Here is a 72,089-nt window from a genome sequence, read left to right as displayed (position 1 = left end):
GGTTCAGCACACTTCCAGATTCACCGTGCCTCCAGCCTTTTCTCAATTTGATCTCTTAAGTAGTCCCGTTGAATCAAAGGCATACGAATTGTGATCATCCAAGGTAAACAGCACTAAATATATTATACTCTTTGTTTCCTCATTGGTATTTCCCAAAATCAATTTCTAAGTTTAAATTGTCTTGATAGACCCTTATTTCTCTAATACTTCCCCCCCCCCTTTATCTGTGTCTCAATCCAATTCAAATTAATAGCAAAAAAACAAACTGTTGTAATTCCAATATCCAACACAATCAGTTCTTAGCACCAGTCAGGGTTCCGTTCCACTTTTTTAAATCTCATAACTCAAAAGTTTAAAAGCTAAATTACAATTGGGGGCATTCCTGGCTGTTCCAAGACAGTAACCATAGCACGGTTGGGTAGGTTTTTTAGTCACCTCCAACTCCCTTGAAAAAACCTTCAGGAGTGGGGCAAAGTCCTCCTTATTTTCTCTTTCATTCATTTAATACCTTTGAATTCCCATTACCAAGGCAGTGGTCTAGCTACTAAAAAGCAGCATTTTTACCTATGTTAGGTGAGAAATCTTCCCTATGGGACTTGCCCCAAATTAGAAGACGTCTCAACGGTCTGCCATAGTGCATCAAAAGTTCAGAACACTGAGACATTTTTATGTCTGTCTATATTCTATGAAACACATGTTACATGATCAAACGCCACCTTAATTCTATTCACAATGTTATCCTGACACACTGAACTTAAGACTTTTATGCTTGCTTGACAACTACCTCCTCTGACTCATTGGCTGCTGGATTGGGAATATTAAGGGGATCTACAGAGCACATGTGAACATGCTGGCTTTGATAGACCTTTCAAGAAATGGTGAGCTTTATGAAGCTCTCAGGTCCAGTGCTGAAGGGAATATTAAGCATTCTCACAACAGAAACATGTGACTAGAATTCAAAATAACTAGTGGGTGGATGTATTTTATATCTTCATAGGGAGCTCAATGGTAATCCATACATCTTCCTTACAGTACTTTCAGCTGGTCACAACAAGGTGGCAATAAATTAGCTGTATATATAAGGATGCCAAGACAATTCTTATGAAGTGAAGCTACTAATAAAACATGCTGCTTTGATGTGATCTCATAGTAGGGTTGATATTCCCACCATTGAAAACAGAGTCTTATAGTTGGAACAGCCTGGATGCAGTACACAGTCAGGCAGAACTGTGTAAACGCTGGAAATATATTTGAAGTTTCCACAGAAGAAACTTGTTGTGTCTTAGAGTAGCAAAGCAAGCTAGGCTTTAAAGTATTTGTGTGAAGTATATGCCATCTCAAAATGTCTTCTGAGAAACTTCTTCTCAACTCTGTTCCAAACTGTCTCTTCAATAGTCATTTTTTAAAAACTTACTGGAAGAATTGTGTTATGAAGTTTGTTTTCTTTTGCATAAATGGAGATGTCCATGGTACACAACCTGTCTCTTAATTTTATCTGACAGAACTGTCCTGAGCAATTTCTCTAAATTAAAATACTACATCTTCCTAATCAAGGAGCAGTCAAGAACCAATAACTGACAATGTATTCATGACAAAGCGGCAAAACAGATGGCTGGTAAGGGACTTTGAGCTCCGGATTAGGGCCGCGGCAACTGCATGCCATGGCCTTGATCCAGCATTTTTTATAAATGGGTGGAAAGAGATTCAGATTTCTTTTTAAAATGAATGTGGGAAAAATACAGACTGATATGTTTACCAGTGGTCCATATGATAAAATGAGGGTGGTTGTTGTGTGTGTCTTTAAATCATTTCCAATGTATTGTGACCCTAAGGCAAACCTATCATGGACTTTTCTTGGCAAGATTTGTTCAGAAGGGGTTTGCCTTTGCCTTCCTCTGAGACTGAGAGAGTTTGACTTACTCAACATCTCCCAGTGAGACTCCATGGCTGAGGAGGGATATGAACCCTGGTCACCAGAGTCATTGTCCAATGCTCAATCCACTACACCACACTGGTACACTGGCTAGAATTCTGCTTCTCTTCTCTTCCTTCCATGCCTTTCATTGCCAGAGTAGGAAAGTCACTTGACAAAAGACAAGTGTGGCCACGGTTGCTGTATACATAGTTGATGAGAAAGGGGCTGTATATCTGTCATTACAGTACATCTCAGTACAGCACAATACAGTACATGCCAAGTTGCTCTTCAGAGTATCCTTTTTTTTAGCAAAACTTATTGTCCCACAGCCAAATCCAGATCTGAAAGCTAACTAACAATTCTGCCACAGGTTTTGTGCACATTCTCTCTACCTCCAGAAATCCCATGCAAACTGAGAAGCATTTGAAAATAAATGCAGGCACCATCTAATATTACATTGTGTTAAATTGTGAGTCACACACTCTCAGCCCCAGAAAAACTCCATGATAGGTTTGCCTTAGGGTCACTAAATTGGAAATGACTTAGGGCCTGAACAGACAGGCCAAAATAAAGCTGCTTTGGGTCACTTTGGAGGTATGCTGTTTAAATGACACAGAAATCTTAAGAGGCCAGAAGCTGAGCCAAAGTTGTACTCCAGTCCTTAGGATTGGAGCATGGCTTTGGTGTGACTTCAGCCTCTTAGGACACATGCAGCATTTAAATAGCATACTTTCAAATTGGCCCAAAGCAGCTTTATTTTGGCCTGTCTGTTCAGGCCCTTTGAGACACACAAGAACAGCCACTTTCATTATATTATATGTTCCATCTGGTGCTATCGGGCCATGGAGGGGGAGATGCAGTCCCATCTCCATTTGGCCTGGCCTAGATTAAGAAGCAGAGACCTCCCTCCAGCCCATCTACCTTCATCCAGGCCTCAGAGGGAGAGAAGAACCTCTGGATCTTATCCCCTTCCCCGCCACCATTCCCTTCTCCTTTTGTGTCAAGTCTTTTTAGATTGTAAGCCTGAGGGAAAGAAACCATCTAATTAAAAATAATAATAATTGTAAGCCACTCTGAGACTCTTTAGGACTGAAGGGCAGGGTATAAATTCCATTAAATAAATATGCAGCACTGGCAAATATATAAATAAATAAAATAAAACTTTTATTTATATACCGCCCTTCCATTGATCAGGGCGGTGAACAACATGGTAAAAACAATACATACATAAGACAAATTAAAAACAATATAAAAACCCCTGGTCAGCCATCCATCTTGCCGTCAGCGGAGAGAGGGAAACCATCTGGAACTTCACTCAGGGAATGCAGTTTGAAATAGAAGGGTTTTTAAATCCCTTCTAAACTGGGCCAGGGAGGTGGCCAAGCGGAGCTCTGTGGGCAGCGTGTTCCAAAGGGTCGGGGCAATGATGGAGTATGTCCTCCTCATAGTAGAGGAGAGTTTGGCCCCAGGGACCCTAAGTAATTGCTGCCCAGAAGTTCTGAGGGTGCGGGGCGGAATGTATGGGGAGAGGCGGTCCTTCAGGTATCCTGGGCCCAAGCCATGTATATTTCTCCCACATTCATTTAAGAAAAGAAATCTGAAATTCTTTTCACAATTTATATGAATTTATATTGTTGGGTAAGGCCTATAATCAAAGGCATGGATGTAAGTTTGGATTTAGAGCATTAGATGTTACATACATCAGCAAGAGAAGAACTTTTGAGTATTTCTATAAGTCTATACCAATTACTACTGTACATGAGACATGAACTCACTGATCAATCAAATACCCTCTCTTAGCCAAACCTCCTCAAGCTTTCTTGGGACTCCATGCCTGATCACCTCCTCAGTAAATTAGAGTATGAAGTTTATTCTTCACTCAATCAGTTTATGAAGCTCTGTTGACATAAGAAGATGGGTGGGATGTGATGAGTTACTGTTATACTAGCTAAAGGCTGAATTTCTTTGCATGCAAGCTATTGCCAAAACCCTTTTATTAGTCCCATGCAGAGAAGACTCATTGAGTAGATGGGAACTTGGATGTCAATATTTACCTAATTTGAATCAGTCTTTGAGACTAACAATTAGAACTACAGTATAATCCTTCTTTCAACTCTGATGGAGATGTTGAGAACAAGAATGGTTGTGGTTAGCATTATAGCACCTGACTGACTTACGGTGCATATACACTGTAGAAATAATGCAGTTTGACACAACTTTAACTGCTATAACTATATCCTACAGAATCCTGGGGTTTGTACGGTAGTTTGGTGAGGCACTAGCATTCTTTGGTGAGAAGTCCTAAGACTTTGTAAAAACTATAGATCCCAGGATTCCATAGGATAGACATATAGCACTTAGAATGGTCTCAAACTGCATTGTTTCTACAGTGTAGATACACCCTTGGAGTAGTGAAGTAGAACTTGGACAATACAAGTTCAAATCCCCAAAGAAACATTAAACTCCATCTGTGAGTGACCTTGGATCTCTCTCTCTATTTGCCCAACCTACCTGACAGAGTTATTGTGAGCATAAAGTTGAGTGCAATGTATTCCACACTGAGCTCAAGAATAAAATGAATAAAGCAACAAACAAATGAACATGTCAGGTTTGTTCTTGACTCAGCATTCAATAACTTAAAAAACAGGAAGGATGAGACTGCACCACTGGCCCCATTTGCTGAATATTTGGTGCATTGTGCAAAGGTCTGCAAAAAGGGACCTACACCCATTCAACTGTACAGGCAAATATTCTTTTTTGTAGATCACTGGGTTGCACAAACAAAGATCAGAAGGTATGTCCAACTGCATAGGTGATGCCTGAGGAAAAGCCACCCATGCCTCCTTTTGTGTATGAAGCAGTAAAGAAAATCTTTGGTTTGACATGTGTGCAGATAGTTGGCTACCATAAAATAGTAATCGGTTTTATCTTTAATTGTGGAATTCCTTCTTTTGTAAAATACTCAGTATTATATGAGTTATATTAAATTTTCAGGGAGATTCCAAACACTCCTAGTTCACCACTGCGATAAAGTAAAAAAAAAAAAGCAAATTTTGGAGGTTTCTCCCAGATGAGATATTGAAGCAAGTGATCAAACAGATGACACTAAGCAAAGCCAAAAGTATTTCAGAGCATGAATGTGCATGTCTACTGTATGTGAGAGAGATTATATTAGACAGATTTTGTCATTATTTGAGGGTAGAATATTAAGTGTATTCATGATGCACAGTGTAGGATCCAGGTTGAATATCAAACATTTATCCTCTTAGCCTAATACTCTCTCACTGCTTAGAGGTGTCCAATTGATTCTCTCTCCCCTTTTTAATTAGACCACATTTTGATTCTGCAGACGGTCATTACAATTGTAAGGAGCAGAAGGTTTCTGGATGGATGGAAAGTGTGAGGCCAACTTCATTTGTTAGCCCAAGAAAAGCAGAGAGAGCTGAATACTGCCTTCAATTGTTACATGTTTAGAAACCAAGATTAGCTCCACTCACTAGAAAAGTGATGGATTCACACAAAGAAAATGTGACCTTCAATGTGTGCAGTTACCTCAGGGGCAAAGAATATGATCAGCATATGAATTTGACGTGCCTATGATGTATAGCTGGAGTCCAAACTGAGCCTGCCATGGTAGCTCTCTGGTTCGGAACTGACTCTCATTACAAGCAGAACAAAGCTGAGCTGGGGGAAAGGGAGAATACTAGGGGTGTGGCGTTTCTCCTCTCCCCACTTCACACTCTTTCTCCACAAATTTGCTATGGCTGCAGTGACATTAAGGAGAAAAGAAGAGAGGCTTTGTTTTTCTCCCTTTCTCTAGCATCTGAGAAGAGTAAAAGGAGGTGGGGTGGGGTGGCAGGGCTGAGGTAGACTTTTGTTTTAAGTATTTTTTTTCCTCATTCCCACTTCCCAAGCTATTGCCCAGTTAAGCTCATACTTGCCCTTCAGATTCTGTAATTAAATGGAGTCCCTTCTACATAAAATGGTAAAATCAAAGTTTGCTTTTGAGATTGAAAAAAAAACATGTTCAAGCCTTGGATGGTTGAATTTGTGGATGCAGAACCCACGGATGCAGAGGGCCAATTGTATTAAATCGCTCTTCGTTTTGTGGTGTAGGACTCTTGACCTATTGTTTCAATGCTATTTCTAGCTCTGGTACCAGATTTCTGTTAAAGACGTAGCAACTAGGAACACATTTACTTTGTTAACTGGTATAGAACATAGACCAAATCATTGCACCAGGATGAAAAGGGGCCATTTTGGTGTGGAAATCCCTTCCAAGGGAGGTTAGTCTGATTCACTCTCTGCTGTCCTTGCACCAAAAAGGCAACCATCTTTTTATTAAGTCCATCTTTTGGCAATCTAATGGCTGCTGAGGAAGGGGCATTTTTTTCTTTTTTGTTATGGATAAGCCTTTAAATAGCTTTTTAACTCTCCCATATCATAATCTTATAAACTCTTTTATCTGTGATTTAAATTTTGAGAGGGGGGTTATCCCCCCCCCCCCCCCGTACTTTTAATCTTGTTTAATCTTCTTGTCTTTGACTCCTTGCTTTGGGAGGAAGGCAGAATATCAAATAAACAAACAAACATATCCTCACCACAACCTTGTGAAGTAGATCAAGCTCACAGATAGTGCTTGGCTAAGCAAGTTGCATGGTAAAAAGTTCAATGGTTGTCCTTTTGCATGGCTGTTCTTTTGCATTAAAACAGCCCCACTTACTAATTTCTGTACCTCACCAATACGTTCCACCATCACCTACCCCTGTTGTTGTTGCTGTAGTTTGGTGCCTTCTAGTCATTTTTGAGTTATGGTGACCCTAAGGTGAGCCTATCATGGCAAGATTTGTTCAGAGAGGGTTTGCTCTTGCCTTCCTCTAATGCCAAGAGAGTGCGACTTGCTCAAGGTGTCCCAGTAGGTTGTCATGAGCAAGCGAGGATTCAAGCTCTGTTCTCCAGAGTCGAAGTCCAACACACACACCACTCACTCTCTCACCTACCCTACTCTACCTATATTTCTCCTTATGACTTTGCAATACAAGGAAACTAATTGCCAAATGCTGAGTCTCATGCATTTTACATTGCCAGTGATTTGGACAAATCCCAACAGGCTGGCAATATATTCATGAATTCACTAAAGGGCACATACCTGACAGTCAATGTACATATTATTTTGAACTATTCAACCAGTTATTTTTTTTTTAGAAGCAAAGCTGAATAGCTGGCTTCAACCTGCTGTAAGTTTAGAATTAGAAAAATAAAATGCAGGCAATGCAGTATTTCTGCATGGATACAAAGCTTACTATTAAAGAATTAATATTAGAATTTATTCAGGGTAGTAGCTGTTTTTCTTACAAGGAAAGACTGATCTTGCTGAAAGAAATATGACAAAGTATCTTTACAGTTACATTGGTAAGGTAGACATTATTTTATGTGAGCATATAATTCCAGTATTAAAAACTCAGTTCATTTCTAGGTCCATAATAATATGTTTTCTTTGAACCTTTAAAAAGGGTTGGGTATGGATACACAAAAGACTGTCATTTCCCAGCTTCTCCGAGAACTGTGAACACCATATGAGGTCCCCCCCCCCCCCCAAAGTATCCTTATCTTCCAAAGTGAGACTGATTACTGATGACTACCAGGAAAAGAGCCTTCACAGTGTTTTCCAATGGCATGTGTATCTGCATTTTTTGAACTCCCTCCTGAGTAAGATCTTTTAAAAATATATTATTAAAAAAATATGACCACCACTCAATTTGACATTCTAGAAAGTCATGTCTATGATACTGGTGTGGGTTTGTGCCATATTTACTAATGGATATAGCTGTCAGTGTAGTTTGTTTGTTGTTATGATTAGGGTTGTTCACACAAACAGCCTCCACATGTTGAAAAGGACAGCAGGATTATACTTATCACTCCTATGGCTGATAGCACCAACCAGCCCCATAAGCCACATGTCTGGCAATTGTGAGAAATGGCTATGGGAATCCTAACTCTAGCCCATGTCTTCTGCAGATATGGAGAGCTCTACACACATATCTTGACATGTGTGCATGTTTTTCACAGTAAATGAACATGGGGCCTTTATGGACTGTTGGCACACATTTAGGTTTTCTTTTATCACAGTGCTAAGACAGATGGCTTTGTTTTATCTGCTGTGGTTGTAGTATCATTTTGTTTCATTTGATTTGAATTGTAGTGTTATCTACTTTTATTGTAATATTAATTTAATTGTGTGTGAGTGATGTGAGTTTTCTTGAATTCCACCAAGCTTGCTTGGGAACCATTGTGCTGATTACCAATCTTACTTATTGATAACTATCTCATTTGTTTAGGAACATACTTGTGTTCCATTCAGGACGAATGAGTCAAGATATTGAAAGCTTTCAGTTTCACATGAGTCAAGGATACGTTAGCGGGATACAAACTGCTGCTTTGCGGCGCTTCCCCGCCGCCACCGTTTGCTCCGCGCGGGAGCTGCAGCAGCCAAACCGCACGGCTCCCGCACGGAGCAAAAAAGAAGCTCCATTTCGGAGCTTCTTCTTGCGGCGCACTGATGACGTCGCGAAGCGCCGCTGGCGCATTTGCGACATCATAGGTGCCGCGACACGTCTGGACGCTATGCGTCCAGTACGTAAAGATGGCGGCGCCCATGTGGAAGGGGCGCCGCCATCTTGTACGTATAGGATACGTACTAGGGTTAGGGGGGTGCGGAAGCACCGCCCCTTCCTAACCCTAGTACGTATCCTATACGTACTATATGGCGGTTTGTATCCCGCCAATGTCACCCTAAAGAGAATCAGTGTACTGACTGACATCTCCTTCTCTTTCTTTGGCCTAGAAGAAACTTTCTGCAGGTCTGTGTTAAGGGCCCTACTTAGGAACCATGTAGATACTTTTAATAAACCAATTAAATAACCAATAACTGTATAGTGCAAACAAAAATCCATCTGTGATCCCTTTATTGGCCAACCAAAATACACAATATACTTGTTGCAAGCTTTCAAAGCTCCATGGGCTTCTGCATCAGGCAAGATGTTACGAAATAAACAGGAGGGGAAAAAAACAATTTGAGATGTTAGTCAGATGTCTGCAGGTTATTTCAGTCCTTAGTAAAGATGTTATGATGGAGAGGATATATTTTGCAGGCAGGCTCCTCCTTCTTCTGGCCATGTGGCAATAGGGAGTTTTTCAAAGTCCAGGAAATTTAAAGTCCATTTGCCTCTTAAGAGGGAGCCCTCTTTTGCAATCCAATATGTCTCCATTCCAGTGAGGTCATGGGCCTCTTTGTAGGCAGAGAACAATGGATTCCTCAAAAAGTCTCCATGTTTTTGCATCAAGGACATTTTAGTGATGTAGAGGTAAAACATACAAATTCAGTCCAAATTTTAAGAAAAAAGTTGTTTTACCTTGGTTGAAGCCCCAGTCCACAGGCTACTTACTCTTCATGGTTCTCCTGTTGCAGCTACAATGCAGTATCTCACAATACAGAAAACATTTAGGGGTAGCTGTGTTGGCCATTTAACAAATACAAACAAAAATCCATCAGTGATACCTTTATTGGCCAACCAAAATGTTGTATAGTAGTTTGTGTTCAAGAGTTCAAATTCCCACATAGTCATGCAAACCCACTGGGTCACCTTGGGCAAACTATGCTCTCTCACCCTTAGACTAAGGAAATGGCTATCTTCCTCTAAATAAATCTCACAAAGAAGACTCTGATTGGAATACTGTAAGTAGGAGGTAACTTGAAGGTACATCATAGCAACAATAGCAGCTGTGTATAGCCTGAATCCCATAGACAGAGTTCAGCAAGCAAGACAATATCTTTTGTTTATATTTTGCCTTAATATCACTTTTCAAAGTGCCCAGACAGCCATCAATAACACCCAGATTTTTAAAAACAATTAAGTTATTCATCAATACCATAAAACTCATTTGTGCAAAATAATAAAAAGTGAAGTTACATTTGACTTTGAGACTTAATGTTAGATAGTAAAGAGTAATGAGCACATTGTCACATCCTAATAAACACTGTGATTTAAAATTCTGTGGTAGAAGCCCCTTTCTTTGTTAAGTCACATGACATTTGAACCACACCAGGCTTTCACAGATATTTTGGTCTTTGTCAAATGTCAAATTGAGTGGTGGTCATATTTTTTTAATAATATATTTTTAAAAGATCTTACTCAGGAGGGAGTTCAAAAAATGCAGATACACCATTATCCAACTAGCCAACGCATACAGATTTAGTTCCTCATTGTGCACCTATTAGAAATGATTTCCTTTCTGATTACAAAGAAATGCTAGTTTACTCAATACAGACTGATTCTGAGGCAGCCCAATCTGAGACTAAGGTTGCATGCTGTCATTGCAAACTGTATTCTATAATTATTTGACCATATGAATGATTGAAAATAAGTGGTGAAATTTGCAATTTTGCATGCTAGCATTTGGCATTTTCAATAAATCCAAAAAGATTGTATGTACAGAGCTGTGTAAATTTACAGCGCTTTATAAATAAAGGTTAATAATAATAATAACAATAATAATAATAACAGTTCTAATGACACCAAGGAAAATAATTGTTTTCTTTAGAAAAATCCCAAAACAAACAAAAATGACCACATAACATGGTATACAATATGGATGTAGATGCTTGACTATTTTGTCATTGTGTGTTGAAAACAAATAAATATGATAGTATTCTTCCCACCATGGTAGAAAATGAATATCCCTCAATAGTGTTCATCTCATATTTCAACATCCTGAATTGTTACAGAGGAATTATTCTCCATAGGGGAAAAATGTGATTTTGTGATATAGATAACAAGTTTCCTGCAGAGAAAACAGCATCTTGTGAACAAGAATCATTGCTTTCAGAGCAGGAAACCTGTTTTTATACAGGTTTTTTTTTTTTAAGAGAAAATATCTGCTTTATAAATAATTCTGAGATGCCTCCCATTTTGGACCAGTTCAGACCTGGCAACAAACGTTTTGCTGCCTGATGCTAAGCCCAAATGAAAAAGTCCATTAGGAGGCCCAAGCAGGGCCAGGATTTAGAAGGACTCCTTTCCATTTATTATTTTCTCTTTACAATGCTGACTTATGCTTGATTTTGGAGTCGGGTCGAACTGGTGACACCCTTGTTCCATTTTAGGAACAAGTGTTTCATGGACTGTCCCTAGATATGCAGCCAGCTAAGGCTCCCTTCTCTGCTTCAGTGACACCAAGGAGGATGAGATCTTCTGCATTAGCATGTCATTACATCTTGGCCTTATAATACAGAGCACATTTTCCTTGGTGAGGAGTAGGCGTTTGCCTTATTATTCAATCAAGCTTATTTTTAAACAGAGGGAAACTATTTTGTGAATTGGTATATGCAGCCTGTTAACATTTGCATGTAATTGACAGGCAAATGTAAGGCTGTCGAAAGCAAAATAATCATTTAGTCAGGCTATATCCTTAAAACATTCCCTGCCATTAGCATTTAATGTAAAAGCAACTCTATGAATAAGCTGCCTGACACATCCCTTTCTGCGGCTTGTTCAGCATCACTGTAGACAAAACACAGCCAAAGCTGAACTGTTATTTTGCTATTTTTCATCATTGACAATGTCACTATACCTTTCATGAGAGCTCTTTCTCTGGAAGAGCAGGTGCCTGACAGAGAAACCATTCCTAACTGAAATGAGCAGAATTGCTTTCTCAGATCTATGGGCTTTTTATTTGGACTAAAATTCAATTTCCAACCATTTGCCCAGGCAAGCATCCTGATGCTCACTGGCCAGAAAGGAACATTTGGTATATGAGTAAAACAATGCTGATTACTGACAGCTTTTCAGGAGCCTTCCTTTTCCATTTGGACTTCACCACTGTGCTACATGAAAGCTGGCAGCAATCTTTTCAAGGTCTTATGCGTAGCTTTAATTTGCACTGTATTCTAGTAATAGCTTGTACCTTCAGAATGGCAAGGAATGTTGTTAGAAAACCATGGTCCACCCCTTGGCTTTATTTACATTATATCACATTATGTTGTCATGGTGGCTTTTGTTGTTGTTAACTGCCCTAGAGTTGATTTCAACCCATGACAACCCTGTGGATGAGACATCTCCAAAAGACACCCTGTCTTCCACTGTTCTGCTTAGGTCCTGCAAATCAATGTCCATGACCTCTCTAACTGAATCTAGCCATCCAGCATGTCATCTTACTCTCTTTCTACTTCCCTCCACCTTTCCTAGCATTATTATTATTATTTTTAAATGAGTCGTGCCTTCTCAGGATGTGTCTAAAGTACAGCAGTCTCGGTTTTGTCATCTTTGCTTCCAGAGAGATTTCTGGCTTGATCTGATCTAGGAAATATTTGTTTGTCTTTTTGGCTGTCTAGGATATCCTCAGCACTCTCCACCAGCACCACATCTCAACTGAATTGATTTTCCTCCTATCTTTTTTCTTAACTGTCCAGCTCTCACATCAATACATGGTAATAGAGAAAACAGTAATAGGGAAAATAGCTATCAAGTTGTAATACTAAAGCGGCAGTTCTTCCATGCATATAGGATGTGTCTACACCAGCTGCTTAATCCAAAGCATTATGACCACACATACCAGGCTGAATCTGGTGAAATGCCATGTCATTTTCTACATGTTCCAGCCAAGCTGACACCACGTCAGCCCCTTGTCACTGCCCCTTTGAGTGCTGGATGGGGCTGTGGCAACTGCATGCCGCAGCCCCGATCCAGTGTTTTTCTGGTCCAAAAAGAAGAGGCAAAACACTGCTTCTTTTGGGGGTGGAAAAAAGCCACCCTTTCTGTTGTGGTGGCAGCTTTTCTGTGCTCCTGCAGCATGCAGTGTCTGACATTGGCATGATACAGGCTTGGAGGTGGTGATAGAGTATGTGTCATCTAAAAACCACATCCTCCATGCCTCCCCAAGCTGATGCTTACTGCTGGTCTGTTTTGGCCAGTGGGGATTTGAACCCTGGTTTCCAGTGTCATAGTTCAACATTCAAACCAGTATGCCACACTGGCTCTTTCCTGAATCATTTACACCAATGTAAAGTCACAATATGATCTGGCCTGACACTTTTCATTTTAGTAAAATGAAGATAATTTTTGGCTTCCATTTTAAAATCTGATTTTTGTTGCTTTTTTGTTTTTAGTAGAAGCTATATACACTGTCACAAGACTTTGTTGCATTGGTACTGAATATACTACAGGAAAACTGGGTGGCTTTCATCCAGTGGGCTTTTTGGGTCCTACAATTCAGCATCCTACTTGTATGTCTTACCTCCTTCTCCACACTGGATAGAGGAAAGCCAGGCTTTACGTATCTTTGCCACTCTTATGGATGTATTTAGGGAAAGCTTCCAGTTTTTTCTCACATTCACAGTTTTTAAATGCCATTTTTTTCTGTTCCAAATATGTCAGTTTTGATTTTTTTTTTCAAAAAACAACTGGAAATTAAACTCTCTTTCATTTGCATCAGCCAATTCCAATACATAAAGATCTTTCCAGCATGGACAAGACCATCTGTCTGCCATAAAGGTGTTAAGATGAGGTGGCTGTGTGAAATATAAGAGGTAGCAGCCCTAATTCATCATTAACATGTCTGATTACAGCAGGATTCAAACCCTGATGTTTGTAGTGAAATCCCTGACTCTATGTGGATCAATATGTTACCTTCAGTTTCTCTTCCATTCTAATATTTAAATTCTCATCTTTTCTCAACCTAACTGTGAACAAACATGTATTACTTTTAGGTATTATTCATCAGAAATTAACTGCAAATTGTCTCTCATCCCATTTGGTATAAGCAGAAAGTGCTGCCAGTCCATATTTCATATCCATGATTCTAGGTGAGATGTTAGAAAACAGGATAGCTGGACATGCCAACATTCCTTACTGATATTAAGTGAGTGTTCTAAATCAGAGCCAAGAAAAAAAATCAATATGTTGTGTGTTTATTCAGGTCTTATGGGAAACCAGAAACATCTGTGAATTCAAATTGCAATACTGCCTACTGCTCTTAGTGTAGGAAAATATTTACAGTCAGGTTTTTCAAAGTCCAATGTAGTTACACATATGATTCAGAGTGGTGTAATGTTCCACTTATGTACTTCTACCTGTGCTACTGCTCCTTGCACATGCCAGCCTGCTTGAAAAGGTGGGTGTGCCAGCCATACTGTTGTTGGGGAAGGCACACAGGCAGCGGGCAGCTGGTTTCTGCAGCTGGGAGGAAACAGAAGCCGATATTCTTCTTGATCTCTATCCAGTGCATTAGAGATGTATTAGAGATGGAGGGAGATGGCTGTTTCCTCCTGACAATAGGTAGCTGCTGCTTAGGTGCACCGCACTCTCCCATGGCCACTAAATGACTGAAGCAATGCACACTTGGCCTTTGCAGTAGATGTGCAGGGCAGGGGAAGATGTTCTTCAAGGAGCAACTGGATAGTTCTTCGTGAAATAGCAGCAAAAGAATGTACTGTATTTTCCGGCATATAAGGTGATGGGGGGTATAAGACGACCCCCCCAAGTCACCCGCCAGCAGCATCCCTGGCCTGCCCTGAGGGGGTCTTGCACTGGCTGGAGGGGGCCTTTCTGGAGGCCTGAGAGAGGATCCACGGTGGCTGGGCTCTCGCTGCCATTTTTCTTCTAAAAGGTGTCGGGGAAGTGGCTCCAGAGCCAGCCGGGCTGAGGAAAAGAGCCGGCCCCTTACTCCTTGCCGCCGCCGCTGGGGATCCTCCGATCCTCCAGCGGCTTCAGAAGTCCTCTGCAGAAGCCACCGCTGCTGCCGCCACCACCACCCGGGATCCTCCATTCCTCCAGCGGCTTCCACGGAGGACTTCTGAAGCCGCTGGAGGATTGGAGGATCCCCAGCGGTGGCGGAAGCGCTGAGGAGTAAGGGGCCGGCTCTTTTTGTCAGCCCGGTTGGCTCTGGAGCTGCTTCCCCACCACCTTTTGGGAGAAAAATGGCAGTGAGAGCCCAGCCGCCGCGGATCCTCTCTCAGGCCTCCAGAGAGGCCCCCTCCAGCCGGCGCGACTGCCGGCCGGCTGGGAGAGGACCCAGCAAGGACCCTAGAGACAGGGAGGTGGCTATGCCATTCACCTGTCTCTGGGGTAAAAATCCGGCACATAAGGCAGACTTAAAGAATCACATTATACACCAGAAAATAAGGTATGTGTGCAGGGAATTTTGGGGATTTTTTGGCAAGGTTCTTTGTGAAAGCCAGCACGGTGTAGTGATTTGATCATTGGACTATGAATGTTAAGAATTTTCTACTCAGCCATGGAAAACCACCATTTGGCCTTGGGAAGTCACATTCTCACAGCCTCAGAGGGAGTCAAAGGCAATCCCACTCTGAACAAATCTTCCCAAAAAACAAAACAAAACAAAACAAAAAACTTACAGAGTTTGCCTTAGAATCACTGTCAAACAGCCCTTACTGTCAAGAAGTTCCTCCTAATGTTGAGATGGAATCTCTTTTCCTGTAGCTTGCATTCATTGCTCCAGATCCTGTTCTCTGGAGCAGCAGAAAACAAGCTTGCTTCCTCCTCAATATGACATCCCTTCAATTATTTAAACAGGGCTATCATATCACCCCTTAACCCTCTCTTCTCCAGGCTAAACATCCCCAGCTCCCTGAGTTCCAGAATCTTCACCATTTTAGTCACCCTCCTTTGGACATGCTCTAGTTTCTCAAAATCCTTTTTGAATTGTGGTGCCCAGAACTGGACACAGTATTCCAGGTGGGGTCCAACCAAAGCAGAATAGAGTGGCACTATCCCTTCTCTTGATCTAGACACTATACTTTTATTGATGCAGCCTAAAATTGCATTGGCCTTTATAGCTGCCACATCACACTGTTGACTCATGTTCAACTTGTGGTCTACTTTTACTCCTAGATCCCTTTCACATGTAATTTCATTCAGCCAGGTGTCCCCCATCCTATATCTGTGCATTTCATTTTTCCACCCTAACTGCAGTACCTTACATTTACCCTGTTGAAGGGCCACCATGAATCAGAAACAATGAAGTCACACAACCACAATCTCTGATCTGCATTTATAGATACTTCTTGAATATGAAAAGCTATGGAATAAAGCAGAACAAGTAGATACTGTGGTGAGACAACTTTCTCATCATTTTGTATTAAATATACAGTCATTGATCAGATGAGCAACATGGTTTAGCCGTTCTGTTCTTCTTGGATCAAAGCAAGGATTACACTGGGAAATATGTTGACATGCCAGTGATACATAGCTGCATAGCTAATCAAATCTGAATATTCATTAAGGACAGTGAATGAATCATGCAGAAGACTCAAACCAATCAGACTGACCACATTCTGCATGTGTACATTTACATTGTGCCCCCTTGACAGCATCTGAAACTAATTGCAAGAACAGAGGTTTTAAAAATGTTACAAAAATGCCCTCTTCTTCTTCTTCTTCAGTTTCATGGGCTATCCTTTATATGACCTTAGTTTAGAGGTTTCCTGGGGATTTGTGCTAAACTTGATAGAGTTGAACATCCAATATGTTAAAGCACTTTTGAGAAATGCACAGCTGGCTTCTATAAAGTCACTGAATACTGATTTTGTGTATGGCGATTGTAACTTTCCAAACTTCTGCATCCATTGCTAAAAATAAAACCCATTTTGCCTGTTGCTATGTTTTCTCATCATCTTATTACTCCCCTTCTGCCCAAGTTGAACAATTCCAGAGAGTGATAAACAGTTGCACTCACCACTTAAGGATTTAATTAGAATAATGTTGTGGCCTTTTGCACCTTGATAAACATTTAATTTTGTACATGTAACTAGGAGCTGCAAACATGCTGACCTCTTAAGATTATATACTGGAGAGGCTGTGCTTTTTCCCTAGTTCTGTGCATTACCAGCGGACTGCTGATAGATTGTAATATAAAAAGAAAGGAGGGAGGAACAGTGAACCTTGTCAGCTCAACTGTGTCTCTGTGTTTGTCAAACTGCAGTTTGCTTTCAATAATTTGACACCTAATTTCCTGCACTATTAAGAAAACTTTCCAGACTTTCCAAATGCTGCATTTGATCAGGCTGGGATGGCCTGGCTGGCAGTGATTGACAGAGGGTCTTCTCCTAAACATGATAGTGGAACCCCTGAAGAAGAATGGGTGCCTAAGGGTAGCAAGGCACAGATAAGCTATAAATATATGAATATAAACCTGCCAAAATGAACCACCCTTCAGCGTGCATTGGATCTATGAGAGGACTTCCCAAGGCAGAGCACAAAGTGGACCAGAGTAAGAATCAGGACTCTTGGCCAACAACAACAAACAACAACAATTTCAGTCATTGACCAATATAAATTTTTTAAAAAAATAAACATCAATTATTACTAAACATCTGAAGATGTATTTTATACATAATGTAGCAAATTTTTGCTACTTTAAGTATAACAGTTTGGTTCTGACTATCCAACAGATAGCATAAATAAAAAACATCAATGTGTCCCGGAAATTTAGTTAAAAGAGGGGCAATCAGCTCATTGTCAATAAAATTGACAAAACAAAAGTACATCAGCTGTAGTATCTATAGCACCAGTATTATAAGGACAGAATCGGAATTCATAAGGAATTTTCTGATATTTCCCATCCACTATTGCAGTTGGAAAAACACTGAATCGAGCTAAAGATAAAACTCTCCTGGGCACTGTACCATAATATAAGTATGTAGCTGGATTAGATGCCAGCAGTTGATTGTTTGCAAATGTGTAATTGGAAAAGGCAGCAATTTCTGTCTGACTTTCAATATCTAGAATCCTTTGCCTTACAATTGATTTCGCTTGATCTAATCCCAGCCTTAGAATGGCATCACTGGAGAATCCATAAAGGCTTAGTTTATTATGGATAGCTGTTTCCCAAGAGGATTTATAGTTGTCTACCAATATTAACTGGGGAAATCCACCATAGTTATTGTGTAACTTTAACCAGTAAGTAAAGTTGTTGATCCACAGACTGGATTCCAGTTTACTGACTCCTGCTTCCCTTCAAAGTACAGCATATGGTATATAATGGCCAACCTGAAACATGTTCCTTAAAAACTCTTTCAAGAGAGGTCTTATTACTGTATGGCCCTAATTGAGCCCCATGTAACACTAGAGCTCGAGCTTTGGTCATGAAGACCTTAACTGCAGCAGGAATGAACTGCACTCCTCTATGAAAAAATAATTTTGAATGGCCATAATAGTTCTCTGTGTTTTCCAAGAGACATAATCTGAATGAGTATTTCTACTTCCTAAAGCTTGAAAAACTTTCCCCAAATATTTAAAGATCTTAACCTGCTCAATAGGCTGCCCACCCAAAATCCAGCTTACCTGTTTAGGACATTTTGAAAAAGTGAGGATCTTAGTCTTGGAATAATTTATTATTAATTCCTCTTCATTACAATAGTGAGGGAGTGTTTTTAAGGCTCTCTTTAGGCCTATGGGAGTCAGTGACAGAATTACCGCATCATCAGCATATAAATTAATATGCCTACTAGTTAATTTGGGTAGTGGTGGAAGGCAGATTTACTCATATAGGGATTTAATTTTATATAGTAATTAAATAAAATTGGAGAGGACTTCCCAAGGCAGATCACAGAGTAAGAATCAGGACTCTTGGCCAGCATTAGTTGTAATTCTTCACTAATTTCATTCTTGAGGGAAGCACTGAGTAATTTTAGCCCTTTTCTTCCCACTGAAAAAGATTTCCAAAGCTGTGTAGTTTTTGAAGGTCATTCACAGTTCAGTACATACTCTGTTATATGTGATATTTTAGGGGGGAAACAGCATATTCTATATAGGGATCTGCATTTTCTATTCAGAAAAATTACTGAGATGAGACATAGGTGACTTATTTCACTTTTTTTTTCTTTTGGCACAGAAGAAACCATTTTCTGTGCAGAAAATGAAAATATTACTTTCTGTGCAAATGCAACTTGTGAATTTTGCCAGTGTACAGAAAACCTACACATATGAACAGATACCTACACAAGAACTCCAACCATCACCCAGGACAAAACAGAAGCACAATAAAAACATTGGTAGATTGAGCAAAAAGGATCTCTGAACCCCATTTCCTGGAGGATGAATTGAAGCACCTGGACTGGGCTCTACATGGTAATGATTACTCCAGCTCAGACATCAGAAGGACTACCAGACAAAGAAAAACCCTGAGGAGTGAAGACAAATAACCACTCAAAGGGAAGGTATGTTTACCATACATCAAAGGGGTCACAGATGGAATAGGGAAATTGGTAAAGAAACACAACCCCCAGTTGATCTATAAACCAACCAAGAAAGTCCAGTAAAAGCTTCATGCAGCAAATAGGAGGGACCCTCTTGTGGCTGCAGGAGTTTACTAGAAACCATGCAGCTGTGGACAAGTCTACATAGGGACCACCAAATGCAAGTGTCCAAACACAAATCAAGGAACATGAGAGACACTGAAGACTTAATCAGCCAGAAAAATCAGCAGTAGCAGAACATGTTATAAAACATCCTGGGCATAAAATGTTGTTTAAAAACACTGACATTATGGACCATTCCAACAACTATCAGGTCAGAATGCACAGGGAAGCCATTGAAATGCACAAGCACCTGGACAACTTCAACAAGACAGAAACAACCCTGAAAGTAAACAAATTTTGGCTACCTATCTTGAAAAACACCTAAATTAAGACGCAGCAAAATGCAAATAAAACCACCCAGGATCAGGGTTTTCCCAGCAGACAATGGATCAAGCAATTTAAGCAGATACAAATCCTCTTTGCATATCCTCCCACCCTGAGGCCTGGCAACAGAACAATACACAGATTAATATGGAAATCACTTCTCCCTACCCAGGGTCACACACAGTATATATATACCCCACTCTCTTCCATGCCAGCATTCTCTGAGGATACCAACCACAGATGCCGGTGAAATGTCAGGAATAAACTTTTCTAGAACATGGCCAAATAGCCCCCCAAACCCCACAAAAAGCCCATTAGGATTGTTTGTATGGCACACAGGACTGCCTGGGGATGGGGAGATTTTAGTGTTTTGTTTTTTAAAAAAAATAATAAATTTACTTCAAAATGGCCCTAAATGTCCTCTGGGTGGCATGGATGGCATTTCCACTGTGTTTGGAGGCCTCCCATGGTTTAAAAAAACAACCAAAAACACTTTGCTAAAAACATTGTTGCAAAACACCCTTTAAGGGGCATTTCCATCACACTGTGGGGAACAATTTAGGCTTCAGAGAAGACTTTTCTGAAATAAGACTTAAACAGGAAATGACTTCTGCTCGCTTTTTAAAAGGCCTCTCTTGGGCCTAAAATGGCTCAGGAAGGCCCAAAAAGATTATAAATAATAATAATAAATAAAAATTTTATTTGTATACCGCCCTTCCTATGATCAGGGCGGTGAACAACACATTACAATTACATACAACCATATACAATAAAAACAAACTATTAAAAAAGCTAAAACCCCATCAACCAGCTACCATTGCTGTCGGCAAGGGGGAGACTAGCTGGAGCCTATTTCAGGGAATGCCAAACGAAACAGGAAGGTTTTTAATTCCTTCCTGAATTGGGCCAGGGAGGTGGCCGAGCGGAGCTCTATGGGCAGCGTGTTCCAGAGGGTCGGGGCGATGATGGTATATGCCCTCCTTGTTGTGGAGGCTAACCTAGCCCCAGGGACCCTCAGTAGTTGCTGCCCAGATGTTCTGAGTGTGCGGGGCGGAATGTATGGGGAGAGGCGGTCCTCAAGGTATCCTGGGCCCAAGCCATTATTTTATTTATTATTATTTATACAAGTCCATTACACTTCTACAACTGCCCACCTCTGCCTTGTATGTATTTATTATATTTGATGCTATCATATTATATATGGTTAAGACACTGACTCTGATGATTGTAAGATCGAGGCCCAAGTGCTACATGATGGAGTGAGCTCCCATCACTAATTCCAGCTTCTGCCAACCTAGCAGTTTGAAAGCAGGTAAAAGTGCAAGTAGATAAATATGTACCACTTTGGTGGGAAGGTAAACAGCATTCTGTGCAGCCATGTTGGCCATATGATCACTGAGTTGTCTTTGAAAATGCTGGATCTTTTAGTAACAGAGATGAGCACCACCCTCTACAGTAAGTCACAACTAGACAATCTTGTCATGGTAAAACCTTTACCTTTTATCATATTATAGTTATAGTTATTTGCCCATTATTTGGTTGTTTAGATAATATATCCAATTTGCATAACCACGCATGCTTTCCAGCATTAGCAGTATCGTGCTACTTGTATTTGGTTAATTTGTAGATAGTGTCAGGCTAGAGATGAAGGACTTCAGGAAACTTCCCTCATCCTGCCCATTACTGACTCAAGGCAGGCATTCAGAGGAGAGAGGCCATACTTAGTCACTGCAGCAGTCGGAGATATAGAGACATAGAGAAATAAATTTGGGTGTCATCAGCTCTCTTTTGGAAGAGCATGAGTCCCCCAGCATCACCATCTGGAATCTGCCTGTGAGGTAGGAACGGAACCACTGAAGCACAGTGCCCCCGACACCTAACTCACTCAGGCGTTCCAGAAGGATACCATTTGTCTTCTTTTTGATGTGGTCACTGAAACGCATGAGTGGGCAAAATGTAGCCCAATAGTGGCACAACCCCCTGGTCTGGTCTCTCAGGACCCTTGTGTTCATGCTCTTGACAGCTTCAATTTTTTTTTAATTAAATAGGCCTGTGGAGAGGAGGCAGGATTATGCCGAGCTAGCAACAGCCAATCAGGAGTCAGCTGGTGGCAGCCAATAGAAAAAGAATTCTGTTGCTGACAGTTAGAGTCAGATAGGGTCTGGTTTTGTGAGACTCCAGAAGTTAGGGACTGTGAGGGCTAAAGTTCAGAAAGAAAAGATTTAGCTCTAAGACCAAGCTCAGAATGAGGGAGTTTGGGGGCTAGATAGCCTGAGGGCTAATACAGAAATAAGGTTGGAAAGACCACAGTACATAAGGAGAGAGTGAGGGTCCTAAAAGAGAATACTTGTTGTTTAATAGATTTATAAAATTGAAACAAAGTGTAACAAGAACAAGTGAACATAACCTCGTAACAAATTAAACACTGACATCCAACATTTAAATAAAATTTTATTGTTCTTTTATTCAAGCTTGTGTGAGCCTGGAATTATTTTCCACACTACTAACAAATAAAGTAAACCCATAGTTTAAATAAAAGTGGTCTGAAACTTTACATATTGGGACAGTTGCGGGTGTATAATACCCTCTAGGGCTGCTCTCTGTGGTAAAAGAGGTTTGGTGAAGGAGAGGTTCGTCACAAGGGCCTCTAAAGGACAAAGCCAGGGAATTTCCTATGCTCCTTCAAGCTGTTTCTTCAAAACTGATGAGTCTCCTTAAGAACTAAAGAAGGTCAGGGACAAAGGTATGGTGAAACTGCCTTTAAAAGAGTATGAGGCTCTTTTAAGTTCAAAAATGGGGGATATATTGGAATGACACAAGGATGAACCTGTTCAAGATCCAGTTTGCAGTCCCTGAACCTCAGGGAGATGTTCAAGCTTATGCTAAAATTGCTGTCAGTTGTAAATAACAAACAGCACATTTAAAATTGTTCTTGTTGTAATTTTTAAGGCGCCAGCCAGTGCTCTCTAATTCCATGTATTTTGCTGGGGGGAAAAGAACTGATTTGCACACATTTCCAATGCATATTTAATGCATTTTCCCAATATTATTTAAATACCAAATGATATCAAACTGCAGGACCCTGATAAGTCTGAGTAACAGCAAAGTTGACTCCATAACCAATCCATCTTTTTCAAAGCAGGCAGAAATTCCATTACTCCTTCAGGATCCCTGTCTTCTTCTTTTAATAGCTGGAGCTAAAGATTCATTTGAGACAAGACTGGTTCTCCATCCTAAATTCTGTAAAACAAGTAAATTTGCTTGAAATTTACTGAACAAATTTCATCTAATTCTTGCAGAATATGTGGATGCATAGACACATATGCATACAAACATGTCTAAAAAAGTAGCTTGCATCCAATAATTCAGCAACTGCAACGATCTAAATTAATTTATACAAAACATATAACAAACTCACTTGAAGAGAAATCAACTCTACAAAATTGCTATTCATGGCACCAAGTAACTTCTGACACAATGCTTCAAACCACTGATGTGGGTGGCTGTAGTTTCACCCATTTCCCCTAATAGTCATTCAAATCTTTAGGGTTGCTGCAGAAATGTTATTTAATCAGCATAGATGACAATTCAACTGTTTTAGAAGGAACGTATTTCAATGTAGAATGAACTGCATTCATAAACATTAAGATCTTCATTGACTTCCCTTGAACGGGCAGGTACCTTCACACTTTTTCAAAGCCACTATAAAGACGACTAATTTATCTTGAGATCACAATTTTTGGTCAGTTAGGAAAACAAATTCAAATACCCTTATTAAACAACAATCTGCAGCTGGTACTCCAAGTTTATGATCTCATAGCCAGCCTTATTGCCTTATACTTAAATGGAATATGGAGTGGTAGTTCAGCTGGGCTGCTAATCCTGCTAGATCTCTGGAGCAAGACATGGAAGACTTGTTTAGGTTAACTGTCTTAAGTTAATTCAGAACCAATTGAACCTTTTCCATACCTCTTTCATTGTGGATTGTGTAATAATTGTGATGTGCTGTTATATATTTAAACTATTTCCTACTATGTAATTTTAAATTTGGGTGGGAGGGTTAGGCAGGGTTTTTGTGGGTTTTAATGTTTGATTTTTATGTACTATATAATGTTGTTACCCGCCTCGATCCCCAAAACAGAAGAGGCAGGATATAAATAAATATTTCATCCATTCATGTCTCAACAAAAAAAAACAACCCACTATTTCTCATATTCATCCATTGGACTGGCTTTTCTTCAAGGGTTATTGCAAGTATTATGGCATCGTACAAGACAATGTCCATTAAGGGACTGTGAAACACACACACACATACACGTATAAAATAAATAGCACTGTGATATGTTCAACAGATGCCACTCTTATTCTGGAATGTTTGTCCATTTTTATGTGTGTGGAATTGGAGAATTGCGAAGGCTTTGAAGTAACCATATTATTGATATTATTTGTAGCACTGCACTGGAAACACTTTCATTACAAGATACCTTAACTTAATTGTCGGCACAGCAGTTCTTTGAATTATGCTGTCATAAGACTTAAATCAGATTTTGGTGTGCAAAACATTCTTTTTTTAAAAAAATCATGCTACATTTTTTGGAAAAATTGAAAACGTATGGGAAAGTGATGAGGGTGAGAACCAGAGTAACAAAATGTACATTCATTTTTTTAATCCAAATAAATAAATAAAATAAAATGTGCGTGTGTGAGAGTGTGTATATATATTTGCCATTTTATATAAAGGACCCATTTCACTATACCACTGCATTTAATGGGACTTGAGAATCCACAAATCCAAGGAGCCACTGAACATCACTTTAGGTTAGCTGACAAAGTATGACAACCCCATGAACTTTAGAGGATTTTCTTAGGCAAGGAATACTCATCTGAAATACGGCCTACAGCAGCTGATATTTGTTGGCAGTCCCACATCCAAGTACTAACCAGAACTGACCCTGCTTAGCTTCCATGATCAGATAGAAGCTGGTGCCTTTAGTGTATTTATGCCTCCTTCATAGACCATTAGCTGTATTCATAACAAAGTCTGAAACTGTTTAGTAACTATTGGTTTGTAATACAGGTGGTCCTTCTGAATGATATTACCATGGGTCTTCCTTTTTTTTTTTAAAAAAAAAAATGACATCCATTAGCCCCTATCAAATAAATAATTCGTTCTTCTGAAATAATGCTTGAGATTTCCTTGAAAACGTCAGCAAGAAAAATACCCCAGCTCTGACATCTTACAGGAAGTTCTCTTGTGTGCTTCTTGTTCTGCAGTTGTCTCCTAAGGTATACAAATATTACTTACAGGGTACTCTTCCCATACATAATTCAATGGAAATGTTTCCTTTTGACTAAGTACATGCAGCCACTATACCTGAAAGCCTAATGAGGGTTTTCTTTTTCTTTTTGTAAGTGATCTCTTTCTAGGTAGGCTCAGCAATTATGGAATGAGCCTTTGGCAGAGGGTAGAAAAATGTCCACAACTGTCATGGCATCCTCCCAGACTTTTTCTTTGGTCGATCTTGCCAGAGATATCAAGCAACAGCTTTCCTGCTCAGGACTGAAATTACATTAAAAGTCTAACTGCGAGATCGATATATTTCTGTCTCTGACATTTTAAGCTTGCCTTGATAGCAAATGTTCTGCCTATAATAAACTAGGTTATCTTTTACAAGATTTGATGGAGCTGAAGCTTGAGAAGAAGATAAGCAATATTAATGTAGTGTACCATTTAAACAAATCAATGTGGCAGTCAACTCCAGCAGCCAAGAGAGTAAACATCTGATTCACACTTGACACACAGGGCAGGCCTTCAGTTCACACTGAGGTTTTCTTTTCTTTTCTTTCATGTTGAATTGGTAATGAGATATATTCATGCTGCCATTAGGTCTTTAGTGGGGAGCCGAGATGGATTCAAATCTGTCATAGCATAAAATCAAGTCAATCTGCTTTGTGGTCCAGTGCAATAGAAACATTTGGAATTCTTCAAAGTTGATCCCCCCAGTATTATTTTTACCAGATTCACTGTGGGAAATCATCAAATTTCCATGCTCATTTGTTCTTACCCGCTTTATCTAAGTCTACAAAGAGAGAGGGTTTTTTTCTTGACAAAGAGCCGAAACAGACCGGCTTGAAATGCCAGCTTCCCAGCAGCTTGGGGGCATGGTGTATGCACGACACATGGCCCGATGCTGCCCCAAAGCTGCATGGAAGCCACTGGGCTGCCCACATGTGGACCGGCTTCATGGCACTCCTGTGTAAACTCCTGTATACACACCACACTCTGCAGGAGTGCCATAAAAATGTGGTGGGGAGGGAAATGCTAGCTTTTTGCCAGCTCAAAAAGAGAAGCATTTTGAAGCTTCTTTTTGGGCCGGCAAAAAGCCAGATGGGGGCTATGGTGTACAGTTGCCGCAGCCCCAACCATGCTCTCTCAGTGGCGGCTTCAAGCTACCCCTTCGGGGCAGTCTGTTTTGCTCCAAAGAAACATTATACATCCCAAATCTACCCTGAACTTTTCTTAGACTAGTTGTTATTTATTTATCTCTATTCTAAGTGGGGACACACATACACACACACAGAGGCTGTATAGGGTAGCCCTTATTCCATTAGGAGACCAATAAAGCAATTTGGAGATGGCCCTGATACAGTCCAGATCAGTCTGTGAATAATCTGATCCAGATTCTGAACTCAAATAAAGATTTCTAAATCTGGGCCTTCATTAACTTGCATTGGGGGGAAATGGCAGGTTCTGCCCCACATCTGCATAAAATCTGTAGGCATGGAAGCACAGAAAAAGGTGACTGAACCAGCCAGATTTCAGAAAAGTGGTTTTGAGGGCTTCTGTACTAGATACTTAAAAATGTTATATTTTTAAAAAGTTGTTTCCAGATATTTTCTTTTTAGTGATGACTCAGATTGCCTGCTTTCAATCTGAGGGGTTACTTCTGATCTTTCACTCCACCTTTCTGAACATAGAGGCAAACCTGCTTCCACCTCTGTGACATTTAGCCCTTACAGATCTTACTGGAGAATGAGGCAAGCTTTCTTTCAGCATCACCAATGCTACTGCCCCTTATAATTCTCATAAGAAGTGATGAAAAATCATTCTGACCTTCCACTGTTCTTTGGGGCACTATGGCTGCACCCACACTGCAGAAATAATGCAGTTTGATACAACTTTAACTGCCACAGTTCAATGCTGTGGGATTCTGGGAACTGTTGTGACACCAGAGCTCTCTGACAAGAAAGGCTTAATGTCTCACAAAACTACAGTCCCAGCATTCCCATAGGATTGAGCCATGACAGTTAAAACTGATGCCAACCTGGATTATTTCTGCCGTATGGATGCAGCCTATATGAATTTATAGTATTACAGCTACAGAGATTCCTTATGACTGATCAAGATAATGCAATGCATTGTAATGTATGACTGATCAGATGTAATAATAGGTATAATAACATTTAAGACTGTAAATTATTCATAGATAGATAGATACAGAATTTTTTTTCAAGGATAATACATTTAAATATGGTACTTTAAAAAAAAAGATATGTGGTTCCCAAAGTGGAATGAAGGGAGAAAATAAACAGCTAGTTATCTATATTCTCTATTTTACTTTCAGACTGTATTGTCAGGCTTGGTAAATTTTTAAGCAGCTGTCAAAGCAAATTTATTACAAAAGAGACCTACATTCTTGTGTAATCCAGAAGGGAAAAGCCCCACTGAGTGATTTTACTTCATCCTTTGTCTTTAAAACACTTTAAAAGCCTCACCTACTTAAGATTCAAGAGCAGCATTAGTCAAAATTTTCAGCATTGGAAAGTATATGTATATATGCCTGACAGCTTAACTTCCCAGTTACCTTAAGTGACTTCTTAATACAACAGAGGCTTTCTCACTGTATACATTGATACGTGAAAGAAGGTGAAATAATTGTTTCGGAAGAATATGTTTGGAAATTTTATATGTTTGCAGCACAGCAGGCCCATTTATACATTTAGAATATGAGTAAAATAAAATTGAAAGGAGGAAGAATTTGTCAGCCCCACCGCCTCTTTCACTGATCTCTTCGCATGGAGAACAGCTAGCTGAAGATCACTGTTTCCATCACTTTGGGGTCTTATAGTGCTATTTTTTCAGGCTTCCAGATCATGAAGACCTTCTTCAGACTGTCACTTCCCAAATGTAGAGTCTTACATCTAAGGAGGCTGAGCTAGTGCACACAGTGTCTTTGTATTTTGATTAAACTCAGGGCTGGAACAGGGCTGGCGGTCTGTTTCGCCCCTCATTTCCAGGCACCTAAATAACTAATAGAACACAAGCTTTTTAATGGATTCTATACACAGCAAACTCTAGGGAAGAATTAGAAGTGTCACTCATGCAGAATGAAGGCACAAAACATAAATGTTTAACATATTTTCCTCATTAACTATTTATTTATTTTTATTTAATTTTTATTTGGTTTTATATTTTATATATCATTTTATGATTTATTGTATGTTTTATTTAATATAATTTTATTTTTATTTAATTTTATTTTATTTTTTAGTTTTATTTAAATTTTATATTTGTTTATTTAATTATATTTTTATTTTTCTTAATTAATTAATTTTATTTTTATTTAATGTATGTTTTATTTTTTAACTTTATTATTTAAAGAGTTTTTAAATGCTGATACACTATTATCAATACATTAATGGTACACTATAATGGTTCAATACATTATGTTATCAAGTCTGGAATTTTATAAAAATACCCCCAAAATCCCTATCCCAAAATGCATCTGTGGAGGTAATCAGGTGGCCCCTTTTCCCTGGCATCACTTGATCATAGAGGCCTCCAAGCAAGCTCTGCATCTACAGGGTGAAGTATGTCTCCTGATGACCCTAATGGAAAGGCATTATGGGAGCTGTCCCTTGGCTGCCATGACCTGAAAGCGGAGAGACCACGTAGGCACCAGCTTCAGTTAGGAGTTGCAAATAGGAAGATTTCCTTCACACCTAGGAGACAGATTTACAGAGACAAGCCATTCCGGTAGCAATCGTTTTCCCATGACAAAAGATGCCTATGGATCAAGTGATGTGTAAATTTGGTTTCCCTTTTGAGGTAGGACAAAAGCCTCCACTGACTACGTGACTAGGAACCTATTTAAAGTCCAGTTTTTCCTTTGTTCGAAGTTCCATGTTGGTGGCAGGCAGACACTCTGTCAGTCTGCTTCTCCTGGTTCCATGCACCCCTTTCCCCATTTTCCTTCAGTGTTGCTGCATCTACCTTGATTCCGAGGGAAACCATTGCAGGCGAGTATTTCCATTAGAAGGCCTTGTGTTCTCTCTCCATTTTTCCTCCCTTTTCTTCTATTAGCCTTGAGTGATTGCATGAGTGAATGTATGTGTGTGAGTGTGTCCCCCTGTGCATCAATAAACTAGATTAAAATTCAAAGACTTTGCCTTTGCCTCAGTTCCTGGAAGTTCTGGTCCCTTCGTAAACAGGCTGGGATTCGATCCGAGAGGGGTACTTGTAAGGAGCCCCATATTGGTGTGTTGAGCTAATTAATATTCCTCAAAATTTGAGCAGATATCCTTACAATTACTTACTATAATCATCAAATATTTAATAGGTCTTAATTATAAATACACATTATTACTGTTATTATTAAACAAACAAGTCAGTCTTTTTCTTATTTGACTTGCTTTGATTACTCTGGATTGTGTGCCTAATAATTTATAGACATAACCCTCTATAAACTGTCAGCTATCCTTCCTGGATTCAGTGTTTGTTGGCTCATCATACTTTTTTGATGTGCCCACACCTAACTGTACAAATTAAATATATTTAAATTAAAGTTCAATTAGTTTCCTTTTTATCTTTATGTTTTTAATCTCTTTGAGATTCATTATCAATTTTAATCTAGTCTGCTGTTGTAATCCATTTGTTTTTACAATAAACTAGCAGAGAATCCCTGTCCTTTTCTATTTTCCCCCCGTGGGTTTGCCATTGATTGCTTGTGTTAGTCTGTCCATTTCGATAACATCTAACATTTTTAAAAGCCATATATCTATATCTGGAATTGTTTTTTTCTTTCCAGTTTTGTGCAAGTGCTATTCTTGCCACGGAGGTCATATAGAGTAACTGTCTCCACATCTTACTGATATTAGTATTGGAAGCTTTATTCACCATATTTAATAGGTATATTTCCTGGAGCATTAGAAAATCCACCCACAGAATCACACCTATTGCTTTGTGGATTTCTTTCCAGTAATCTATCCTGTGGCTTTTCCACATTTCCAACAGATATTTTGTACTGTACTCCTTTAAGTCTGTCCCATGCATAGTTGATTTTGTATTTTGTCATGTCTGTGTTAGTGTTTTATATTGTTGCCTTCATTTTAAAATTATAGTTGGGATATCTTTATAAATTCCAATGATATGAAAGTCTATCTGTACCTTTTCTTTATAATTTTTTTAAAGCATGTGGTCTCTTACTTTGGTATAATATCCCTTGGCAAATGTTTTCCTTTTTCTACAATAGAATTAATCCTGAATAAACAATCTATTTCATATTCCAGCTATATATCCAAAATTTCCAAATAATTTGCTATTTGCAGATAATTCTGTGATCAATTTCTTTGTTGGCTCTTTTGGGTACTCCTCTTAATTTTAAACATCTATCCCTGTATCTTAATTCTTGTGTGAGACATATTTTCATCCAAAATCTGTTTATAATGTAGAATTTTTGTTTTCGCATCTAACTCATAAGATTTTGCTTTTAATGACTCCACATCATCTCTCAAATTATTACTTCTTTTGTTATTAAATCAAGTTTCATTTCCATTTTGTTAAAGCCTTTGTTCATGTTTTCATTTGTTCTCTTCTCTGTGATTCTTCAGATCTTGTCTGACTTCAGTTTTAAAATTTCACAATTCTTCTAGAAGCATTTGTATGGGATCTGTTTGTTTAAATGCTAATTCAGTAGATCCTCATCTGCTTTGATTATGTGTTTGCGCTTTTGCCACTTGGAGTCTTGTAAATGTTGATTTGATTTCTGTAAATATTGTTCCTATTTCTGTTCTGTTGTCTTGGATCTTAAATGTTTTTTTCTTATATTGGAGCTTACTAACAAAAAGCTTAACACAATGCTAACTAGTCATTTTTCTCTGCTATCAGTTAAATTCTTTTCTTATAGATAGCTATAATACAATCCGAGTTTATAGTACAATCTTAATTAGAACCTAAATTATTTCTAGAAAAGACTGGCTTATGAGATATTTCCCTCAGGGCAGCTATAAAAATGTGTCATCTTTGATTAAATATTTGATTGTCCATTAAACAAATGATTAATCCTCAGAGGAATTATTCTTAATGTTTCTTTCATGTTTGTTACATTAAATTCATCAACTTTGGTTAATTATTTGATTAACAATAAATCAATTACTCCTAGTAGTTCCTTCAAATCAACTAGGATAGATAACACAATTTAATAACAATGAATCAATTGATTGAATCCAGAAATAAATTGTTCTTAGTATTTCTTTGAAATCAATCACAATAGTTATCTCAACTTTAGTTAAACACATGATCAATAATGAATAATAGATTAGATCTAAAACAAATCTATCTTAAGATTTTCATTGAAATAAGTCCAGACAGTTAAATCTATGATGAAGTAATCTATAATGTACTTGATTACTTACAGTTATTTCATATAAGTTCCAAATTAATCCTACACACTTGATCAAGATTAATTGTTGTTTAACTTGTAATTTACATAGTAATTTATAACAGATTGCCTATTGCCTAATGTCATTTATGCCTGGACTTACTCTTATAAATCAATTAATAAGGAGTATCAAATATAGTCCCCCCAATAAAAAAAGGAAAGTTAATTATTATTTATGTACTTACTGCATAAAGTGCTCTATGTTGGTTATATCGTATTGTCCTTTTTTAGGGATACTTTTCTTTTAAATTTATTAGTCTTATTTCATCAACGATTACACTGAAGTTTGTAGTTTTTCCCTTTTTCAACAGATTTGTAAGTAGTTGGTCCTTGCTCTTAATAGTCTTTTATTCACAGAGTTTAGCTAAACTTAAGCAATAATTTGAAATGAAATTCTTATCCCCTTGGATCTATAAATCTATGTCAATGAATTAACAACAGTACATTTCTATTATATATCACCCAATCAGACAGTTCTAATAAGAGATAAACCAAAATATAAGAGAGAGAGAGAAGGAGGAGGAGGAGGAGGAGGAGGAGGAGGAGGAGGAGGAGGAGATCATCAGAGCTTACAGTTACTGTATCCAGCAATTGTGGAGAGGTATCCTTGTTGTAATGAATCTTGAAAACAAAGGGCATTGTCTTTTTTGGTTGCTAGTTTCAAGTTTACTTTTGCTTTTTAATTTCTTTCCATTTTTAGCAGAGTGAACAACTGATCTGCTAGGTGGATCTTTACTTCAATATGTAGTAGTTTTCTTGACAACTGACTTCTATTCTGGTGAACAGATGGCTGTTTATCATCCAGATCTGTTTTGTTGTGCATCTGTAAGTCTTCTCTGCCTGAGAATTCTAAATACCCCTCCTTAAAACTGCAAATCCCAGAATGCAACAGGAGGCAGCTAGAGCAGTTAAAGTGGAATAGTAGCACTATAAGAGTATAGTGTGATAAACACCGTAGACACCTTGAGTTCTCTGACCGTTTCTCTTACTCTCCACTGCGCTCCACTCTCCCTCATGCTTTCCCGCCTCTTGTAGTATATTTGCCTTGTTTGAGTAAGTTATTATTATTATTATTTTGCTGCTTTTAATCCTGTCGAATTTGCATTTTCTTTCAATGACTTTTAATGCCTTTTTAATGACTTTCAAAGTCTACCAAAGTCTGTTAAATTGTCTCTTTCATCTCCGCTTTTACTCCACTTATTTTCCTCCTCTCTTCCTCCTCCTCTCAGTTTTTTCCGTCAAGTTTCTTTCTTTACCTTTGTTTTCTTTTTGCTCTGTTTTACTCTTTTTAAATTTTTTGTATTCTTCAGTTTTGATAGCTGTATATTTATATATTTATATAATTAGTCTTCGTCCTTCTTAATGATAACCCATGACCAACCTGTTACAGTCTTTTGCTGTTTCAAATTCACCTTGTGTTTGACAGCTCTCTTGTTGCTTTTTAGTCCCCCATTAGCAGGGGAACAAGTACTTTGAAAGTAATTAAAATACCTGAAGCCTAATTGTAGAGGTTTAATCCTGGCACCTTCTACAGAGTTTTAAATGTTTGCAAATGTCTTAGCCACCCCATTGCATTATCTTAGGGTGGAGTTCTAAATTTTAAAATGTATTTTGTCACACCAAAGGGTTTGTGCCCCAGTTTATCCCAGGGTCTGAACAGGTTCTTAATTAATTATTTTATTTTCAATTTATTTTTAATTTTATTTGTATTTTATTTTATTAAATAATGAAAAGTAAAATAAAATAAAATAATATAAAGAAATAATTGTTTAAAAATTAAGAAATAAAATTAATAATGAAATGAAATGAAATAAAAACTAAAAATGAAATAAAAAAGAAATAAAAAATTAAAATGTATAAGTGTAAAAATAAAAATAAAAAAAATAAAAATTTAAATTAAATAAGAACTAAAAATGAAGACAGCCAGCATGGAGTAACCTCTGGCCTCTCCAGCCATGAGTGCGCCATGAGTGGCACAGGACAGCTGCAGTTCTGAGGCCAGCCATACCTGCAGTTTACAACAGACTGCCAGCAATCAGCACTTTTTGCGCTCCTTTTGCAGCTGGGTATGAGCCACATTAGGCGGCCATGGTGCTACCTTGGCCTGATCCAAGGGCATTTGCGCACCGGCCCAGGGAGGTCGCCCACGGACTGTGTTTGGAGGACTCCTGTTGTTGTTAGCAGCTCGACGGCGGCTCCGGAGGCTGAATTTGGGACACCTGGGGGAAGGCGGAGCAAGGGGCGTGTCGGGGCAGCAGCACGCTGAAAACCCAGCTTGCTGGCCTCCTCCTTCGTCACGCCTCCTTTGCCACCGGACCTTTGCCAAGAGCTGCGCTGCTGCCGGGAGACTCTCCCTGGGTTGTTAGAGGTGCACATCTGCACACCGGCCCAGGGAGGTCGCCCACGGACTGTGTTTGGAGGACTCCGCAGCTGCGCAACTGCGCAGCTGCGCACTTTTGACTGCGTAAGGGCTGGGAGAGGCTGTGTCCATGCCAGCATTAGAGCAGAGGATGTCTGCAGTGACTGACCTCTGCTCTTCTAGTTGTTGGGGAAGGGGAGGGGGAGGATATGGATGTGGGAAATGCTCTGACTGGGGAGGAGGAGGGTAATATCTGCATGAGCGGAGCTCCTATTGAGGTAGTGTGGGGCAAGGGAAGATATGGCGGTGGGAGAAGGGACTTGCGTTACAGAGGAAGATGAGATCGATGCGTCATATCTATCTCTTCTTCCTGTCCCCCTCCCAACCAAAGGGACCTGAGGGTCACTCCAACCGTGCCACAAACCCTGTCGCTGCTCCTATGCAATGCCAGGTCGATTAATAATAAGACCCACATAATTCACGATCTGCTGGAAGACAGCAAGTGCGACCTGACTTGCATTACCGAGACCTGGTTTGGGCCTGAGGGAAATGCTGTGTGGGCACAGGCCCTTCCTGCCGGGTTCTCGGTGAAGGACCAGACCAGGTTAGGTGGGCGGGGGAGTGTGTGGCCTTGGTACATAAGAACACCTTGTCTCTCACCAGGAACCACATCCGTCAAACTTCCTTTATCGAGTGTATTTACCTGACCCTGAAGGCTAGGGACAGTCTAGGGATTCTGTTGGTGTATCGGCCACCCCGTGCGCTAACGGACTCCCTTAACGAGCTGACACAGCTGGTTGCGGAGCTGATGCTGGAGACGCCCAGGCTTTAGTCCTGGGCGACTTCAACATCCCCTTCGCGGCCAACTATGTTCCATCTGGTGCGGCTCGGGAATTCATGGATACCATGACGGCCATGGGCCTGTCCCAGCTGATTTCGGGTCCAACGCATTTTGCGGGTAATACACTGGATTTGGTTTTTTGTACGGATGCGGAAAATCCGTGGGCGGAAATAACCAATATTTCCCCCCTGTCATGGACGGATCATTTCCTCATGGAGGCAAAAATCAAGGCCTCTACCCAGATCCCCCCCCGAGGGTGGTGGACCTATTAGGATGGTCCACCCTCGAAGGCTGATGGAACCCAAAAGGTTCCAGGAAGCCTTAGAGGGACACATGGTTGGAAGTGACGGCGACTCTGTTGATGCCCTGACTGGTATTTGGAATACCGGTCTTTCTAGGGCTATACACAGTATCGCTCCCAAGCGCCCTCTCAGGCCTGCCTCCAAATGTAAGCCCTGGTATACGGAAGATCTCTGGGCGAGGAAGCGGGTCCTGCGACGGCTAGAGCACCGCTGGCGGAAACACCTACGCTTAGCTGACAAGGCTCTCCTAGACCACCTTTTGGAGGACTACGGAGAGGCGATACGAGCAGCTAAGAATTCGTTCTATGGTGCTCGTGTCGCGTCCGCGGAGTCGCGTCCAGCAGAGTTGTTCAGGGTGGTCAGGGAGCTAACTCAGCTCCCTCCCACCCTGAACCAGATCCTTGAACCTTCTAAGGCCTGCTGTGACCAATTTAACAACTTCTTCGCGGATAAAACCTCTCGGATAAGCGAGGGTCTTAACGCCGGCATTAGGGCAGAACCTAGAGTAGAGATATCCAGAGCCTCCGTGGACTCCATTAAACTGGATCAGTTTGAGTTGGTGAGTACTGATGATGTGGACAAGATCCTTGGAAGCGTTCAGAAGACAACCTGCTCTCTCGATCCCTGTCCCTCATGGCTAGCGGCTCAGGGGGGACCGGTGATAACTTCGATGTTACACCGGATTATTAATACATCGTTGAGGGATGGGCAATTTCCATCCAGCTTGAAATTGGCCACTATAAAACCGCTGTTAAAAAAGCCCTCCCTCAACCCCCTGATACATAGTAATTATCGGCCAGTCTCGCTGCTGCCATTTTTGGGGAAGGTGATTGAGAGGGCGGTTGCAATCCAGCTTCGATCGATCTTGGATGAAACGGATTATCTGGACCCATTTCAAACTGGCTTTCGGGCGGGTTACGGGGTTGAGACGGCCATGGTCGCCTTGGTCGATGATCTCCGTCTGGGCATCGACAGGGGAAGCGTGTCCCTATTGGTGCTCTTGGACATCTCAGCGGCTTTCGATACCATAGACCATGGTATCCTTCTGGAGCGCCTGGTAGAGGTGGGAATCGGGGGCACTGCGCTCCAGTGGTTCCAGTCCTACCTCTCTGGGAGGTCCCAGATGGTGCAGCTGGGGGACGTGTGCTCCGATAAGAGGGCCCTTACATCTGGGGTCCCTCAAGGAGCCATTCTGTCTCCCATGCTTTTTAACATTTACATGAAACCGCTGGGAGAGATCATCCGGAGACATGGGGCGCGGGGTTATCAGTACGCTGATGACACCCAAATAGTCTTCTCTATGTCTCCGACTGATGCAGTGACTGAGGATGGCGTCTCTCCTCTCGTGGCCTGTCTGGAGTCGGTAATGGGCTGGATGAGGGAAAACCGACTCATTCGGAATCCAGAGAAAACGGAGGTACTTGTGATAGGTTCCCCTGGTCCAGGAATGGCGGTGGTTCCACCCGTCCTGAATGGGATCACGCTTCCTGTGAAGGACTCTGTGCGCAGCCTGGGAGTGCTTCTTGATTCGTCGCTTCACCTTACAGCTCAGGTGGATGCGACGGTCAAGAGCACTTGTTATCAGCTTCGGCTTATTCGCCAGCTGCGCCCATACCTGGCCCAGAGAGACCTTGAAACGGTAGTACATGCTCTGGTAACCTCTCGATTGGATTTCTGCAATGCGCTCTACATGGGGCAACCCTTGTACCACACCCGGAAGCTACAGATGGTACAGAATATGGCAGCCAGACTGGTCACTGGTACTTCCAGGGCCAGTCACATTACACCTGTACTTAGAGATCTGCATTGGCTGCCCATTCGCTTCCGGGCACAATACAAGGTGTTGGTTATAACCTATAAAGCCCTACATGGCTTGGGCCCAGGATACCTTGAGGACCGCCTCTCCCCATACATTCCTCCCCGCACACTCAGAACATCTGGGCAGCAACTACTGAGGGTCCCAGGGGCTAGACTAGCCTCCACAGCAAGGAGGTCATATACCATCATCGCCCCGACCCTCTGGAATACGCTGCCCACAGAGCTCCGCTCGGCCACCTCCCTGGCCCAGTTCAGGAAGGAACTAAAAACCTTCCTGTTCCGATTAGCATTCCCTGACAGTTCCAGCTAGTCTTCCCCCCTCTGACAGCAATGGTAGCTGGTTGATGGGGTTTTAGTATTGGTTTTAACAGTTTTATTGTATTGAATGTTGATGGATGTATTTGTATTGTTTTAACTTGTTGTGCACCGCCCTGATCATAGGAAGGGCGGTATATAAATAAAATTTTTATTTATTATTATTATTATTTGTCATCAGAACACTATGCCCCCAGATCAGCCTGAAACTGGTGCTTTTGGCTCATCTGTTTGGGGCTTTTATCACAGAATGTCCTTCAGATTCTGCTCCAGCTGCCTAAATCCAATGGTTTAAGATTCTTCTAGCTATACTTTCTCCCACCACACCCTCAAACTGCATTCCTACAAAAAATATCCAATACCCTGAATAAGACAAACATAGCCCAGGTTTGGAATGTATTGTCTCTTCAGAAAGGAAAATCCCCCATATTTTGTGGACCAGAGTGGGGGTAGTCCTCCATCGATGTATGTTTTCACACTTTACTCTCTGACTGAAACTCCTTTTTAACTATTATACAGTTGGCCCTCCATATCCACAGATTCTTTATCCATGGATTCAGGCATCCACAGCTTGAAAATATGCAAAAACATATAAATTCCAAATAGCAAACTTTGATTTTTCCATTTTATATAGGAGACACTATTCTAGTCTGTAACCATGCTTCGATCCAATGGGAGAGGCGGGGAAACATAAATAAAATTATTATTATTATTATTATTATTATCCATTGTATTAATGGGGCTTGAATGTCCATGGAATTTGCTATCCACAGGAGGTTGTGGAATGAAACTTCATCAGATTCCAAGGGCTCAGTGTAGAAGAATGTAATTCTTTACTGAGGCCTTAAACAGATGGTCCAAAGGGGCTGCCATTCGGCCACATTGAGGGTAGAGTGTGCACATGACACATGCCTGGAATATGGCCAGAAGTCGGCCCAAAACCAGCCCAAAAAGAAGCAGAAAAATCTGCTTCTTTTTGGCAAGCTGATCTGAGACCATGGTGTTGGCCCTAATCAGGCCTAGGCACATTCACCTGATGTGGCCCTGGTGCAAATGGGTACTACATGGTCCTGGGGTGGACTTTTTGGGCTATCTGTTTCACCCCATAATTTCTTCTTGAAAGTAGCAATGAATAATTTCAGCAATAATTTCAGTGAGAAACCTTTCAAAAACCACACCGTTTTCAAAACCTACTTGCAATTCAGGACTCATCTGAGAAAAATTTGTACATAGTAATTTGGCACAGAAAACAGCATTTTTTGTGAAGAAAATAACATTTTAACATAGAAATATTAATTCTTGCATAGGAAATGCTGTTATAAGTCATGAACTACAAAGATTCTCATTACAGTTTCTCAGCATTGAAAATACAGTTTTCACAGTTTCCCAGCATTGAAAATACATGTTTTTCAACCATTTTGCAAATATTTATTAATGTTCTTCCTATCCCTGCCACTATGCTTATAAATATTGTGGAATGCTTAGAAACAGATAACACAATAGTAGATATTTTAAAGATCACTTTGAGTTACCTCCTGTTTTAGTACCCTGCTCTACTGCATGATAAAAGTTTGACTGAAAAGAAAATTTCACTACTCTGCTAGACATATCATATAATACAACACTCTAGACAAACAACAAGGAAACAATAAAGTGCACTTCACTGAAAGTGAAGAACAAACACCATGAAAAGTTTTCCCAACTTCAGGGGTTTGTCAAGGTTTATTCACTCATTGTGTATCTTACTGCCTTTTGGTCTAACATTCTCTAAATATTTGATCAAGGTCATCTCCTCAGAACTGGAAATAATTTCTTCCACTCACCTTTGGTTTCCGATCTACCTGAGTTCATTACAGGCTGGTAACTTGAAGTTTGCTGGTTTGTTGTTTCATCACAGGTTGGCTTATACTGAAATCAGGTCAGTATAATCAATCTACCTCCAAGTGCCTTTGTTTTTAATTCAGTAGGTAGTATGAATGAAGAGGAAATAAAAGATTGATTTTGCACAACCCATGAATAATTTGATATGTAATGAGTTATGTATCAGCAAATCTGCCTGAAAATGAGACTGAAAGGACCTCCATCTAGTTTTATATCATAGCTTCCTTTGCCTTTCAGGGCTTTCAAAGCGTTCCCCATTACTGCAAGCTGGCATCTTTTAACTGCAGATGTTAGGAAATGGACCTGAATTTTACATGCTTAAATATAAGGTCTCGGTTTTACCAAGGAGCTCCAAGATGCTCCTTAATATACTTTAGATTAGGTTAGTATTATTACTATGGTTGTGATCATGAATGAAAACCCTCCCTCACACACTTCCATAAAAACTGGACCCACCAAGTAATCAGTTAGGAATTGTTGCAGTTAGGGAAGATTGCCATTTGTGCCGTTTCAATATCAGTTTATCCTGTCTGGCAGAATCATTAATTTTATAGATTCATTGCCCTTTTAGTCTGCTCAGTGACCAGATTTTTTGAGGAGAAGTACACATAAAATAAATGAACTGCACACAATGAAGTGATGAGTTAAAAACAGGACACAACAAAACTAATTTAAATCAGCAGCAAAGAGTAAAAACACTGCCACACATAAGAACAACTGCAAGTTAGCAGAGTGCTAAGATCAGGCCCTCCCTTCAAAAAAAGTTCTTAAAAACTTATGAAAGAATAAAAAGGTCTTTGCTTGGCAATGAAAGATTAAAACTTAGGAGACAACCAAGGATCATTCCACTAACAGAATGCCACCAATGAAAAGATTACTTCTTATGTGGCCACCTACCTTCCCTCACTCAATAATAGCAGCTGGATGGTACAATAAGTTTTGGTTGACACTTTTCATGTTCTTGGTCTGCAGATTATCCCTTATATAAACCTTGGGCCATTTAAGTGCATTTCTCTTGCTCTTCTGTTTCCATCTGTAGAGAGCTTATTCATACATTACAATGGCTGAACAACTGGATGTGGAAAACACTTCATCCATCCTAATATGTGTGGCTAAAATGTCTGTGGATTGGTAAAATCACGTGAAAAGTCCCCAAGCCATTTTTGACGGGGTAGTGCACATATGGAAGTGGAAGCTGCACTCAGATCACTTGGTAGATATAAATTGTCAGGAGTAGATGGCATACCAATGGAGCTACTTTAGTCCACACAGACAGAATCTGAAAGAATCAGAAGAAACTGGAAGGACAGCTGTGAAACAACTAGGTAAGATCCTGTATTGTAAAAAGGTGTTATAGAATACTAAAGTTAAGATTGTCCATGCCATCATGTTTTCCATTTCTATCTATGATTATGAAAGCTGGAAAGCAAAGAAAAGAGATAGGAAGAAAATCAACTAATTTGAAATGAGGTGCTGGAGAAGAGCCCTATGGAAATCATGGACTACAAAAAAGACCAATAAATGGGTCCTAGAGCTTGAACTCTCCCTAGAAGACTAAACTAAGGGGCAAAACAGATAGCCCTGAAGGGGTAGTATGACACCGCCCATGAAAGAGCCAGACTGAGGGTGTGGGAACTGCATGCCATGGCTCCAATCTGGCCAGCTTCCACCCCAACTAGGAGTGGGAAAAGTCTCCTCCTATTTGGGCTGGAAAAAAGGCACCCCTTTGCCTCTAGAGCTGGCTTTTCACCAGCTCTGAGGCAAATGTATCTGAACACTACACCCCCAAGTCCCCTGAAAGCTGGCTGGCGTATAATCGCCAGCACACCGTCCTGGTGACTCATCAGATCTGGAGTCTAAAAGTTGGTTTTACTGGGCCTTCTGCTTTATGAAAAGACAAAACTCACTAGACAAAACAATAAAGCCTGATAAGGTGGAAAGCAGTAGGAAAAGAGGAAGACTTTATTCCAGATGGATAGAATCAATCAAGGAAGCCACAGCCCTGAATCTTCAAAACCTAAGCAGGGCTGTTGAGAACAGGCTGACTTGGAAGCCTCTCATTCATGGGGTCACCATAGGTTGAGGCTGAATTGACAGCAGTTAACACCAAAGTGCAGATTTACATGCATGACCATGTCATGCTGTGATCCATTAAAATACATATCATACTATATATATTTGTATCCTGCTCTTTTCCCAGAACTGGGACCCAGACCAGCTCACAACATTAAAAGAACAGAACAATTAAACATACATAAGCAGTACATTAAAATGGAATTAAATTATTACAATACTAAAATAGATAACTTATTAAAACAATAAAATACAGTTTAAAAAGATAAAACTATCTAAAACACTTTGGGGGGATGCAGATAGGCCAAAAGGGGTAGCTTAGAGCCACCACTTTTAGGCTGCATTGGGGCCAGGGCAAACAGATGTCTGGCCCCAATCCAGCCAGATTCCACCCCAAAAAGGTGGCGTAGAAAAAAGCTGCCCCTTCTCCCAAAGAGCCAGCTTTTCCTCTGAAAAAGCCAGCTCTGGGGAAAGAGGCATCTAAGCGCCATGCCCCCAAGTGGGAAACAAGCTGGCCAGCATGTAATCACCAGCCCAGCTTCAGTCTAGCTTGGGGGTATGGCCTGTGTAACGCCACACCTCCAAGTCCAAGCCAGAGAAGAGATAAAAACATTCTGATCTGAAAGTCTTTCTGAACAGGAAGGTCTTAGCCTGACGGCTGAAGGCCAACATGGAGGGTGCCATTTTGGCCTCTCTGAGAAGGGAGTTCCACAGTCTAGAGGCAGCCACAGAAAAGGCCCTCCCTTGTGTCCCCACCACGTGTGCTTGTGATGGGGGTGGGACTGAGAGAAGGGCCTCTCCTGATGATTTCAGAGCCTGGCCAACTCATACAGGAAGATACAGTCTGTCAGATATGAGCCTGGACCTGAGCCATATAACACTTTATTAATCATAACCAGCACTTTGAACTGTGCCCAGAAACAAACTGGCTGCCAGTGGATCTTTTTCTGCCCTCGCTTCTCCATATCTTCAATCTCTCTCTCTCTACAGGCTCCTTCCCTTCGGACTTCAAACATGCTCTCATTTCCCCAATTCTGAAAAAACCTTCTCTCGACTCCACCTCTTTCTCTAGCTATCGTCCGATTTCTCTTCTTCCCTTTCTTTCTAAGGTTTTGGAACGGGTTGTTTATTCTCGCTGTCTTGAGTTTCTCGAAGCCAACTCCATTCTTGATCCCTTTCAGTCTGGTTTCCGCCCAAGGCATTCCACAGAGACAGCTCTCACTAAGATCTCAAATGACCTTTTACGGGCCAAGGCTAATGGCCTTTACTCTGTTCTCATCCTTCTTGATTTGTCTGCAGCCTTTGACACCGTTGATCACTGTCTCCTACTTGACATACTCTCTGACCTTGGGTTCTCAGATTCTGTTCTCGACTGGTTTAGATCGTATTTGTCTGGCAGATCTTTTCCAGTGGTTGCAGGTGGACAGACTTCATCCTCTGTTCCCCTATCTGTTGGAGTTCCTCAGGGCTCTGTTCTGGGTCCCCTTCTGTTTTCTCTCTACACACTGTCCTTAGGTAAACTCATTAGTTCTTTTGGTTTTTCCTACCATCTGTACGCCGATGACACCCAGTTGTATCTTTCCACTCCTGACCTTTCTCCAAGGCTTGAACAGCAAGTTTCATCTTGTCTCGCAGCTGTCTCACAGTGGATGCGCCATCGGCGTTTGAAGCTCAACATGTCCAAGACGGAGCTTCTTGTCTTTCCTCCTAAGCCCACCCTTCAACTCTCCTTTTCTGTCTCTGTGGACAACATTTCTATTCAACCAGTCCAGCAAGCCCGCAGTCTTGGTTTTAGCTTTGATTCTTCTTTGTCGTGTATCCCTCAGATCCAGACCACAGCCAAGGCTTGTAGATTCTTTTTATACAACATTGCCAAAATCCGACCATATCTCTCTGCCTCTACTGCCAAGATCCTGGTCCATGCCCTAGTGATCTCACGACTCGATTACTGTAACGTCCTCCTGGCTGGGCTTCCTCTTTCTCACCTCTGTCCTTTAATTTCTGTCCAGCATTCAGCTGCACGCATTATCACATCTGCCCACCGCTCTGACCACATCTCTCCTGTGTTGGCATCCCTTCACTGGCTCCCCCTCCCTTTTCGTATTCAGTATAAGCTCCTGCTGTCCACGTTTAAAGCCCTCCATGGGCTGGCCCCTCCTTACTTATCAGACCTTCTTTCTTCTCACCTTCTCACTAGGGCCCTCCGTTCTGGTAGTCAAGGTCTGCTGTCCCAGCCCAGGACTTCCTCTGCCCCATCTCAGATTCGCCCCTTTTCACTCGCTGCCCCTCACTCCTGGAACCTTCTTCCCCCACAAACAAGAGCCATCTCTTCTTTAACCAGCTTCAAAACGGAGCTGAAGACCATCCTGTTCAGAGAAGCATTCCCAGGCATTGCATAATTGTCACTTGCTTTTTGTTGTTCTTTTGTTGTCTGTTTTATTGAAACATTTCCTGTATTGCTATGTATTTTATATGTATTATCCTACTAGAGAGGCCCTTTCCCCACCACCTTTCCCTTCTCCTTTTGTGTCTTTTTAAATTGTAAGCCTGAGGGCAGGGAACCGTCCAATTAAAAAGATTGTATGTACAGCGCTGTGTAAATTTACAGCGCTTTATAAATAAAGGTTAATAATAATAATAAATAACAGGGGCATTGTATGGTCTCTGTAACCTGTCACAGCCTGGCTGCAGCTCTTTAGACATTTACATGAAGACTCTCCTCTTATCTTGCAATAATTAAAACATAATGGGGGTCAGACTTTATTTACTGCTATCATGTTCACATTGCTGCCAAAGTCACAGACTCACAAGTGGAATATTGTTTCTCATACAGCTACCTAATACCAATGTTCATTCCAGCCTGCTGAAAATAGAATCTGTAAGGAAAACATGCTCAGAGAAATTCAAATGGTCTCATATTAGTTTTTATATAATTGATTTGTGTCATATAATCCAATACAAAAGAAGAAAAAGAAAGTTTTAATCAGACATGCCATTACTAAAGAAATACCACATCCTTCATTTCTTTTTGATTGGCAAATCTGTACACTAAGAAAAGAAATAAGAAACCTTCATATCAGAGTATTTCTCCTGTTCCTATGAGGACTGCTAGGCAATAAATATTAAATGCATTCAGTGTTTTTAAAAGGATACATTACTGCACCCTTTTACAGTGTAATGGGACTGAAACAAGTGCAATTAATCACAGGGATGACAAAAGAGCTTTAGCTGCACTATACAGATTATAAGACTAATACCGAGAAAACTGGAAACTTGCCCCCATGTTATGAAAATAAAGTAATATTTAATCAGATTAGTATTCATCCAAGAGTGCAAGCATGGTGTAGTAGTTTGAGCATTGTACTAGGACTTTGGAAACCAGGGTTCAAATCCCCACTTGGCCATGGAAACCCACTGGGCAAGGTTGGGTAAGTCACACTTTCCCAGTCTCAAAGGAAGTCAAAGGTAATCTCCCTATGAACAAATCTTGCCAAGAATACCCTGTGATAGGTTTTCCTTAGGATCACTGTAAATTGGGAACAACTTAAGGACATGCAAAAACAAAAGTATTCATCCCATGCAAGCTATTTTGATACTACGTTTGATTTCAAAACTATGGAAGAAAATCAGCAGGGAAGACCACTAGGAAGCTGTTTCATGCTGAGTCAAATTATTTGTGTATCTAGCTCATCTACCTATTGAATTGGCTTCACAGTAACAATGAAGTTCACTGGATGACCTCAGGGTAATTATAGTCACCCAAAGTAATCTGCTTTGCAGAGTTCTTGTGGGGGAGGGGGAGATGGGGAAGAATTAGGAATGCCACTTTTAGCTCCTTGGAAGGAGGTTAGTGTTACATAGTCTGTAAATGCACTCTCCCCTCTTCTTAGTTCTTAACCTTTCTCCACAGTTGGGTTTATTTCATTCACATGCTCTAGTCAACCCCTGAGGATGAAAACTTGGAAAAACAACTTGTCCAGTGACTGGAGTCATCAGCAATGCACGATCAGTAAGGCCCCATCGTCTACTGATTTCCTCTTTCAGAAGGTCTTTGCCCTCACACTTCCATTAGTTTGGGGAAGGAAATCTCTTTTTGTGGCGGCAGTCTATTGGCTGCTTTGCGTGATTAAAATGACTAAGGAGATTATTGCATTGCCCTTTTTTTGTCCTTTCCTCCTGACCTAGCATGTGCTGAAACCTTTTAAGCGTGCATTTTATCACACACCCTTGTGCCCAAGCTGGAGGCAACCCTTAACTGACCATGGCATCCCATACTCAGTACAGACTTCTCCAGCACTTTTTGAACAAATAAAAATTTCTTTGATCAGGTACAGGATGCCTCTGGCTTGGGCACAGAGGTGTGTGATAAGATCTGTTCTTAAAATGTTTCAGCCCGTGCCTAGGTGGGAGGGAAGAATGAAAAGGGGCAATGCGATAATCTCCTAAAATTTTAGATGAATTTGGGGAGAGGAAAAAGGAGTCTAAACATAGCATCACTAGGGCTCTGAAAGGTAGTTCCAAAAAATGCTGAAACCTCATGACATTTTTTCAGAGAATCTGTCAACTTTATGACTTTTACTACTCACCAGCTAAAAATGATAATGTAAAAGAGCCCTAGATCTCTGTTTAACAAAGATAAAGAATTAAAAAGTTTGGTCAGCCATGGACACAATTCATTTTTCTCCTCGCCTTTATTTATCTACCCATGTTGGTTCTAAGAGAATGAAGAAATTATCTTAGATCTCCTTCAGCCAACTGCTGCTTAAATATATCTTATATAACTAATATTTATTGCTAATTCTGCCAGTGTTTATTTACACACTTAAGCCCTGTCTGCATGGTGCTGCCTGATAGCATGACACACAGCATCTTTTGGTGAAATACACTGTTAGATCCATGTTAACTCAACTTTGTTCTAGAGCAGGCAAAGCAGCAGGAAGCCCAGATGTTTTTTCTGAAACTCTGGAGTTTGTACTGGGGTTTATTGCATGCAAACAGCTGGATCAAGCACAAATCAAGCCAGCCTGGTGGTTGCAGCACAGCACTCACAGCACTGAGAAGCACAGAAGAAGTGGATAGCCTGTCCCTGGAGCTGTGACCACCAATTCCATACCTGAATAAACACAGTGGACAGGTTGCCCAGTGCACCACTGCATCTCCCAATGGTTGGTTCACCCATGTGACCAATGAGAAGATAGAGTAGATGGAATCCCTAGTCTCATAACTGGGGCCAGGAGTCCCTTTACCCTCTTTTCTCATTGGTTTCACGTGTGAATTCACCTTCAGGAAAAGCAGTGATATGCCAAGTGGCCTGACTACGGAGCTCTGGCAGATACGGGAGTGGCAGCCACAGCTCCAAACAGATAAGGAATGGGCCAAGCATGCCAATGCATTGTCAACCCAGCTGGCCCATGTGAACAATGCTGTGCTGCTGCACTGGATGCAGCCTGGGTCATGTGGCTGCCATCATGATGAACCTGGGACGAAAATGTTTGCACTGGCCCCAGACTTACAGCCAGTGCAGACTAGGCTGAAATGGCATTTAAAAAGTTTTGATAGTAAAACTGAGACAGGAGAGGAAAAATCACTCACTGGCTATATGCTATCCATACTTATTCTATAAGAAGACAGAAAGCAAGTATGGAAAAGAATAGAAAGACTTTAAAGGCTGAGAAGACTTTTTACACAGTCTGACTGATTTATTGCTTTTAAAATTCTTACAGCTCTTTTGTTCAAAGATACACATAAAGAATATGCAAATCGGAAATGGTTCAAATTTATCCAATAAATTATTCAATAGGAATTATTCACTTGGTGCTAGTATTTTCATTAAGCCAAACTCAAACCTGTCAAACCGGTATGATGTTATAAAAAGCTCAGAAACACACACGCGCACACACATTCCTTATTAAGCAGTGCTCTTTGAGACAAAATGTTTTCAGAAAAGAACAATCTGTTTGTCAGTTAATAGGGGAGAAATATGATGGGCAGGATTTTCTTAAATAAATAAATAAATAAATAAATAAATAAATAATAAATTGGAAAACATTGTGCACCCCAATGGCAGTGATAGCCACTAAACCAATATGCCTGACTACAGGCCTTGTTTTAGAGGTACATAAAGATGGACTGAGTGCAAGTGGATATACATTCGCCATATGGAGTTAGCTGTTCTTCTGGTTCTCCACAGCCAAGGTCCCTGCTTCAGCCACTCGCTGTTTGTTCATCACAGGATGGAGAGAGGTGGTGAAAAGGAAGATAAGATGCTGGGCAACCATCTTGGTTGCATCTGTGCAGCTGAGAGATGGGTTCAAATTATATTTGGTTCGAGGAATGGGTGGGTCGGAACTTATTTATGAATTTCTTCTTAAACTTGAGAAAATTTACATTTGGGCGAAAGTGAAATGGATACATTTGCTCAGCGAAACAGAGATCTTTAAGTGGTCAGCTCTTAAAAAACAGGCCTTTAGTCTCTTTCTATCCAGCCACATTTGTATGCTGAATTAGGGCTGTCCCATCTGTTTTGTTTTGTTTTTCTTGAATGGTTTCATAACTTTAACAGCTACATGGCAGGTTGGCACAACTATCTATCACCTCTGAGCCCAACAGGTGCTCCCTGAGGTGATCTGTGAAAGACAGAAACATTTTAAAAGATGCTTTTTGTACTGGGGTGTGTGAGGATTTACAGTACCTAATTTACAGAGAGCCCAAAAATGCTGGATTGGGGCCGTTGTGGGGCTGTGCACCGCAGCACCATGACAACTGCATGCTGTGGCCCCAATCCTGGTATTTCCCAGTCCAAAAAAATGCGGCAGAAAGTTGTTCCTTTTTGAGAAGGCAAAATGCTGGCTTTTCTGCTTCTAGCCACCTTTGCAGTGCTCCTGCGGCATGCAGCATCTAAAAGAATTTGAAACTTTTAAAAAATGAATGTGAGTGAAATTGAAGGAGCCTTATTTGTCTATTTATGCATAGGAGTTTAAGTTCTTAACTTGTAAAAGTTTGCCTTTAAGTCTCAGAGTATTCAGACACAACTGTGGTTAGGAAATAGGATCTCCCCCTCCCAGAGGTTCTTCTTCAGTGGTCCAATGCACACTGCAGAAATAATCCAGTTTGAGACCACTTTATCTGCTCTGGCTCATTGCTAAGGAATCCTGGGAACTGTAGTTTTGAGAGACATTGGCCTTCTGTGTCAGAGAGCTCTGGGGCCACAACAAATTACTGTACAATGTTTAACATGTATCAGGTAGGTAAGATAAGTACAGTAAGGCATTTTGCATGCTTGCAATAAGTATATCTAGTGAATTTGCTGGTTCATATTAGGGACAATTCTGTTTCAATTAGATTTTGAAGAATATTCTATAATTCAAAGCATTAATCATATCTGAGTGCAAAAAAACTTAAGGAAATTAGTATAGAAGAAAGTAAATGCAGCAAGGATAGTTTTGGCTGTGAGGTAAATAGACAACTGGACAAAGGGAATGAAATATAATGTCATGGTGGAATTTAGGAAGTTATTTTGTGATGTGATATAGAGATATATGTTATATTGTATGAATGTAAACTGTAAGTTGTGGAATATGTTAGGTTTTTTTGTATTTATGTATTTTTTTTTAATTATAGTGTCCCTGTTTCAGTAATGTCAATAAAAAGACTTTGATTTTTTTAAAAAAAAAGCAATGGAAGAAGAACATGAAACATTTTCCCCCCTCATCCTAAATAGGCCAAGCTGTACCTTTTGGATTTGGCTACCACCGATGGTCTCTAATTTTCTTTAGTTTGTTTTCTTTGCTAAGAATTTACCCAAGCACTCACAATTCTTTGGCCTGTTACAGACAGCCAAAATAAAGCTGCTTCGAGTCACTTTGGAGGTATGGTATTTCAATGATATATGTGTCCTAAGCGTCCAAAAGCCGCACCAAAGCCATGCTCCAGTCCTAAGGACTGGAGTGCAGCTTTGGTGAAGCTTCCAGACTCTTAGGACTCATGCATCATTGAAATACCATACCTCCAAAGTGACTCGAAATAGCTTTATTTTGGCTGTCTGTAACAGGCCTTTATAAATTTAATGACAAGAATTTCTCTTTCTTTCTTTCTTTCTTTCTTTCTTTCTTTCTGTTTTTTTTTTTTTTTTTTTTTTTTTTTGCCACAAATGTGAATTACTCCAAAGTTCAAGGGGGAAAATGTGTATCTGTACAATGCAGCGGTTTATAACTGCCATCTGCCATAGCTTCTTACAGCAGCCTGGGATTGGTTCTCTGGTGAGATCCTCTGAATTTTCTAGTCCCTTCCTCTTAACTACAAACTTTAGAGCTCTCTAGTGAGAGAACTCTGAAGTGTCTCTGACCAAACTACAAATCCCAGGATTCTATAGGAGAGAGCCATGGCAATCCAAGTGATTTCAAACTGCCACACCTGAGTAATGAAGGTACACGTACAATTTGTTGAGGGATAGGGTGGTGTCTTACAAAGTAAACCTTGCACTTCTGTTTAGAAGCCTAAAAAGAAGAAGAATGGCAGACTGCTTTAAAATTTACAGGTAGTCTTTTTGCTTCATATCCCAGAGGCTGGTAACACTGGAATTCCTTGTGCATGGAGTTTTTGACCTATTTTTCCTCCCTAACAGTAAGTGCTTAACGGTTATTGCTGCATGGAGGGAGAAATAGTAAAGTAATTTACTGGCTTTTCACTTTGCCTGAGGGTTACTTCAGCATATTCACTCAATAACCTGTTTTGTTTATTGCTGCTGCCATATTCTGAAGCAGCTCTCCTCCCCATCCCTCCCCTCCTTCCAAATTACTTGCACATCAAATTTTTATGCATATGGAGTATCCATGTAAGCTGCAGTCTGTGAAGACACATGCCTTCCAGTAAATTGTGAATAAATTACCAACCGAGTTCATGCACACTCTCAGGAACATTAAACTAAGGCGGAAATGTATTCTAAAGAAGTGGGCAAATGCATGGGCCATAATGCTAAATACATAGGTTAGCAGAAAGCGATGTTTAATTTATTGACTCTGCAACTATGCATATGTTATATAGGAAATCTTCAGTCAGAATTTTAATACTGCACTGTCTACAGATGTCATTATATAAAGTCAAACATTTATATCTCTAAACTAGACTGTCTGACATTTAGAACTGTGTTGATGCAAAAGAAGAGCTGGCATCCCATATGTTTTGTTGATGTTCATTTTCCATTTTTTCATAAGCTGGCTCAAATTGTTACTGTACAATACCAGCAGGCTGATTCAATCAGTTTTTAAATGTGTGCTGGGCAATCGCAATCCAGTACCTTCTGTGGGTCTGGAAAAAAAATATAGAGAAGCTTCCACGTATCATTCATCCATTTAGGTCCAGTGGGGCTAAAGAGATACAGCTTTGTCTCATTCTCACATTAATTAAATAAGACACATATAAGAAGATATGATGAATCAAACACCTTTGTAGCTCATCTTCTCTGACTCTGCCTTGGTTAGCCCAATGAAACATTCTGCTGATCCACGTATAAAAGAATCTCTCAGCCTTTCTATGCAGAAAGATAATGATGCAGTGGGAGACCCAGGGCTCTGGCATTCTGTAGCAAATGTGAAAGAAGTTTGACAGTCTAATTTATTTAACTTGTCAGTAATTACAAACTGCAGTGAGCCAGCTCTTCTCCTTTGAGCTCACCCAGCTGAAGCTGCTGGATACTTACAAATACACACTTACTGAAACTTGGGAAGCCCTGAGGCAAAATGAAATACTTCCCCAATACCATGCAGTCTTCAGCTAACAGCCTATGCTGAAACAGTGGTTGATATGATCATATAGAGGTCCCCCAGCCCAACCTGTCCTTCCAGAAAAATAAAGGAAACAAGATCTGCTTCCCACTTGGAAGAAAGATTCCCTTACACTCATGAACAGGAACACATCACACAGTGTGGAGAGGTCATATACACCTCTCACATTGCAAACATTCTTTCTCTCCTCTACAGCTTATAATGAATTTTGGATGCAACTTTGGCTTGAGATATCTGGCCAGAAAGGAGATGGTCCACCCATAATAAATGGAAGGAAATATGGAACTTGATATCTCAGTTCCAGTATATATGGCAAACCATGGATTTTGTATCCTGTTATCCGGTTATGTAATGTAGAGTAGTTTTGAAGATCAAGTGATACCTCTGATCATGTGCAAAATATCCTTGACCCATCACTGAAGAGATACTATAATTTTCACTGACAATGAATCATTAAGTCAAACGTAGACTCCCCATTTCCCCTCCTCAAACCCTATTTTCAATATATTGGATTCCTCTTCTAAATTTGTCATGGATTTTATAATAGTTTGAGACACAGATCCATCATGTTTGAAAGAAATCTCTCCCTCCTTTTAACTGTAGCTGCAGAAATGAAATGGGCACAGCATTTAACAATCATAAATGCTTGATTATTGGGGAAGTAGTATCTTTTGAATATTGCCTGTTATGTAATTGATTCAATCCAGAACTTTTAAAAAGGAGGACACAGGGAGAGGAGGAAAGATATGTGAACAGTATTCATTTGTACTAGGCAAGGCACCCCATCCCTCACAGCATACCCACTCCTTGCATTTTGAATCTAAGCATCCATGGTCCTTATGCTTTCAGTCTAAACATGCTCAGCTGTTGAATCAAAATAAAAAACTGAAAGCCATCAATGGGGACTGATCCTACAAAGTAAACAAGTACCTTCCTGGATAGCTGCCATATGAATGTATGAACACACATGCACAAACACACCATACACTTAATTTTGTTTTATTATATCACTCCCAGGTGCAGAAAGATACAGTGTTTTGAATGTGGTAGTAACTTGGGGGATGGAACAGAAAGCATGAGTTATTTCAAAGGTGAACACTCATCCATCTGCTAATAGTTTTGCAAAATACTTTCAAACATACACTATAATTATCATCATTATATACTTTGTATTATACAAACTGCTTTGTATTATTTTTAATTGTATGTATGAAACTAATGTAGATTAATAGTCTAATTGTGTTTTAGCTTTAACATTTTGCATGCATTAGTTATATTCTATTTGCTTTTATTTGAGAGTCCATGTTTGGGTAGAAAAGGCAAAATATAAATAATGAGGAGGAGGAAGAGGAGGAGGAGGAAGAGGAAGCATACTATACTCAGAATGTGAAAATAATTACTTTGTAAACTACAAAAATAAAAATGTACTTCAAATGTTCAAAATGTTATGGCTGGAATTCACCATCAGTGTTACAAATACGTAACCTTAAATTATATCTCCATAATTGATTTGTATTCATTGTCCCGACTTATTCACAACTGAAGCACTCTTCACATAATTGTAAAAATCCCCCAATCCTGCTTTACTAGGCAGCAGCTGTTGCATGTAGTGGGGGTTGGACTGGATGGCGCTTGTGGTCTCTTCCAATGCTGTGATTCTCTTGTTTATTGGGATGCAGTATACTGACATTTGCATTCCCCTGTTAACAGTGATCTGCAGCGTGAAGAGGAGTTGCATCAGGGATCCTTCTTCCTGCCACATTGAGATTGCTGGTGGGAGGGGAATAGAAACATCAGTATGCTGCATCCTGATTTGGCAGGAAAACAGATCTCTGTCGCTTGCTGTAGCTGATGCCCAGAAAAGTGGTGTGAGGGGAATCAGACCAGGGGACACTATTTAGTTAAGCATATTTAACTAATTAACACGTCCTCCCACAGCGGTTAGTTCTGATGACGCAGGGTCCAATCCCTGTTCCATTGTAAACTGTCCAGATGACATACAGCCAGTTTCATCACCGAACCCATTCTATACCACCTTTTAAACAGTTTTTAAAAATAATCACTGCTTGTTCCAGTTCTTCTAGGAAAATCTGAAATCCTCTGTAGTGATGCCAGGTTGATAGTTACAATGGGTCATGCTGTGATGTCTTCATGGCTACCACTGGCACATATCAGTCATTCTGATGTCACAAAAAGGCACTCACCCATGTGACTGACACTGGGTGTGTCATTCTGGCCTCAGAGTTAGAAACACATGCCAACTGCAGTGGTGACAAGTGGCATAGTGGTATGTGCATACGAACAGCAGCTCAGCATTGCAACATAGTGTCCAAGGTAACAGGGAGACATCAGGGCAACTTCAGTCAGAGCTACCAGACGTCATAACCACAAAGGAGAACAAGACACTGCAAAATGTAGGACATCCAAGAAAAATGTAGGATGTTACCAATTAAAAGCTAAATACACTCATATAAGTTATAAGTTCATGCTTCTTAGTCCTGCTCAAAATGGAGTTTTAGAATTCCTCCTTGACAGAACGTTGAACTGTAGGACATGTCCTAGAAAAGGAGGACAATGGTCACTTTGAACATTAGGGCCAGAATACTCCAGGCTGCTCCCAGAGTATCCTGGCCCTAGGTAGTGGATCCAGGATCTCTGCCAGTGTTCCCAAGCTCTGGTTGTCCTGCTCTGAAACCCAAAGATATCATTTTGTTGCCAAGGCCATAGTGTGTTTCTACAGAGCCAGAAGAGGAAAAAGGAGGGGGGGAAATCATTTTAAAGGAAATTATCACTGCTTTCAAAGAGAAATATTTAAACTGCCACCTTCACATGGAGGCCAAGGAAAATAGAAGGGCTATAGAGCTGGTAGGCAGTAGGTAACCAGATGACAGCTGGGTATTGTATAAGAAGAGATTATTTTAAAGCCAGTGGCAGCATCTTCTGGATGCACATTCACACATGCACATGCACACAACACAACACACACATTGGAACAAGCACATATTCCACATATTCTGTTGGACAATGTAGCAGTTAACTAATGATTTGCAAAGAGTTTTTTAAAAAACTGCCCTAGGTCAATGCTTGGATTTCACAAGCATATCTAATTAAATGATAGTTTTCCTATAGTGATGAGGCAAACAACTTAGAAGCTAAAAAATAAGAGGAAAGAGATAATTTCTTTAAACATTCTATTGTCCAGAAAAGGAATGCATGAAGGAAAGGTCAGCCCTGCAGAAAATCCATTAAAAAAACTTTTTTAAAAAAATGAGAGGTTGTTTTGGTTTGACTTCTGTGATATTAAGCAGTCAATGCACATGCAAAATTGAGTTAAACTAGGGCTAAAGCTTTATTGATTTGATGTACCATACATACTCGAGTACAAGCCAACCTCATATATAATTCTAGGGCAGATTTTGTGACCAAAATTATGGATTTTGCCATGACCTGTGGATAAGTTGAGGGTAAAACTTGGAGGCTCCTCAATGTGTGTGTGTGTGTGCATGCGGCAAGAGAGAATGTAATTGAGGCTTTTTGCTTCAGCATTTCAGCTTTTGTTTCACCCTTCACTCCCCAGACAGCGGTAAGAGAGGGACTCCATTTGTTTAAAAGCAATAAGTAATCCAGGACTTTCTGCTTGATGACTGCATGGGGAAATCTGAAAGAGCTGCTACCACATCACCATACTGATCCATAAATAAGTCGACCTGGAATTTTGGGGTCATGTTTTGGGCATAAATGTTCAACTTATAGACAAGTATGGTGAACATAATCTACAATGGTGATTGCTGTAAGAACTGTGTAATCATTTAATTCGGTAAACTGACCTCACACTTGCATCTGGAGACAGTGCAAAGATCACCACTGCAGTCTGGCTGTACCTTTAGTACTGAAAGTAACTTCTTGAGTCCAAGCTCCTCACATTTAGGGATGAAATTCTTCACAAATATTTTTTAAATTATTTTCTGCACAGAGAAACTGTTTCCAGCACAGACAATGCTGTTTCTATGCAAATAAAGTGTAAATTTTGTGCAGAATAATTTATAAATTACAGCATTTTCTGTACTCAAAACACCTTTTTTGTGCTTGAAATAACTTTCCTGTGTAGAAGAGTATTTTCTATGTAGACAATGGCATTTTCTGTACAAAACAACCATATAGAAGTTTTGCATAGAATAAGTCCTGAACAGCAAAGACTCATCAGCCTATACTTTTTCTTATTAGGGTTTCTCAACATTGAAACAAACATGTTTTTCAACAGTTTTCAAATATTGTGCTCGATTTTTTTTTATCCCTGCTGAAATCCAGCATCTATAAGTGTCTGATCCATTCAAATCCCAAATATGTTCTTTTCCCTGCCTCGGGTTGTTCAAATTAGGGATGTAATTCTGCCTTCATTTCATTTTGAAAAGAAGGAACAAGTAGTTTTAAAAAATTTATTCCTGTTGTGAGAAGTATTTGAAAACTCCCATTTTCAAAGGCTATCTGTAGTTTAGGATTTCTGCTGTACAAAATTCATATGTGTTCTTTTTCCCCCCTGCAGAAAACAGCATTTTCTGTAGAAAAGACAGCAATTTTGTGCAGCAAATATTATTTGTGCAGAGAAATATTATTTTCTGTACAAAAAAATGCTCTTCTGAATAAAAAAGTATGAAAATTGTGATGTGTGCATCTTACGTATTTTTAGCAATCTTGGGGTACAACCTCTATTCATGGGTTGTTAGACCTGCATCAGTCCCACCTGGCAGGGAGGCAACTAAGTGGCTTAGGGTGCATCCACAATGCAGTTTGACACCAGTTTAACTGCCATAGCTCAATGCTGTGGAAATCTGGGATTTGTGGCACCAGAACTCTCCAGGCAGAGAAGGTTAAATGTCTCACAAAACTACAAATCCCAGAATTCCATTACATTGAACCATGGCAGCTAAAGTGGTGTCAAACTGGATTATTTCTGTAGTGTGGATACAGGCTTAGACTCATATAGATCTCACATATTTCCACTCCATGGTTTTCATCAGTCAACATGCTAGAGCATGGTTCATTTATTCAGCAGACAGGCCATATGATTCTTGATCCATTGCCTTATGCTATTTGAACTCTAACTGATGCAGTTCTGTCCATTTTCACTCCAACAGTCTGATGTTGGTTCCCCCTCCCCAGACTTCTAGGGCTGCAAGAGATCTCCTGTATATCATATCTATAGAAAAGACACTACAGCTCTAAAAGGTCCTATGACTTTTGAAACTTGGAACAGTATTACCTCTCTTAAACACTTCTCCCCAAATCATCTGGTTAAATCCCCATAGTAAATCTCAGCCTTATCATTTCAGGATTCACTTTCCAAATACACAATTATACCCTATTCTTGCCCTTTGTCCTCCGTATCAATGACATAAAGCTGGGAAGCAAAGAAAGTTCAATTCCTAACTCCATTTCTTTCTTCAACAAGGAGAAAATAGCAATAGCATCTGAATTAAATAGCTGTCTGAATGTCTCCATCTAATTTCCTTCAGCCAAAGTAATGAAATGTCCTTTACCCAGCTGTTTAAGCTACTGAATAGCTAGTGTATTGCTGTATAAAATGGGGCTTCTGCCTTCACAAGCTGCAGTCTTTACATTCTCTAGGGTTGCTCTGTTTCATTCAGGTGAAATTCTAGATTGACAGAGGATTGAGGAGTTTCACACTGGAGAACCAATAAAAATTGGGAGAGCCAATGGAGTTCAATATTAATGACTGAACACACAGCCAGCAACCCCTGAAGAACCTCCCACGTCTGCTCAGAAGCCATCCCATTGCATGGCTGCAACTTTGATTGGCCACACAGTCACACATGCAATTTACAGGGAATCGGTGCATCAGTGTGCAAGTGATACACTGGCAAAGCATTGAACCCCCCCCCCCCCCCATCTATATGTCCCCTTCACCTCATGCCTCCCTGTTGGACTGTTTGGTTTATGTATAATGTAATTACATCTGACTGAGTTGTCACACTTTCATTTCTTTGCTTTGCTGCAGCCCCACACTTGAATTGGGACATTTATATGCTGGTGTGATGATGCGCATCTTCTACACTAAGCTGAACTATCCTGGGTTCTATTTGATCCTGTTTTTAGCCCTGGATTGCAGCTTCAGTCTGGTTTCTACTCGCTTTGGAAGTATGCAACATCTAAATGCCCTGCCTTCAAAGTGCTTAGAAACCACTTTATTTTGCCCATCTGTACCACCTCTAAGAATCTAGGGTTCTTTCTGATTCTCTTCACTGAACGCTACTTTGCTCCATTATATTGTATATGGACAAAGAAAGATCCTACTGGTTGACTCGAGACACCTTAGCGATCATCAGTTTCGGTGCCCATGGATTGTTATGACGAACAGTAAAATAGAAATGTGTGGGATTTCATGGTTCTAATTGAAGCCTGAGCTTATCAAAGTTCTTCTTCTTTCACCACTAAACCCATTCCACCCCAGTTCTGTGTAGCAATTTTATCCATGTACAGAAATCAGTACATATTTTGTACACTGTTTTTGTTGTTGTTATTTGCCATCAAGTCTATTTTGATATGTGGCAACCCTATGAATGTGAGATGACCATAAGCACATTTTTAATTCTGTGCAAATTTTTGTGGATATTTTCTCATTTAAATACATCAACAAAAGTATGCATCCATGTGCACAGAAATGTGCTAAATGGTCCATGGCGGGTTGGTAGTGGGAAGGTGAGGAAGTGGTAACAAGCTGATTCAGACTAAATTTGGAATAAAGTGGTTAGAAAAAATAGAACATTGATGGACTCGATCCTGGTAGATTTATTTTTATGCGGTAGTGTGTTTTCTATATAATGGCTCAGGAATGAAAATGCTAATTGCGCAAAAAGTGATGAAACAAATAGAAAGTGGAAGAGAAGTTAGGTACAGAGCACACACACACACACACGCACACAGAGAGAGAGAGAGAGAGAATGAGAGAGAGAGAGAGAGACATGCTTTATAGTGGAACTTTGGTTTTGTCTATTGCTACTTCCTCCTTCCCCTTCCCCACCACCACTCCCTTTGTGTCGTGTCTTTTTAGATTGTAAGCCTGAGGGCAGGGAACCGTCCAATTAAAAAGATTGTATGTACAGCGCTGTGTAAATTTACAGCGCTTTATAAATAAAGGTTAATAATAATAATAATAATAATAATAATAATAATTCTCCTCCTCTTCCTTCCTCCTCCTCCTTTTGTGTTAAATGGTCTGTTTAATTGATTGTATATTTCTTAGCAATGAGTCTGAGCTCTAAGGCTGATTCCACAGTTTGCTATTTAAACACCAATAGTGCAGGAAATCATCCCATCATAGAACTGTTGGGATTCAAATTTTAAGCACACACAAACTGCAGCCACCTTAGTGCTTGCTTAGTTGATCTAAATTCCTCTATTGCTTCAGCAGAGAAAAAAAAGATTTATTCGCAATCAAGGTTACCTGGAAGTATAGTTCCAAAGGCAGACTGTTCCAAGTGACTGTTTACAAGATGCAGATGCTTTTCATGACCCAGGAGATTAATACACCAGCTATCATTCCCATGCTAGGTGCAGGATGTAAACTAACTAGGAAGGATTGTATCACACAACTCATCCCATACCCAACTTGGGCTTCTCTCAGACCTTTTAAGGAACAGGAAAATCCCATTCTTTAAATGGGAAAAGCCTGGGTCAGGTATGGGATGAGTACTGCCCAGAGATGAAGCTGTGTGATACAATCTATCCCAGTGTGTTTACATCACACTGCTAGCGTGGGAATGAAAGCTGGTGCACTAATCTCCCCAGTGGATAAAGTGGATATGATAGGCAGGATTGATCTGTTGACTAAATGGCTGAGACTGAGCTATGATTCAAGAAGTCCACTCTCTGAATCTGACCTCCTGAGGCTCAGACAGACAATACACTTTTATCCTCAGTCCTTCACATATGTAATAAGGAGATGATAATAATAATAATACTGAGTTACCTTCCAGGATTGTTTATGGTTGCTTGTTCGTTTCTATAAAATTTTATATCCTGCTCCTCTGGAGATTATGCACCACTCAGAACAGGTAACAATGATGAAAACCAATCATAAAATACAATTTATTAAAAAAAAACACCACACCTGCACCAATGTAGTAAAATTATATAGAGATAAGACAAAGATATGGGAAAGAGGGGGATGTGCTATCTGAAATATGAGCCAAAATCCAATTGGTAGTCTCCACTAGAGTAAGAGAACCAATGTTGTGTAGTGATTTAAATTCATTTCTTCTATGATTCTGGAGACCAGGGCTCAAATCCCAGCATGACCTTAGGTGAGTCACACATTCTCAGCCCCATAGAACCCATGACAGGTTCACCTTAGGGTCACCATTAATTTTAGAAAACATTTTATAAAAATGTGTCCATCCTAGGATTAAATTTTACTTTATGCAAATATAATTATATAAAATATGTTTGGAAGAAAGTGGTTCCCACTTCTTTTTGAACAATAGTACTTTAACATGAGGCTATGAATAGATGGAGTGGTCTCTTTACTATACACTATACACATGGGCTCATAAGACATTGTATTCCATGTCCATGTTAATTTGTGATAGTGTCTGTAGTAAGGGTAATGATTTTTAATCCCAGAGTTTGGAATGTTAATCTAGCAAATGAAGTAATTTGTTAATGTTGCTTCTTTGAAGCTGGGAAATTAATTCATTGTCATTAACAATGAGAAGAAAATAATTTAATTCATTGCATTAATCATTACTTGATTTTTTATATTAGAGCATTATTTTCTAAAGAGATTTGGATTTACAAATACACTAATAGCATATTATCTCCTTGCTCCTTGACACATTTTAATGGCTCCTTCAAACATTGTTTTTTGTACAGTAATTGTAATTGTCTTCCTCAACCTAGCAGATTCCAGATGCTTTGGACTACAAATCTCACGGCCCTATTGAGTGAGAATGGTAGAAATTGTAGTCATATGCCCATTTGCCTAGAAAGAAACATCATTGTACAGAATGGGAATTATTAGTAGTCATGTCTATACTGTGCTGTCCTTTCAAATATGTTTTTGTTTTGTTTTGTTTTGTTTAATTAAAGGAATACATTAAGTATGATATGTATTCTATTCTTACCCTCCAAAATAATCTATATTATTGTATAGACACCAGGCAACTCTACTTAAAGAGATTGATTAAGTGGTAGCATTTTACTCTGTTTTAACCCAATGGAACATTTTTGAGTACCTTAAAATATAGAATTAATAAAACTGTACTTGGGAAGTGCTGAAGAAACAGAAATCAGCTTTTTCAAAAATTTCATATTGAACTTCCAAGAGAACATTCATTTCCAGATTAACCATCCCGGCCCAGGTTCCCTGATTCCCTCATTGCTCCCGTGGCCCCATCTTAGTGATGGTTGAGGATCAACAGAGGGACATCAGGGTTTTTAGTTTTTAATTGTTGTTTTTATGCTTTGATATTGTGTTTTAATATGTTATACTGTTTAATATTGTCTTAAGGGGGAGAGGGATAAAGTGTTTTTAATTGTTATATTTTATATTTTACTGTTGTTAACCGCCCAGATTGGTTTGCCATAGGGCGGTATACAAATAAATAATAATAATAATAATAATAATTATTATTATTATTATTATTATTATTATTAACAAGACAGACCAATACAAGGAGATTCTCATAGATCTGAGATGCATATCTCCAGTGCATAGCATTGATGCAAGTCTTGCATGCCGGGTTCATAGAAAAACGTTGTTACTCAAAATTTAAACTCGTCTCCCCAGCTGTCATGCACCCGAGTCCTGTGTTCTGGCTGACTGTTTCAGTTTTGTTTTGGTGTGTTTAATCCCTTCAATTAAAAACCACAGAAATTAGCATATCAAATAAACTTTAACAATGAAATGAAAATGCCAGCCTTTTTATCTAAACAATTTATACCCAACTTGTCAGGCAAAAAGACTCCCAGAGCAGATTATGAATAGCTAAGGCATACAATATAAATAAGATATGACACACAAGTGAAAAGGTATGGGATAAAACAATGGAAAAATAATTTCACCAGTAACTAATTCTAGATGGAGGCATGTCTGGTGCTTTCCCTTCCCTTCTTTTACCATGGCAATTGGAAGCACAAAGGTATGAGGCTTATTAGAGAGAAGGAAGAATAAAACAATAACTCTGATTAATGGTGTATGAAAATTGTTAGAAGGAGTCAGTATACTGGTATAATGGTCTACTGATTTGGGTGTTGGACTAGAACTCTTGGAAGTCAGGGTCTGAATCTGACTCAGCCATGGAAACCTTCTGGGTGGCCCTGGACAAGTCATATTCTCTCATTTCCCAAGGAAGGCAATTGGACACACTCTGAGAACAAATCTTGACAAGAAAATTCCACCATATGTTCCTTATTTTTTTATTGAATTTTTATATCCCAAATTTCTCCCAAGATGGGATTTAAGGTGGCTTACAATCACATTTTAAAGGATTTAGTGAAAACATTAATTTACATAAGCTGAAAAAGAAGTAAATAACAATATTTTATAAATGATTAAACCAGTAAAAAAAACATTTAAAACATATTTAAAACAATTTCCAGTAACAGATTAAAATGCAGCATACCACTTTACACATGCTACTGTGTCATAATTAAATTTCAAAGGCCTGCCTGAATAAAAATGTCTTCACCTGCTGGCAGAAAGAGAGCAGCGAGGGGGCCAATCAGACCTTCTGTGGAAGGCTGTTCCATTGTCTGGGAATAGCCACAAGAAGGCTCTCTCTCTCTCTCTCTCTCATCCTCACCACCCATGCCTGCAAAGTCAGTGGGACTTTTAGAAAGTCCTCCCACAAAGATCTTAAAGATTACACTGACTTGTATTTGGAGATACAGGGGCCCTACAGATGGTTGATTAAGACTGCAACAACCTCACACCACAGCACCGATCCAGCCTCTGGAGAGTGCAAAAAGGAGCCACAGAAAAGGAGCCCAAAGGGTGCCGTTGGCGGGTTACAGACGGGCAAAAAGGGGTGTGTTCATGACGTCATGAAGGTGTAGCCTTTAGACGGGCCTTACCTGAATGCCGCCATGAACGCGCCGCCTGTATGCCCCAAGCGGGAAGAAGCGGCATTAAAAAGGTGCTGCTTTTCCCCGCTTCTTTTTGATAAGCGGCGTACGTGCGCATCTCCGTATGTAAGCTGCTGCACCGATACGCCAGAATTGTTACGCCGCTAATTTAAGTTGCCCATTTAAAAGCTGCGTGTCTGCTGCGTCGCATAATGAGTCAGGGTCCCGGGACATGCGCAGTTTGCAGTCAGGCTTTAATTGCAGCGTCAGATGCCAGGCAGCTGTGGAAGCTGCGGCACAGCTGCACTCTATTTTAATGCTCGTAACCCTAACCCTAGAGCAACATGTACGCATGCGCTGCTAGAATTGTGGAAAGTTTGGAATTTAATGTGAACCCCTACACACATTCCTGCGCCATTTTCACCTAACAATAAAAAAACACTAAAACTTTAAATATTTACATATGTACAAGGGAGGTGATGGGGGATGGCAGGGGGACAGCAGTGGCAGCGGTGGCAGCGGTGGCAGCTGTGGCTGTGCATTGCAGATTCAGCAAGAGCACGGGGACCAAAGGAGAGGAGGCATCCATGATGCCAGTGAGACTGGCAACGTGCAAGCGGACAAGGATGCCATCACCAGCTGGCAGGAGGCCACCTTTGTTCTTGGGTAGGATGGGGGGAAAAGTTTAAAGGGGCCTGGGCGCTTTAAATGTGCACATACGCTTTCTGCCGCCGGTGCTGACCGCCGCAGCTGCGCAGCTGCGCATCCGCCAGCCGGCAAAAGAAAAAAAAAGCCGCGTTTTTGGCCGCCCGTGCGGAAGCTGCCTCTCTCTTTGCAGTGTCCTGCAAGGCGGCGGTATGGAAGCTGCGGGTAAGAAATGGCCCCAGGTGAGGCGTCTTCACTACCCCCAGTGTGGAAGCCCCATCCACCTTAGCCACGCCCCCGGGGCAGGCGGTCTGGAGGCTCCGTATTCAGGTGAAGACACCTTCAAGATGTCTTCCCCTGCCCGTCTGTAGCCCACCATAGGTATGGCAACATGGCTGTATGGTGCCCCTTTGGTACTGAACCATGTGGATGCAGTGCCAGAGGCATGCCATGATGCCACACACCATCTGGAAGGGTCCATGGCATCATGACGCCCTGGGGGAGGAGTCAGGGCATCCATCATAAGGATGCTGTGCCCTGACTCCGCCCACAGACTGACCTTTTGGTCCCATCTGTAAAGGGCCATAGTCTTTCAGATAGTCTGAACCTAAGCCATGTAGGGCTTTAAAGATCAAAAACAGTATTTTGAATTGTGGCTGGAAACAGACCAGTAGCCAATGCAGCTGTTTCAACAGTGTAGTCACATGAATCCTGTAAAAAGCCCTGATCAACAACCTGTTTGCAGCATTTTGAACCTGCTGAAGTTTCCAAATAGTTCCCAAGGGCAGCCCTGTATAGTGTGTTATGTTAGTACAAACAGGATGTAGTCAAGGTACAGTGCGCCCGCGCCATACGCGGGCGCGCCATATGCGGCCTTGAGCATACGCGCTCAAGCTGCGGGGCACGCATGGGGCGGAAGGGGCGGCGCGTCCCATTCAATTGAATGGGCGCGTGCGCCCGTTGCGCCCTGCGCGTGCCTGCGCCCTGCGCGTGCCTGCGCCCTGCGCGTGCCTGCGCCGCCGCGCTGCCGTGCCACCGCGCACGAGCCCCATTGTTTCCAATGGGGCTCGAGCATAGGCGGAATTCGCCTTACGCAGCGGGATCCGGAAAAATTAAAAAATGTAATGAATTATTTGCATCTGAAAAATCCTTCTGAAAATTTATATTATGATATCTGTGTTGTATATTTCTGAAACCATTATCTCCTAAAATATGACTGTTTATATGCATTTTTGTGATTTATTTATTTTTTAAATGAGTGCTACATAACAAAATTAGAGAAGTGAGCAATGTTAAAGATAACTTTGTTCCAGTCCTCACATTCGCCCAGAAAGTGTGCATCATCTTGTAATGCAGAAAAAGAAAAAAACCCTCAACAAGGCTCAAAGCAAAACAAAATTAGGCAGTGAATTTCAAATAGTCATATATTTTTCTGGAACCAAGTGTCTAAGAAGGAACATGCAGGAAGCTCTCCAAGACATAGTGATACCACTGGCTCATCTAGTTAGATAAACCAATGCACCATATGTATTATCAATTTTGATTGATAGCTGCCGTTCTCCTGTGTTTCATGTCTTCTGGCCTAGTGTTCCCTGGTGGCCTCCCATCCAAGTGCTAACAAACGTGGACCATGTCTACATTGGCCAGGATATTCTAGGGACAGCTTAGAGTATCCTGGCCCTGCAGCTCCCCTAACCTGGCATGTCTGGCACTGCTGTGGGTCTCTCATTTCTGAGGTCAGAATGAGGCATCCAGAGTTGGATGCACTGGACAGCTACGTAAGCAGGACACCTATAAAGACAGACATTATGATGTGGACTTTGGTTCTTCCCAGACGATCTAGTGTAACAGATACATTTTTAATCGAAGCCAAAGTGATAGTGATTTTTTTATCTATATTCTTGCACTCAATTTTTATCTCCTTCTTCCTGTCTTTGCCAACATAACTATCTCATTGACATTCAAGAAGGAAATTATGACTTCCTGAATTCTACTGAGTCTTCCTCCTAATGATGTGAATATGGCCAGTCTGATTTCCTCTCATATACAGGATAATGTCAAGAAATGTAATTAGATTGAGATAATATGAAAGTTTAAACTTTTTAGTATGTGTGTGTATATGTGTGCATAAGTATCTGTATGTATTTTGGATGCATTGCATGACAAAATAATGTCTTCTACTTTATTTTAACTTAATCCAGCATGTGAATATGCAATACAATTCGAATTGGAAACCAGCACTCAGTCAGGCACAGTAAGTAGCAATCATTTCCGCTAGATGTTAAAAAGTTCAAAACAATCATATTGCTAAGCAATATGTTCAGTAGAGAGATGATGAGAGATTCCTCCTGTCAAAGAGGAGCTTGGGAGAATGTCATTAGATTCCAAAGTCTTGTTTCCACAAGTTTATATACAGTGCTGGTGGACGGAAAGGCCCCATGCAAGGCTAGTTACACAGCTACTATGTCTGTTTTTGAAGCAGCAACTGATGTCTAAAAAATGAAACTTCTACTCTTGCAATAGGGCCATGCATGTTTATGATTGTACAAAAGGTCAAACTGCTCATGGTATGGTTTGATACAATAGTATTCTTTAAAAAAGCATATTATTCAAGATGTTTTTTAATCACTTGGAAAATCCTGTTTGGCTGATTCACTTTAATTTATCTCCTAGGGCTGTCATTTATAAATCTTTCCCCCTTAATCATCAAGAAAAGGATTAAAGTTTGCATATACTGGTTTATATGTATAGATTTTCTTCTACAAATCATTCTTGTAATTGAAATAGAAATGCAATATATTTTGCCGTACTGGGGGAACTTGGTAAGCTATAAGCCTGCTCAGATGTTAACTGCTGATGGGCAAAGTCCCTGGTCTCCCTTCCTTATGGCTGATATGTAAATTGCTCCATACTTGGACTTTATAGCCATCCCATTACTTTTGTCTCCTACTCCCAGAACCAGTTACTTGCCCAGTCTCTGATATTCTACCACCAATAAAATGGTAGACCCCCATCAGTTCCCACTCAGTAAAGATTTGGATTTGAAAATGGTGAACCAGGGTTCCTGCTGGGAAACCAGAAAGTGACTTTTAACTAGGAATCATTGCTTTCATGCTACATATGGAGGAATGCAGGAAGGAATTAAGCGTGTCAGATCTTGAAAAATATCTCAGTTGGTATGTGCCATTTGACATATCAAAATAAGGTGTAGAAGTAAAATACAGTGGTTTCTTGCCTTACGCGGTAATCTGCTCCGGACCCAGCTGCGTAAGGTAAGTTCTGCCTATGCTCAAGTCCCATTAAGGATAATGGGGCTCGTGCATGAGGCGGTGCAATCGCTGCAGTCGTGCGTGTCATTCATTAAATGGCACAGGGCTTCCAGCATAAGCTGGAAGCCACCTAAAAGGTACCCACATATAATGTGGGTGCACTGTATTGAGTTTTAGGAACAAACACATGAATGATGAATAAACTTTTTGGATCATATTTATGTTTTAAAACTTTAATTTTTCAATACAAAATGTGTGAAGTTCTCCCTTTTCCCTCTCTTTTACTTTCAGTCAAATGAGTATATCTATTTCAGTTATCTTTAATGAGTTCTTGAAATTATTTACAGGTAAAAGAAAAAAAATAGCATACCTTAAGTATATAAGGTATGTTCCCGTCATGAAGATTCTGGAGTGGAACTTCATTCTTTAGAAACTGAGACAAAGGTATGCCTGGAGGAAAATTTGTTCTTGCTGAGAGAGGAATCAATGGTGGTTTGTTACCTGATATACTAGCGCTTCAAAGAGAGATATGGATGGACTGATATAATAGTGTGATGAACAACAAACCAATCATTATTTTGATGCAAGCTTCTATTGATATTCCCTCCCTTGATTTTCTCTCCTTCATATAGGTCTAAGCCCATGTTTCATTTCTGATATGTCTAAACTGCTTTTAAGATGCAAAACAGAGACTATCACAGTCAGAACAGATGATTGTGTAGCACTGGATATTCTTAATTAAGCAAGACTGATATTGTGAGAGCTGCAAATCTGCCACCAGGAGTGGCCAGCATGTTAGAGCTGTTCCACAGTTCAAAAGTAGTTACAATTTTAGAAGTAATTCTGTGCTTTCTTATCATTCAAAGGTAACCAAATTGTTAAGAACAATGCACTGGGTTTAGTGGTTCGGGGGAAAAGCTACTCCAGGCACCAAATCTCTGCAGGCCCTTACAGTTTTAAAGTTTTAAAAATGGATAATTAACTAGATTGTCTCCATATGAGAATGAGGTAGAAGGGAAGAAATCAGGCTGAGAAACAGCTAATTTTGCAGCAAAAACATTTATTTTTTGAAAAAGACAGCAGAGAAACCAACAGGACAATCTGTATTCAATGCAAGCTATTTCTCAATGTCGGGGGGGGGGGTGTCATGGGAGCTGAAAAACCTTGACTAATAAGGGGACTAGAAGGGTGTAGCTAAACTTAATGGACTATACACTAAAAAGCCCCACAGATTTCACACCCTCTGCTATGAAGAGGAGTCTAGATAACTGGACACCAGAGCAGGGAAGCAGGTCTCATAGTTAGTCTCTCCCCTCGCCCCTGAATCTCTTTCTAACTTGGAGGACATCTGCTAAGCTGCAGGGAGCACCTCTGGGTTGGGGAAAAACATCTCATTGGGCAATTGCACTCTCATCACTTCTGTGACACTGAGCCCCATTAACATGTAACTTAACTTCATCACATCATTAACCCTTTATTGCCTAAAGGAGTGACTATTCCTTCAGCTGGGTTAACCAAACAATGGGAGGGCCCATTATCACAGAAGCATTGCTAAAAAATCTATTCTCCAATATCATTGAAAAAGGGATATGGGGTAGTCAAACAAAACCACTGCTATGCAGGTTATGGTTGAAGATCTGGGAAAAGATTTTCAGCCTAGGAAAGGGACTGGATGACAGAATGCATTGGTGAAGAATTGTCTTCCTCTCAAGGCTGTTACGGTTGCTAGAACAAGTGGCAGTTGTTGAGAGACAGTTACAGCTTAATGAATACTGTCACCTTGATACTTAATAATCAGAGGCATCTCTAATTTTACATTCTATACCTCTATGTCCTTGAATCCATACTAGGGCACATTTTTTGTATCATTCTTCAGCATAAACTTGGTTTCCTCTTCATTATCCAACTCCTCACCTCCCCCCTCCACTCCAGTCTCTTTTCCTGGTACAAATTCTTCTGGAAATGCATAGTCCTGACATTGAGGTTATGAGGATAATTGTACATATTAAATATAAAGTTCCATGGTATTAAAATGTCCTGCTTGGAATAGTTTTTCTCCCTCATCTTGTCATACCCTGTTTCTCACATCTGCATCTTGGCAGATTGAATGGTATGCAGTAATTGCTATGTGCTGTGTGGATAGCTATAATTCAGATGTGCATTGGAGGAATCCACTTTATATTATTGGTCCTGTAAATCGACTTTTTCACTTCGTGGATAATATTAATCACTTCAACTTTTTTTTTTTTAAAAAAAAAGAGGTGTTCATGTAAAATATAGTAGCCACTTAAAACAAAGGCATTACATGTTGTCTGATGTTGTCTGAAATATTGGCCAGTTTCAAAATCTGTCAGTTTCCCCCCTCTTTAGGATTCACCTTGCTTCGGGGGAAAATAGCTAGTCCTAATTCCTGTATCTTGTTTTGAATCACCATCCCCCAATATTTTCAAGGAGTAGAGACTGATTCAGTTCAATCAAGGAAGCCATGATCCTGTGTTTATAAGGCTTGAACAAGGCTGTTGATGACCAAGGATCTGGGGGGTGGGGGGGGGGCACACATTCATATGGTCATCAGAAGTCAAAGTTGACTTGATGTCATATAACAACAAAGAGCCACAAAAATAACTTTCATTCTACATGTGGCCCTTGGGCCATGCAGATCCCACCCCTAGTTTAGGCACATTGCAGAATAAAGCACTGCTTCCACTATTCCTGGTTGGCTATGACATAGATATATAAAGTATGTTTACTGCTGTGTAGTGTTCATTGCACATAGTTGCAATGGGTCAAAATGGGGGTGGGGAATAATGGATTTCCAAGTATATTTGGCATGCAACTCCCATAATCCTTCACATCACATTACTTTCTCTTCCAAATAATTCAGTTTCCCTTCAGTTAATTCTGCTCAATTCAGAGCATGTCAGCCTTCATAAAATCTCTGATTTACAAGTGGTTCTTGAACAACAACAACAACATCAGCAAAATCAAAAGAAGGCTAGAAAGAAGAAGCTGAATTAGGGTATAGTCACAAATTCCAATCCATTAGCAAAGGTATGAACAGAGTTAACGGTTTCTTGGCACACTGCATATGTTAATAAAGAACTCTCACAACTGGATACTGTATAAAACAAAACCCTCACAACTGGATATAAAGCAAAAGAGAAGGCTTTAACTCCAAGGAAACTGATTTTTTTTATAAGCAGACTTATTAGTTACGCACTTAAATATTAACTACTTGAAAGACGTGTATCTGACATCGATACCAGGAAAGATTCTAGAGCAGATAATTAAACAAAAAGTCTGTGAACATCTAGAAAGCAATTCCATAATCACAAAAAGTCAACACAGGTTTCAGAGAAAGAAATCATGCCAGACAAACCTGATCTCTTTTTTTGATAAAATTACCAACTTGTTAGATGAAGGGAATGCTGTGGATGTAGTATATCTTGACTTCAGTAAGGCCTTTGACAAAGTTCCCCATGATATTCTTGCAAACAAGCTTGTAAAATGTGGGCTAGACAAAATAACTGTTACATGGATTTGTAATTGGTTGACTGGCCGAAGCCAAAGAGTGCTCAACAATGGCTCCTTTTCATTCTGGAAAGAAGTGACCAGTGGGGTCCCACAGGGCTCTGTCCTGGGCCCAGTGCTATTCAACATCTTTGCAGAGGAAGGGTGTTGTAGGGTGGACAAAATGACAGACACATGTTTGGCAATAAAAAGGCCACAACTTTATTTGCATACAAGAACCTCACATGAGGGTTGGCCCGAAAGCATGAGGTCTGGATCTGACATCCACCAACCCGTGTTGGTCGATGACCTACTTGCCTGGCCTGGCCCAGGCATTCGGGATGACAGAGGGGGAACCGGCCCGACTTAGCTCACCACTTGTTCGCTGCCGGCTATGCGCCTGGGCACATCTTCGCCCCATGTCACCGGGAGCGCAGAATCGATGCCGCCCCCGCACTGGCGACATCACTAGCTCTCAGCACCCTCGGGTCCCCCATGCTCCGCAGCCCCGGAAACCACGCCCTTTCAGATCCAAGACCTATGCTACCACCCCCAACTGGAAGTTGTGACAGAGAGCAGCAACGTAGGGAGAGGTGGGTGGGGAGCCCGATCAAAATGGCGCCGAGGCCTGGGCGGCTGGGGCCTTAATAGGTGCCTCAGCCAATGATTGACCAGGAACCGGGTTGGACCCGCCTCCTGGCCAATCAGGCCCCGGGAGCTTGGAGCCATTGCCCAATCAGGGCCGCTTCCGGCCGCAATGGAGGCAGGGAACTGTAGTTCCCGGCCGCAGAAGCAGCCCGGCCGCACGGCACCTCCTTTCCGCTCCCAGAGGAGTCTGGGAGCGGTAGTCCCTGCCCCACGAGGGCAGGACAAAGGCGCCGCCGTCATGGCGGGGCCCTGCGCCTCCCTGCCACCCCAGAGGGCGACCACTGCGGACACCCACCCCCTCAGCAACAGGACCAGCCCGGGTGAGTCGGGTGGTCCCCTTTATCAATGACTTGGAGGACAAAATTGGGGGCATACTTATCAAATTTGCAGATGACACCAAATTAGGGGGAATAGCTAATACCCTAGAGGACAGGATCAAGATTCAAAATGACCTGAACAGACTAGAAAACTGGGCCATAGCTAACAAAATGAAATTCAACACAGAGAAATGTAAGGTATTGCACTTAGGGCGGAAAAACGAAAAGCACAGATATAGGATGGAGGACACCTGGCTGAATGAAACTACGTGTGAAAGGGATCTAGGAGTCCAAGTAGACCACAAGTTGAACATGAGTCAACAGTGCAATGCGGCAGCTAACAAGGCCAATGCGATTTTAGGCTGCATCAATAGAAGTATAATGTCTAGATCAAGGGAAGTCATAGTGCCACTATATTCTGCTCTGGTCAGGCCCCACCTGGAATATTGTGTCCAGTTCTGGGCACCACAATTCAAAAAGGACATTGAGAAACTGGAGCGTGTTCAGAGGAGGGCAACTAAAATGGTGAAAGGTCTGGAAACCATGCCCTACGAGGAACGACTTAGGGAGCTGGGGATGTTTAGCCTGGAGAAGAGAAGATTAAGAGGTGATATGATAGCCCTGTTCAAACATTTGAAAGGATGTCATATTGAGGAGGGAGCAAGCTTGTTTTCTGCTGCTCCAGAGACTAGGACCCGAAGCAATGGATGCAAACTGCAGGAAAAGAGATTCCACCTCAACATTAAGAGGAACTTCCTGACAGTAAGGGCTGTTCGACAGTGGAACAAACTCCCTCGGAGTGTACTGCAGTCTCCTTCCTTGGAGGTCTTCAAGCAGAGGCTGGATGGCCATCTGTCGGGGAGGCTTTGATTGTGATTTCCTGCATGGCAGGGGGTTGGACTGGATGGCCCCTGTGGTCTCTTCCAACTCTATGATTCTATGATTCTATGTATCATTTTACACAACTCCCTGAAGATTTATGGCCAGGGTAACAGTCTGCAATTCTACTGTACATTATTACTTTCTCATCCTACCACCACAACTATGGTGCTGTGCATAAATATTTGTAGCTATTGCAGAATTGTATTTCAACAGTGCATCAGAAAAAAACATATTGATATCAATGAAAGCTCATGCTGAAATAGGGTGATCTTAATAATGGTAGTATATTCCTTTTACTCAATCCATTTCCCTTTTTATACTATGCTTAATCATGTACTTCCAAATCTCTTCTAAATAAATTCAGTTTTACTTCTCCAATTAACATTCCTCTCAGTAATTCAGGTAACCCACTCAAATCAATTCATCTCAAGTCTATTAAAATAATTATCGACAATTACAGTTCTTGTTGCTGTTGTTGTTGTTGTTGTGTGTCTTCAAGTCATTTTTAAATTATGGCAACTATGGTAAAGTGACTCTGTCATAGGTTTTTCTTTGGGGGGGGGGGGGACTGAGAGTGTGTGACTCACCCAAGGTCACCCAGTAGGTTTTCATGGAAAAGTGGACATTCAAATCTTGATCTCCAGTATCATCCAGTGCACAAACCACTCCACCATGCTGGGTCTCATTTATAGTACAGTCAGCCCTCCGTATCTACAGATTTTTAATCCATGGACTCAAGCATCCACTGTGTGAAAATATTTTTAAAAATATATACATTTAAAAAACTAACATTTTATATATCATTTTATTCTCCCATTGTATTTAAAGGGACTTGAGCATCCTTGGATTTTGGTATCCACGGGGGTCCTGTAACCAAACCCCAGTGGATACCGAGGACCCACTGTACTACAGCTCCCCAAATTAGTTAACTTGCCTAATAGTTAGAATTTTTAAAGCATACCCCGAAGGTAATAAGAATGTTATGCTCTCCTGGTCTGTGTCATCAAACACATTCATTTCCCATCCACTCTA

This window comes from Sceloporus occidentalis, unplaced genomic scaffold (genome assembly GCF_023333645.1).
Source record: "Sceloporus occidentalis isolate IW3139 unplaced genomic scaffold, rSceOcc1.0.p SCAF_1, whole genome shotgun sequence".
Taxonomy (NCBI): Eukaryota; Metazoa; Chordata; class Lepidosauria; order Squamata; family Phrynosomatidae; genus Sceloporus; species Sceloporus occidentalis.
Note: the sequence above shows the minus strand (reverse complement) of the source record.